General features: G+C 38.0%; 3 protein-coding genes and 1 pseudogene across 6 annotated transcripts in view; 1 reads left to right on the top strand and 3 right to left on the bottom strand.

Annotated features, from left to right (window-relative positions):
* Window positions 1-1,850: 1,850 nt before the first annotated feature.
* On the bottom strand, window positions 1,851-40,881 carry LOC143856938 (putative sugar phosphate/phosphate translocator At3g17430). 3 transcript variants are annotated; one of them, XM_077367241.1, is made up of 10 exons: window positions 40,732-40,881; window positions 24,999-25,356; window positions 21,898-22,005; window positions 14,311-14,342; window positions 14,160-14,210; window positions 12,652-12,713; window positions 12,287-12,548; window positions 6,871-7,136; window positions 6,693-6,790; window positions 1,851-2,264 (listed from the first exon to the last, which is right to left on the bottom strand). In XM_077367241.1, the coding sequence occupies exons 2-10, from the start codon at window positions 25,083-25,085 to the stop codon at window positions 2,082-2,084; spliced, it is 1,149 nt and encodes a 382-aa protein (XP_077223356.1). In that variant the 5' UTR covers window positions 25,086-25,356; window positions 40,732-40,881; the 3' UTR covers window positions 1,851-2,081. The 3 variants fall into 3 exon arrangements, with proteins under 3 accessions (XP_077223356.1, XP_077223391.1, XP_077223424.1); XM_077367276.1 differs by lacking the exon at window positions 1,851-2,264 and adding an exon at window positions 5,146-5,529; XM_077367309.1 differs by lacking the exon at window positions 1,851-2,264 and adding an exon at window positions 5,146-5,456.
* A 4,350-nt stretch (window positions 40,882-45,231) lies between these two features.
* On the bottom strand, window positions 45,232-45,816 carry LOC143890363 (uncharacterized). Its single transcript, XM_077395009.1, has 2 exons — window positions 45,676-45,816; window positions 45,232-45,594 (listed from the first exon to the last, which is right to left on the bottom strand). The coding sequence occupies exons 1-2, from the start codon at window positions 45,814-45,816 to the stop codon at window positions 45,232-45,234; spliced, it is 504 nt and encodes a 167-aa protein (XP_077251124.1).
* Window positions 45,817-51,103: 5,287 nt separating this feature from the next.
* On the top strand, window positions 51,104-55,460 carry LOC143856845 (cytochrome P450 709B2-like; annotated as a pseudogene). Its single transcript, XR_013238418.1, has 5 exons — window positions 51,104-51,506; window positions 52,513-52,740; window positions 53,346-53,595; window positions 53,972-54,346; window positions 54,863-55,460. The product of XR_013238418.1 is annotated as a cytochrome P450 709B2-like (transcript).
* Window positions 55,461-57,398: 1,938 nt separating this feature from the next.
* LOC143890354 (uncharacterized) overlaps window positions 57,399-60,948 on the bottom strand; it is an 11,013-nt gene continuing 7,463 nt past the window's right edge. Inside the window, exon 2 of the mRNA XM_077395000.1 lies at window positions 57,399-57,413. Within this exon, the coding sequence (XP_077251115.1) occupies window positions 57,399-57,413 (15 nt within the window). The remainder of the gene's footprint in view (window positions 57,414-60,948) is intronic.

The following is a 60,948-nucleotide window of genomic DNA, read 5'->3' as shown; positions in this document are numbered from 1 at the left end:
AAGCTGTTGTATGCTGCCCTAACAGTGTTTCGTGGATTTTAAGTGAGAAATCAGGGTTTTAGAAATCTCTCCCCCGTCCTACGATTTCTAAAACCTGGAAACATGGGACAATCTCCTGCTCATTTGCTGTAAGAAAGAAGGGCGAGAAATCAGCAAACAACTGCTTCGTTTCCTTCTTCTCTCGTCTCCTATCTACAATTTTGAGGAAATCCAAGATTCTAAAATCCGCGTATCCAAACGACCCCTAAGCTGGAAAATTGCTTCGGAGAATTCCTTGAGCAAGGTTTCATTAGTTACATGCATTAGCTGACAAGGTTGTTTGTAAATGGTGTTTTTCTCTCCCTGAGGTATCAACTGCCATCAAAGCATGTGTGCGAATTCTTCGAATGCCCTTTGATAAAAGACCAAAAAAATATGAAGATGATATATGCCGACTGGTTTATTGAGTAAACATGACTTCGTCTAGGGAAAACAATTTGCAGATTCAAAGATATCTTTATTTCCACCAAATCAATAACATAAATAACAGAGTGACGTTATATGCCAAAACAAACTCCTAAAATCACTCTAGTATATTCTTATCTAAAGACTTGCTGATAACAAATAAAAGCTAAAAGCACTAAATTTTGGGATATCTAATTCCCAATGAATCTGCGCCCTTATCAGGTCGGGTTCAGGTTGGAAAAAGGGGTTCCTCGGGTCGGGTCAAACCTCGTCGGACTGGAAATCAGGTTGGGTCAGGTCAGGTCAGGTTGGGGTTGGAAAAATGGGTTCCTCAGGTCGGGTTGGCCTCAACCCAGCCCGAGTTGCAACCCCCTAGATCAAACGAACCTAGCCATTTTATTTTTGGCAGGTAGCAAGCAATTAAGTGATCACTGATCAACGTCTTACATTTGATCTGGCAAAACTTTATTACTGAATGGCTAGGATCTTCGTAACTACAAATCATCCTTGGTGGAACCCACCTCATGACCAATTCCAGTGCAACAAAGTATTAGAGACTACTTACCTTTCTTCCTTGCCTGTCAACGTAGCATACCAATAGACTACTAACAAAATCCATGCAAACTGTGGTTTTTTGTTAGTAGAATCTTAGGATTGATGCTTTTTCTTTCTGTTCTCTCTATTAGTAATGAGTAATGACACCCCTACCACTACTGTACGAGGTAACTACAAAGTGACTACTTGGCTTGTCTTCTACCTGCTGACTACTTTATCCACCACTACTCCACGAGGTAACTACCTGCAACCTAACTGACCCTGAGTTATTGGGCAACTGACCCTGAGTTATTGGGGTAATGGATAATAACATGAAGGGTTCAGGGCATTTGGTTGTAATCTATGGGTTTGACTGAGGTTACCCTTACTCATGAACCCCATCAATCGATCACCTAATTTGTGCCTTTCATTCTAGTCAAAACTATCATGTCTTGACTCACTTGGGATCCCCTTATGATGAAAACATATTATTCTGAAAATAAAGATGAAATCGTAGGGGCCAAAATCATCAAAACACCTCTATGCCGGGAGTGTGTTAAAGAAGGTGAAGCCTGTGGTTTGAAAGAAGTAGGAGATAGATAATCTTGCCATGCCAAAGGAGAAACAACACCACCTTAGTTCTGATGCCTGTAAAAGGGGTGGCTGGCATGGAAGAGTAGTACAATGAACCTGAACTCTGTAATTACTCTTTGGAGTCATGCAAGTTTAAAATCAAAGAGATGACGACGACAACAGAGTACCAAAACAAGAGGGTGGCAATACTATTAATGTGTTAGAAACTGATACCCACGTATTAGACTACCTACATATCAAATAACAGCTAAAACTAAAAGATGACTACAAAGTGGAAAGAAAAGGAAAAAACCATACCTCTTCATTGCTTTTAGAATGCTACCAGGTAGTTTTAAGACTTAGAGATGTGTGCATACATATGCACACCACCCTTGGCAAAAAATGACTTGATATTCTTCAGAAAGAATGGCTACATCTGAATTCAGGCTTTGGTTACGTCTATTTTCTCCTGACAAAGTAAAAGGCTCCCATGTAAAAAAAACATTCATGTTGGAAAAGTGGAAAAAGACTCATGCATTGCGGCTGCTTAATTGACTTCGGCCAATGTGAGAGAGTCTCGAGGAGGCTGTAATGAAAGGCGCTTCTTCATCCACGTCAGGATCAGATGCATTTCCACCAATGATACCCCCAATGTTGCTATTATTGTCATTGTTGGGGAATAAATCAGATGATTTCTTGTCTAATTTCCAATCCTGTGTTTTGAACCATAAAAGCAAACCTCAGGACCTATGAATTAGAGCTCACAAATACAAACCTGTCAATTGAATAGATAAATAAGAAGGTATGTCCATTTGGGAAGAAAGGAAGAAGCGCCTTGGTTGGTAAATGACAAAATGTGACTCCCTAAAAATTATGAAAATACTCATATGATTCTTCTTAGAAGTTATTGTCATCCTGCATCAATGCCTTAGTAGTTTATGAAATCATGTATAGGGTTGAGGGTTTACAACTTCTCACATATTTTGACCAGCCAATAGGCCCCTAAATCTTTATGCCCATAAAAGTGAGGATATTTTTTGGCATTATTACGAAAAAACTATAAACTACAACAATGAGGACTGAGAAATCAAATAGTTGTGTTGTTTTAACCACCAAATTAACATGCAAACCGGTGTGTACAATATATGAAAAAAAAAATCCAATGGTATCACTAGAAGACTGCATAATCAGAAGTATTACGGAGAACTAGATGATGTTTGAAAGGTTTGCCATACATGGCTATGATGGAATACTCGTAAAGGTTCAGAACTGCTTGAAGGCAAAACTGAGTTGACAAGAGTGAGTCGATGATTAACTTTGGAAAGTAAAATATTTTTTGACTGATTGGATAGAGCTGGAACCAAGTTGACTCAGGAGCTTCAAGGATATACATTTTGACAAAATAGGCAGCTTATGATTTGCAAAGTTATCGTCACTGTTGGATAAATCTTTTAAGGATTATCAGAAACTCTGTCAAGTGATTGGTTAAAACTACGTTCGCAACTGACCTGTGCATAAAAAATGTTTGTAAAATGCACCAGATAAGATCTAGTATTTTTTATTTTTTTTGAAAAATGACAAATATATTCATACTAGCAAAATTACATGGGAACCAGCAGTCCCACTAGATTTACATAGTATGAGATGCCCAGGAGCAATCTCCTTGGCTCAAAGAAAAACCCATTACCCCTTATATTACCCAATAACCTTAATTGAGACAAATCCAGCAAAAATTGCCAAATTTACGGTGTCGAGACCCTTCCTTTCTGCTCCACACTATGGGCAGATTTTACACCGCACTCGGACCTAAAACTCTAATCTTTCTCAAAAACCTTTAGGAGATTATCTACCCCTAACATCCACCCCTTCTAAAAACCTTTGGAAACCTCCCCAAAGTCCTTTATTTCTTGAGGTCCCGCTCCCAACTCTGCAAATCGGGAGGAAGGCAAGGCAATCATCAAAACAGACTTGTCATCACCATCTAGATAGTCATTCAGTTTGTACTTTTAGACAAGTCGCCTAAGCCGAACACTTATCCAATTCGTCCATGATATACCGGACTTGGAAATCTGGCATATCAAGAAGGTCCAAATCCGGCATATAAAGAAGGAGGTCCTCCGGAATCCGATCCAAGAATCCATGATTTTTTCTGCTCGCATTCTTTTCTTCCACCAGCCGGATACCCCCCGCCTTGGTAGCTTCCAAGCTTTGTCTCCTCACAACCCTTTCTTCAATCGCGAGTAGCTTAAAGAAAGGGTGTTTGTGCAACGGAGAATGGGTATCTTTGAACGGAGTAAACCCACAGAGGCTATACCAAGTGAACTGCCTGTTTTGAGATTCTAGCTTGAGTAATTTCCAGTACACGCGAAGATCTCCCAACAATTCTTTGTAGGTTGGGGCATTGATGGAAGCCCGCTCTTCAATATAGACCATTGATCTCATCCTCTTAAGGAGATTTTCAAAACCCATGATCTCCATGAATAGCCATCTGCATCGTCCTCCAGAACAAGAAGAGGATTTTCCTGAATCACCGATATTTTCCATCTCTCCTTTGTTAATGGTGTAGACAAATAGAACCGGGAAAAATCGATGAAGTCTTTCTTGTGGCTATTGTGCCTCCTCAAGATACTGGACTAGAAGTACCTATTAATACCAATTTCAAAGCCATGGAACATCTGCTCCTAGAAAAGAGCGCTAACACAGAGAAGTAATGAAAAGATGCATAATGAATAATGTCACCCACTTCCCAACAACCGAGAAGAGATAAGATAATAGAGACACCCGCAAACGCTTTAGTCACTATGGCCTCTCGTATAAGGTAGATATTAGACACCCAACCCATAAAGCCAATATCTACAACCATCCAGGGGCCAAAACTACTGGATTAGCCATAAATGGAGCCAATCCTAGCAGATTTGGAATAAAATTCTAGGAGGTTTACCAACCTACTGTTTTTCTTCCTTGATCCTAAATTTGTGAACAGAAGATTCTCCAAAATATTCATAAGAAAATTTTCTTTTGATCCAGTATCATTCCTAGAATTCCAAATATGTCGTTGAGAGTCGAGCATCTATGGTCATGACATTGTCAGTTATAGATCAGAAATTATGTTGTTTCTCTATTTGTTTATTCTAGTCTGTTTAATGGTTGACAAAAGAACAATAGAGCAATGAAGAAGTGGGCCTGCTATGTGACTTTGTACAAAGTTTATTGATATCAAGAGGGAATCTGATATTACAAGGGGCTGTGCCATTTAGGTCATACGATCGATGAGACTGTCAATCTAATGAGGGGAAGAAATTTCATTTTCAAGCACGTAAATAGAGAAGCTAACAACGTTGCTGACTCATTATCTAAGAGCGGCTTTAATACAGATCAGCCTATTTAGGGCAATCTCTGCCTCCTGTGTAATCTTTTTCTTGTTTTTTTTTTTTGGCAATAAAGTGTAAAGTTTCTCATCAGAGCTAAAAAAAGGAGAGGGAATCTTATATATTCAATTCAAGGGCAAAGGAAATGAGTTCAGTGGATAATATCAACCAAGGGATGACGTTGCCACAGCACTTTGCTCGTGTCAGTTCTATTGCAAACAGATAGTTTTTTTTTTTTTGAAAATTGACAATTTTATTGATACCATGGAAATTACATTGGGGACCAGCGGTCCCAACTTGAAATACATAGAATCAATTAAGGATGGCCAAGAGCATACTCCTAGACCAGTTAAAGCAAAGGAGACAATCTACTAATTCATCCACTACAGTGAGGACCACCCATCCATGCATTGTCCTCCTACCAAGTCTTCATCACTCCCCCAAAACTCCATAGCACTGCCCCAAGGCGTCCATCCGACCGAATCCAACAAAAAGTGCCAAACTTGGGGGCTTCTCATTGCAAACAGATAGTTATACCTAAGAGTATGATACAAATACAAATATTGTGACAGTTGAGAAACAACCCTTAAGCGCACTAAATTCTATTAATCTGCAAAAAAGTAATATTGTGATTTTCTGTCAAGTGAAAGACACATACAAGTCCACAAGTACAAAAATCAAAATGCTAATAGAATTCAATAAGGCCGTGTTTGGATACCCACAAGCTCTGTCGTTAAAATCTTACGATTTGAATCTTACTACTCAAATTGATTCATGGGTTGAACGATTCAAATCGGACGAAGAATCCTTTTTCGTAAAAATCTTACGATTCAAGTATGATTCGACTTTGAATCGTGCGATTTTCACGATTCCTTTTACGATTTTTACGATTCTGTTTGTTTTGGATTTTGAGAACTGATTGTGATTTCGAAATGAAAATCATTTCAAAGTGCTTTGTTTATTGCTGACATTTCTTTGTATGATGAGATTATTATAGATTAGAGTATGTACTTCGTTTACTGTTGTGATAAATTATATAATAATTTATTATATGATGAATATAGTCTGTGCATTGTTTAGTAATTTATTGTGCACTGAATATGGTTTGTGCTTCGGATTACTAATGATCGAATTTTATATTTAATTTAATAGTTTCAAATGGAAAATAGATAATTACTCATTTTATTCTTATTTTTTACCTTTTTATATTTTTAAATATTTTTTTCTCATTTTTATATATAAATCTGAAAAAATCGTACGATTTACGATTCGATATGATTCGAACCCTGTTATGATTTACGATTCGATTCCGATTTTCAAAACCTTGCCCACAAGCTTTAGATTTGGATTTCTCACATTTACAGTTGAGATTTGGAACTGGACCAGATCCTTAGATTTCCAAATCAGCAACAACAGTGAAAAAAAAATCCAATTTTCAAATCTGTAGTGCAAGACATTATTTGGAAATCAAAATTTGTGGCAATTACGTTCACCCTCGCTGCTCCTCGACCTTGCTGCAGCAGCCACCAGACGTCCCTCCTCTCTCTCTCATACAACATGAGCATGAGAATGATTGATGTATTTTGTATCCAAAACTCAAATCCAAATCCAAATACAAAAGCATGAGGTATCCGAACGTGGCCTAAACAAAATAGATTCTAAGTTTATAATAATAATAATAAGCACTGAGTTCAACAATTATAACTAATTCACAAGAAAAAAGAAAGAACATAATTAACATATAAGACATAAAAATAAATTTAGAGAATCAACCTTTGTTGCTCTTTCTGGTATAGCTTCTATGGGAAGTTGATTTGATGCACGGACATCTTTGACCTTCAAGTAGTTGTACATAATTACACCACATAGTGCTGCAGAAAAGAACACTTATTAAAGTAAAAACATGTTGTCGTGTTGAGAGTTTGTGCATTTAAAATGAAACGAACAATACCGATTGCATATCCAATAATGTTGAGCCCAGTTATTGCAGATTCTGGAAATATAATTGTTGAAAGGGCAATTAATATCCAATCCTTGAGAACACCTGCAACTCTGATGGTGACTGCTCCAGTCCTACCGATTACTAAGAATATAGAAAAGTTCAAGGCTAAAGCACAGACGGCACTCGAAAAAAATATCCAGAAATTGAATTGAATTTGCGAAACCTCCATTCCTGGCTTCTCCAGTAAAAACCAAGGTACAAACAAGAACAAGAAACTGCACATGACAAAATAAAGTGAGTGTCACATATGAATAACAAAAATCAAATGAGCTAGAAGGAAAACGAATAGATTTATAGAAGAAGAAACAAACCATACATTCTACTGTTTTCTGCTAAGGGCAATCAGAAGTATTTCATTAACAAGGACATACCATAAGTTGTATTAATTGTACCACAAGAAATAAAAACATTTACAGGTGTCAAACTTTAATAGGTTAATATTGGGCATCTGGTAAGGAGGTACTGGGGTTCTCAAGATTCCAGATATTCAACTGACAATTAATTACTACTGACTTGTATCAATCAACAACCTTTGGCGGAGAAATTCGTGTCTCAGTTGCATCCTTGAGAAACATGCTAAAAACTGTTATTGTAAGAAAGAAACCCAAAACAAGAAATTTCACTTCCCTTGATTATTCATGCCCTATCCAAGTCAATGATTTGAAATTTTCTAAAACGTGTTTCGAAAACGTTTTCAATACATGAAAAAAATTTGCAGGATCGTTTCCAAAACGCATGGGAAACATAAGAGAAACTTATGTGTAATATGTGTGTAATGCGTGAGAAATGGGAGACGATTGGAAAATATACTCATAGGAAACGTACGTGAAACATGTGAAGTGTAAGGGAAATGTTTTACAGAAATCACACCAAAAAGATTATGGAATACATATTAAAATGGAAAAAAATAGTATGCACATAGAAATAAGAAATATAAATAAGTCAATTGTGCTAAAAATAAAATATGTGAAGAATAAATCATTTATGTATGCCTCTAATCTAAATAAAAAATAAATAAATACATGTTTTTATGCATAAAAACTAGTAGAAATTTAAAATTAACAAATTTCAAATCTATAAAACACACAAAAGATGCACAAAAAATTGCTAAAATACAAATAAAAAAAATTAGGGTAATAAGACAAAAATAACTACAGTAAAATATTAAAAAAAATATTTCTCTCGCATTTCCCTTGTGTTTCATATGGGTTTCAATAGACATTCTCTATAGTTTTTGAAACCATTCTAAATTTTTTCTAACATGTTGCTCAATGTGTTTCTCATATAATTTTCTATCGCTACCTCATTTCTCATTTCCCCTCCTTTCCCTCTTTCATTTCACGCATCGCTTCCCGAATTCGTTTCCAAACCTGGACACCATATTATTAACGAATACAAAGAACGTAAACAATAAAGTAAACTGAACACCATATAAAGATGATGATGGCTTGAGAATTATTTAATTTTCCGTTGAGGGTTATAATCTGAGCAATGTAACAAAAGTATTCTATAAACCGAATGTATTATAAGGCACTTGGAGTGAGAGGGTGAAGGCATGAGTAGAATCACAAGTTCTTTTTTATAACTAAAAGTGGATCAATAGTCCATTCCTATGTGTACAACAATATATGGCTTTAAAACGTATGATTTTGGTATGGACTCCAAGCTACTTCACCACAATGATATTATAGAATTTTGTTCATAATTATGTTATTTATGTAAATATCATGGCACCGAATTTGATGCGAACCTAGCTATGATACCAAATTGATGCAAACCTAAGGTTCACACATTGACTTCCACTAATTTAGGAGCATAGATGCATAGACGAGAAAGGGGAATCCCCAATGGCATGGACCTGATATGGAATCAAGCAACACAAAGAAAGTCAGCAACAGAATCATGAGAGCAGAAACCAGAAAAAAGAGATAAGACTTAGCAGTGTTCAGTTAGATGGGCACCATAGCAGATAAAAAGACCCAAAGAAGTGGAATGGAGTGTGATAGGAGTGGGATTGTAAAGAGACCATGGTAGAGAAGATATCAGGCAAAAAGAAGAGAATCTTAAGCGAAAGAAGAGAATCTTAAGCGACAATCAATAAAATAACTAGGAAACGAAAGCAACTAGAGGAACTAGAGGAACTAATACAGAGAGGCCCTAGTGCAAGATGATAAAATTAAAAGATCAATTTGAAAGTTCTCCAAGGGAAAGAATAGATTCCCTGCATGATAAAATGAAGTCATGAGAAATGACTTCCATGTAGGATAAAAAAAAGAGTAAGACAATAACTTGAGCCTTTGGAAAAACAAAATGCTGGACAGATCTTATATCTACAGAAAATACTAGAAGGATTACCATTAACTGTGAACTGTCTTGAAGCCACAACCAAGAACCTAGTAAAGTGTCATTTTCAGAAAATTGCTTCAAACACCGTAGAAGCGCTGTATCTCAAGTCAAAACTCAAGAATGCATTTTTTTTTAATGATCTCAAGAATGCATTATGATTATGTTTTTTCTTATAGATTGATTTTTTGGGAAAATTATTAAACAAAATGCAAAGTTTTGCTGAAATTATGAATCAAGGGCAGACTTTTGAAAATCATGAGAGAGGGGTTGTCAGGTGCGTCAGATATGTTTTAGGACAAGAATACCCTTCTTGCTTTTCCCTCCACCTTTTAGGCACGGATCCCAATGCCATTTCACCTACCCTTTTCACTTTTCATCTTCTTCTTCCCCAAGCCTTCCAAACAGTAAAACTCCATACCCATTGCCATTGCCATTAGAAAAGAACTCCATTGCCACTAGGAAAAAGACCCCATTGGTTCTCTTTATAAAGCTTTGGATAATAAACCTAGGGAAATGTTATCAGCACTACTGTATTTTGATGAGGGCACTCCTCACTTTATTAAAAGTACAGTATGGCCCGCACCATAGGATGATCCAAACCGTCCATTAGATGGGCCACAACCTAAATAGGTTGTGCCCCAAAAATCATTTCCATAGGTTGATCCTAACCGTCCGATCTATTGAGGGTTAGGATCAACCCTCTAACATTCAGATCGGAGGGTTATGACTTATGATCAACCTATTGAAATGATTTTTGGGGCACAACCTATTTAGGCTGTGGCCCATCTGATGGACAGTGTGGATCACCCTATGGTGCGGGCCATACCGTACTTTTAATAAAGTGAGGAGTGCCCTCATCAAAATACAGTAGTGCTGATAACATTTCCCTAAACCTATGCTCTAGAGACTAGTATGTCCATTGTCCTCCATTTTGCTTTGGATAATAATGGAACCACTCTTTCCATATTTGGCCGGTGGTGTACATGTGTTGGACAATGATAATATATTTGTGTGGTGGTATCAGTATTTTAGACCATGGAACCACTATAATTCTTCTTTTGGAACCACAATTTTGATTTTGGCAACACCTTTTTAAAACTTGGAACCACTATTTATGACTTAGGAGGAACCACTCTTTTCATACTGGAACCACTCTTTTGATATTGGAACCACTCTTTTCATAATGCAAAGCCACTTTTTTCATACTGGAATACTCTTTTGATATTGGAACCACTCTTTTCATAATGGAACCTATTTTCATACTAGAACCACTCTTTTGATATTGGAACCACTCTTTTCATCATGGAACCACTCTTTTCATACTGGAATCATTCTTTTCATAATGGAACCACTTCGTTCGGGAGTCCAAATGACCCTTCGAACTTCCGATAGGAGTCCAATAGTTTGTAATGGAAGTGGTACCCAATCGGGAGTCCGACGGGTCAATCGGGAGTCCGAAGGGTTATTCGAACTCCCGAACGAAGTGGTTCCATGATGAAAGGAGCGGTTCTAATATCAAAAGAGTGGTTCCATTATGAAAAGAGTGGTTCCAGTATGAAAAGAGTGGCTTTTGCATTATGAAAAGAGTGGTTCCAATATCAAAAGAGTGGTTCCAGTATGAAAAGAGTGGTTCCTAAGTCAAAAACAGTGGTTCTGTTTCCAAGATAATGATTCCAAGATTTAAAAAGGTGCAGCCAAAATCAAAATTGTGGTTCCAAAAGAAGAATTATAGTGGTTCCATGGTCTAAAATACTGATATCACCACACAAATATATTATCACTGTCCAACACATGTACAGTACCAGCCAAATAAGGAAAGAGTGGTTCCATTATTATCCAAAGCAAAATGGAGGACAATGGACATTCCAGAGCATATGTTTATTATCCAAAGCAAAATAAAGAGAACCAATGGAGTTTTTTTCTAATGGCAATGGCAATGGCAATGGCAATGGGTATGGAGTTTTACCGTTTGGAAGGCTTGGGGAAGAAGATAAAAAGTGAAAAGAGTAGGTGAAATGGCATTGAGATCCGTGCATAAAAGGTGGAGGGAAAAGCAAGAAGGGTATTCTTGTCCTAAAACATATTTGACTGTACCTGGCAGCCCCTCATGATTTCAAAAGATTCATAATTTCAGCAAAACTTTGCATTTTTTTAATAATTTTTTTTTTTTGAATGGGTTTTTTAATAATTTTTCCTTATATTTATAGACAAAACGATTATGAAATTAAGGATTCCTTATATCTTGAGAAATGTTTTCTCTGCATTGGATTGCTGTGGAACTTTATAATCACATAACATCTCCTGGAGACACCCGGTAAACAAGAAAAAAGACTGGGACTCTATCATCATGTAACTTCTCCGGGAGAGGTAAACAAGGAAAAACCCTATGATTTGTGGACACCGACATGCGTGTCACGTCTCGACACAGACACGGAGTGTCGGACACGGCCCCAAAATTTAGAAAAGGGGACACGGCTAGAATAGAAACGAGGACACAAAAAAACCAATAGGATACAATGATGATAATATTGGAATAAAAGTTTATTTAGAAGAGTCGATATAATGTAAGAAGAGTTGCCATTCAAAAATAATAATAATAAGGTGAGAAGAGTTAATGATAAAAGAGGTAAACATAATATTCAATACTAAAACAGAATGTCACACTTGACACGGAACAAAAATGTGTCAACACGCCTACATTAAGTCTGACACTTCTAGCCGTACATTTACAGGTGTCAAAAGGAGTGTCGACACGTGTGGACACGGGTGTTGTGTTGGACATGACACAACACATGTGTCAGCAATAAATTCAAAGTGTCGACTAAATCATAGGGAAAAACTAACCTTTTCCCCACTTCCCGGCACAAATGTTTTGCAACTTGAAAGTAACTAGAATGAGCCTCAGGCACAAATGTTTTGCAACTTGAAAGTAACTAGTATAAGCGTGATACGTAAGGCATGATTTTCTTATAAGAGAAAAGGGGAAAAAACAATGTCTTAAAGCATCGGGATAGAGTACCTGCAGGGAGCAATATAATATAAGCTGGTGATGGGATTTAGAGTCAAGCCTTTCTTTTGGAGGAGGACTTGAGTTAAAACCAGTCTAAGAGCTTCTGCAAATATGCCAGTGACCTGGTAAACCGTCCCAACTACATTAAAATGAATTTCCCCATATGAGGAAATGACGACTCCGAAACTGACCACCAGCATGTTCAAGAACACGTCACACCTTAATTTATCAGTGCCGCATATAACGGCCATGAAAAACGTTGCGACTGGCACTGTAATAGTTGAGATTTTAAGATTAAAACTCCCCAAAGTAATTCTCCAAAGGCATAACCATGAAATTAGGCAAAAAAGAAGGCAGAAGATATGGTTACATACTTAAGGCTTTGAGCATCTGGATAAAAGCCACCGAAATGTGCAAATAAGCAGTGTTACCAAACCTGTGAACAAAAGAAAAGAGCCTTTTCATCACTGCTACTGTAATGCAATATCCCAACCATTGTTTTAAATTTCGGCCAGATTTCGGTTGGGTCCGAAATCGTATACATTTCGGATTCGGTTTCAATTTCGGGCTGGAATTAGGTCATTTTGACCGAAATTGTAATAATTTCAGCCGAAATGTCAAAATTGGCAAAAATAAAAAAATGGGTAGGGACCGGAACCGAAACTGAAATTTAAAACCATAATCCCAACATGACATGCTTGTCAACTAGACACAGGTACATACGTTGCAAGGTAATGATAAAATCAACAAAATTTGTTATTGGAACTCCCAAATATTAAATGACAATGCAAGCAAAGAGTTGAACATAGTTAATATGACAAACAATTCAAAAAGAAAATTTTCAAATTTAAGGGGAGAGAGATTATTTAAGACATCTTTGACTGGTGTTCCTGAAATCAGAGAAATGTTTAAGCATGTCTTTAGCATCAAACTTGCCCAAGTCAAAGCAGATGGATTCCAATGGACGGAAATAATCCCCTAAACCCACTTATAACTATCACATGAATTTGCGACTTCACAAAAAGTGGAAGATCTATCTCACTTTAGCATCAAACTTGCCCAAGTCAAAGCAAGTGGATTTCAATGGACGGAAATAATCCCCTAAACCCACTTATAACTATCACATAAAGCTTGAGAATTTGCGGCTTCACAAAAAGTGGAAGATCCATCTCACTTTAGCATCAAACTTGCCCAAATCAAAGCAAGTGGATTCCAATGGACGAAACTAATCCCCGAAATCCAATTATAACCAGTGTTTAAAAACGCGGATGTGACGCGAAACTCGGCTAAGAAAAATCCTTGTCGACTGGGCGCGGACGCGGTCACAACTCATGAGAGTCAAAAGAGCTTTTATTGACCCTGTAGGGCAAAATGTGGAATGTGGATGGGGTGCAACGCGGAACGCGGCCAAGGTAAAAGGGGAGTCGATTCGGGCAAGTTCTGAGTCGAGTCAACGAGTTTTTAAACACTTATATAAGTATCACATAAAGCTTGAGAATTTGCGACTTCACAAGAGTGGAAGATCTATCTCTTTCATTAAGTACAATTCACTCAATTTCATTAATCACAACCAATTTTAGGTAAGAAGTATTAAAAACTTATCCATCTCGTGGACATAATAAACATTGAGAATTACCACATACAAACTTACAAAGTACAAACTGTTCATTCCATATTCTAATTTGTTATTAGATAAAGAAAATTAGAGGAAAAATCAATAATGAAATTACACAGCATGTGTATTTTGTCAAAATTTTAGTCAAGGGACCGGAATATAGTACTGAAATATCTGAAAATACATCCACTCACTCTTGCCATGAGCATAAAAGAACTAGAATAAAAATTAATCTTTAAGTCATTTTGTGCCTCTTGAGTTGCTTACCAAAGGCTTGCTGCAAAGAAAGCACTTATAGGAATCACACATGTTGCATATCTGAAAAACCAAGGGAAGTATATCAGGTAGGAAACAAATTGAAGGAAAAGAAAAGAGATACATTCTAATAGCTTTAGATGACACAATCTAATAACCTTACATTTCGAATGTCATCTTGACAGGTGCTACAACCTGCACGACCAACCCATCACAATAAAAGGTCAAGGTATTTCCATAAAAGTAAATAGTGCACGAAAATTAAATATGGGGAATGATGATGAAACTCGAAAGTAGGATATATCCCTAAAGCAGAAAAAAAAAGCCCTTCAAGATTCAAGATTTCAAGCACATACAAACCACTTAATATCATTGTGACTGAAGATTATTCAGGCACATGGTGGATCAACCTCATCTTTGACAAAAAAATGTGCTCCACATGTTTTCTTAGATGTCCAAATATTAATCCAATCTTCCTTTTGATATTTTAAGGCATGTAATTTTCTAGGGTTCTCAGTTCAATTGTTTATTTACGATGGACTGTAATGGATCAATGGGGATGCTTAGTGGCTTAGTATAAGAAAGTCTGAATCGTTGTGAGCCATGATTTAAATATTAATGTTAAAACTTACATGGTTTAAATTGATTGCTATGATTCATTACTTTTAAAATCGAAACTTTCTATTTTCATGATTCCCATATGAATCTATAAATGAAAAAAGATTGTTGACCTAACTTCTCAAAGATCAGTGTTGGGAGGCAGCAAATTAAGTCCATTCAATTGATTTTTTTTTAATTAAAATAAGTTTGAAAGATTAAAATATTATAAAGTCAGCAACAGTTTTAGGTAGATGACGTATCTTATGTCGATAACATAAAATAATAAAAGGTAAAACATTTGGATTAGAATTCACATGTTCTTGCACCTTAGGTGACCAAGGGCCCTGGTGCCGCACACGATCCAAGGGCTAGTCTGCCTTGTTAGAGTTGATGATGGAACATCCACATATGCTTCTTATGAAGAAAAAAGAAGATAATAGGGGGAAGAAAGAGAAGAGGAAAAGGAAGGAAGAAAAGATAGAGAATGGGAAATCATGGAAAGTGAATACTCCAACTCTTTTTTTTAAAAGATGACAATTGTATTCATACTAACAGAATTACAAGGTGGACAAGTAGTCCCACTGAATATACATAGTATGAGCCATCCAGGAACATTCTCCTTGGAAGAAATAAAACCCTTACCCCTAGAATTGAACCGGTAGCTTTACAATTTCCTTTACAATTTTCAAAATACTAGGCAAGAAATTAGCATAGGAGTTTCCCAAGGAATACAGGACCCTTATGTGGCAGGGGTTGCACGTCATTTTGCCAAAAAAAGTCGTCCTCTAAACATTCCAAAACACAACCAGCAGAGAGGCCAAAATGTTCTACTGGTACCAGGCATAGGATCCTTGAGTTTCTTCTAATTTTTGAGAGCCTTAAGTTCTCTTCTACCTCTACCCGAGGTTTTTCCTTTTCTTAGTCCGGAGTCCCTTTTTTCTATATCTAGGAACATTTTCTTTGTTTCTTCGATATTTTCTCGAAAGCCTAATTCCAATTGATCTCCCAGATTAGACATTTTCTCAAACTCCTCCACTGACGATCTTTCCTCTGAATCAGTTGAATTTCCTCTTTCCTCTTCTGAAGATTCATCCCCTGAAGATTCCAACCTTCTTTCTTCTGAAGGTTGCTCCCCATTATAAAAAAAAATTATTTCTCCTTCCCAACTCCACATCCATAGAGTTTCTCACTGTCTTGGAACCCTCATCCGGGGATGGTAATTTTGTTTCTTTTCCCGTATCTCCTGCCTGATTTGATTCTAGGCCCTCCTTAGATTTGTTCCCCGGCAATGGAAGGATACAGTCTAAATCTGCCTGAATTTGACGTACCGAAGGATCCTCAACAAAGGCCACTGCTTTCGGCCTTAGTTTTGATAGCTGGTATTTCTTGAATTCTCTTGCAATCTCACTTCTCGATGGGGACCAGTCATGAGGTCTACGATACCTTTGATCCCGATTTCTTTTTTGGTGTTCCTTTTCTCTGTACCTTTTACTCCATCATCATCTGAGACCCATGCAATTCCTGACTGCTCATTCATCTATCATTTTGATAATGTTTGATACAAAATGTTTCTTTTTTTTTTTTTGGATTTTCCTATCCAGAGGACTACTCCTCCATTGATTTTTTTGGGATTGGTATCCAACTTCCCAACCTTCTCTGGGAGGGTACGGAATTTTGGATTTATCGTGTTTACGATATTTCCGTAATCTTCCACTTCTCCCGATGTAACTTCTCTCTCCAGGGATCCTGAGGCCTCGATTGCGCAGAGCCTTTTTAAAGCCAAACCTTACGTTTTTTAGGCTATCCCTAGCCACTGATCCTTACCACCCTTACGATTGGGGGCAGCGTTTGACCGTCGATTTGTCAGAGCTTGATTGAGGCCTCCACGAAGTCGAATCTCCTGATCAGGATCTGTAGGGGACTTGGCATTTAATGCTACCAGCTTGTTAGCCTCCATCCTCGGCCTGAGAGATCCAGCTAGTGAGGTCTCTGCCACCTAGTGGGTAGGTGGAAATTTAAACTTTGAATTTTGAACCAACGGTTCTTGCCTGCCGGATTTTTCCCCCTCCCGAACTGAGCATTCTTCCGGTGCCGGAGGAAGAAGGCTGGTAATCTTTATTCCCAACTGTTCTGATGATTGGGGGGATATTTCCTCCCTTTCTACCTCCGGCATACATTTCACTTGAACTAGGAAGAGTTTATTGTCTACTTTTAATCTCACATAAGGTGGTATCAATTTCCAGTGTTCTGTAAGGACTTTCACGGAGGCAAAAGCCACACAATAGTTGTGGTTGCCTGATAGTTGCACTTTAATCACATGCCCAAACAGCTTCCCCAAGGCTTCAACCGCTGATAATGACCAAGCATGGAGCGGGATGTCATAAAATATGATGCATACCATTTTGGCGCCAGCATGTGTCGTTGGATTCCAAGAGGACAAGGAGGATAAATTAGGACCCGGGGCTTCCCCCCCTTTTCGTAGTATCCTCAGAGCTTGTTGTTCTGAATCAAATCTAAATGGCACCTCCTGGTTATTAATGATGAGTGGTTTCGATAGTAGTCTTCATACAACCTATTTAATAGCCCACTGCCAAGTCTCTTTAAGATCCCACAAGCCAGTCTTCATACAACCTATCAAGCATTTTTTGAGTTCCTTTTTCCGATCTTCCACTACTTTGCCAGCCACATCTACTTCTGGATATTTCCCAAGGGAGTCCATTCCGGAGTGGGGAAAAAACTCTCCCTTATCCATTCTTGGTTTCTCTCTTTCTTCCCTTTCCATCTCATTTTCTCTGCTTCTAGTGCACTTACCGCATCTAGAACGCAATCCAAAGTTGTAATACTCACAGGATGAACAGCTCCAGTTGTCTGGGTGATTTTTCAGTCTGATTACCTACCTGTCGTCTACGAATTGGGTGGAAATCAGGTGATTTTTCTCCTCTGGTTTCTGTAGTTGAATCAAAATCGCGAGGACTCCTCGGCCTTGAATCATATTCGCGAGGACTCCTCGGCCTTGAATCATATTCACGAGGATTTATCGGCCTTGATCTGGGGGATGGGGACCTACAACCATTACCCAATAGGATCAGGTTTCTCCTGCAACACTCCCTACTAATCTCTAGCCATTGCAGAGCTTCTACTACCGTATAATCAGCCTCTCTTATGTCTTGGTATAGATCTTTGAGGCTTTCTATTCTATAGCCACAACTACAAGTACCATTGGCTATATTTCTCCCCAACTAGAAAATATTTGGAGGGCTTACCAGTCTCTTTCCAAAGTAATCCCTTACCCCCATACTTCGTTATTCCTCAGTTAGCTAGGACCGTTATCAGAAGAGGGGCAAGAAGGGCTTGGGCCCTCAACGGCAGCGGTGGGGTTGTCTCGCCTGAGAAAACTATCTCGCCGGAGAAGAAGTGACTACCGTCCAATTGGAAGGGTACATGATCATATTCAAACTAGTGTTCTAGTTCCTTTTTATAGGGAAACCCTCATTTTACAACTTGTATTTTATTCCAACTCCAACTCCACATCTCATCAAGCTCTTTTATATAAATTAAGAGCAAGAAATTACATAATATGCTATTAGGCCATCCGGTGATGGGCTCTAACAAAATAGAGAAAATAAACTAAATGCCTAAAGAATCACACTAAAACAACAATACGATGAAGCCTACACTATTTTAACTCTCTTAACACTCCCCTTCAAACTGGAGCAAAGATAACAGCATGCTTAGTTTGAAAAAAAAAATGCTTTCAAACTGATTTTGGAGACTTTATTCTGACTAGATATTAACCATAATGGTCTCCCCATGTTTAAAAACGCGGATGTGATGCGGAACACGGCCAAGAAAAATCGTTATCGATTAGGCCCAGACATGGCCAAGAACGCGGTTGACCCGGTCATAACTTGGGAGAGTCGAAGGAGTTTTTGTTGACTCTGCAGGGCAAAACGTGGAATGTGGATGCGGTGAAACGCGGAACGCAGCCAAGGTTAAAGAAAGTCGACTCGGGCAATTTCCGAGTCGAGTCAATGAGTTTTTAAACACTGATAAAACAACTCTGTCAAAAATCCACTAAAGGGCAAAGGAATCCAGACACACATCACTAGTTTAATCCAAGAGAATCCCCCACAGCAGCAATTGACACCAAGAAGGCATGAGAATGCACAACAAGGCCACACAAATTGCATACCAGCCACATGAATACATAAAAGTTTTCACAAGGCATAATAGCATACAGTAATAGCTTAGCAGCCACACATCAGGACTGTACCAGTCCACAAAAAAGGCTTCAGAAGAGCCCCACACAAAGGCCCTGAAACATATTTTCCCCCCCCTGCGGCGTCATCATGGACTCCCCCGAGTTGACTTCCCTTTACCTTGGCCATGTTCTTGTCCAAGTCTATGTTTTGCCCTATACAGTCGATCAAAACTCCTTTCACTCTCCTGAGTTATGACCATGTCAACCAAGTCCTCAACCGTGTCGTACTGAGTCAACTAGGATTTGCTTTGGCTACATTATGACCCGCATCTGCATTTTGAAACACTGCTCTGCAATAGCCCAAAGGAAGGCTCTGAAACAGCCCACAGAACGGTTACGTAACAACTCAGATACATGGTTTTAAATTTCCACCAAAATAAAAACGAAACGACCGAAATGTTTATGTTTTCATTCCCAACAAAACGCATACCCCGAAACCAAAATCGTAAGTATTAGTGATATATTATACCAATATGTGATACAAAATTATATTTATATAAATTGCATGTGAAATATAGTTTATGTATTTATATTTATATGAATTACATGTGAAATGTGATATGTACTGAACTATATGACATGCGTTGCACTATGTGTTCAATGTTGTTAAACTATTATGGGTGTTTTTTTACATAAGCGATGGTTTTTTAATTTGTACTTGTGCTTATTCTAGCACTTCTTAATGTTGCATCTTAAATGTCCATCATGTGCATACACGTCTCCATGATTTTACAGGATTTCCATCAGAAACTAGCATGTTTCCATTTCCGTCGTGACCCAAAAACATACTAAAACCGAAACCTTGCCCACAGAAAGGCTCCATATCATCCCAAAGAAATGCTCTGTAACTGCCCATAATAGGCCCATAGGCTAACATTAGTCAGAAGTAGCACCAGATGATCACAACAACAACAAAAAGTGGCACCACACGATGTAGCAAGTCCATAAACAAGTATGGCAACAGTCCATAGTCCTGTCTCAAAACCAGTCACAAATATCTGCCTCAGGAATTTCTCAGGAAGTGTATCTCAGAAGATTTGAATTTTTTGTTACTTTCGGGTTTATATCTGGAAAAAAACTGAAAAATGGAGAATTGTTAAAAAATATATATAATTTAAGAAAAAATGAAACAAAATATAGAAATAAAGATATAATTGAATTATCGTGATATTTTCATGGTAAATGATAAAAATGATAATATCATGGTATATTTAAAAATCTCGGAATTATTTTGGGGTTTATTCGTTTTATCAAAATGTCATGATAAAATTGCGATATTTTGAAAAATTCGGAGATATTGGTGAGAATTCAAAATCTTCAGAGATTTTGAATTGAATTTTTTTGTTAATTTTGGGTTTATATCTGGAAGAAACTGAAAAAATGGAGAATATTTGAAAATATATAATTTAAGAAAAAAAATGAAATATCGCAGCATCATGAGTACTTATAGTCCCCTGTCAAATGAATGAATTATCAGGAGCTCCTGTGCGAGTTGGTTTGACTTTCGACTTGCAAACTATTGAGATTATGTAGGATTATACACAAAAAATCCTTTTTTCCGCTCTGTCTCCAGCCCTATGTCTCCTATCCCTTGGAGGACTTCCTCCACTTGTAGTTTTTTTAGAGAAGTCCATCTATATTCCTAGGATCAAAACTACCCCCTCTCCTCTTGCAAAATTTCCAAGTTCACCCTGATGTTACACTCTTCATTACGGTCTAACCCTTGGCCTTAATCTGCATACCTGCCCAAACGCGTGTTGCTAACCATCTCTTTAAGCTCAACATCTAGCCACACGCCACTGACTGTGTATGATACGATTAAATTAAATTCATGTCAGAATTAATGAAATATGAGTTACAAATGCAATTTTTAAGGCCTCACAGCAATGTACACTAGCAAATGTTAATCTTTTAAGAAATAAAATTCACGGAAAATTATTTAATGCTGCTATTTAATAAAAATCATTTGTTACTTGTTCAAAAATAATAAGAAATAAACCCATACCATGACTAATAACAGATATAGTTGTTTCTAACACAAGTCTATGTGCCACTTCTGCATCATAGAAGTGTGAGAAAAAAATATCTCTTGAAAGAAAGTAAGCGAACTCAATTTTAGGTATAAATCCACACTCGAAAAGGTGGGTTTAGTAACAGAACCAGGGAAGGATATTTGAGGGAAGTGCACACTAATTGCATACTCTTTGGGCGATGGTTAGATTGAAGAAACAGATATACTCGTTCTCGCACCCACTTCCCGCTCTAGCAACTATGCTCCAAACAGAAATATTTTCAGAGTTCCCCGACCACTTTATTAGCTCATTTGACAGTCACTTATTGCCAAATCCTCCATACATTAAACATGGCAATTGGCCAAGATTACGATGCCAAATAGCTTCAAAATTTCCTTTATGTTGGGATACCCAATGATCTGGTGCAAGGCTCCAGCTGTCCGGAGTAAACTTTGAACCAGCTAACCATAAAACTTAATATTTAGCAAGTCATTTACATTAAGAAATTGCAACTAGAAGCCCAATATCGTACTCTAAAAACTCAAGCCATATTACAAAAGTTTAAGAAATTAAAAATTACATGTACATGGCATCGAGGCAACTTGTAATCAAGAAGAAATTTAAGACATGGATATGGTAAAGAGAGACATGTACCTATAAGGAAGACAACGGCATGCATATGATTAACTAGATACCATATTATATTTAAAAAATTGCAAAAGAACAACAAACAAAAAAAGAGTAATCATGCAAACAACAAATGAAGTAATAAAGTTTCAGGGCCATGTAAAAAAATAGCAACGCATTAAAGGGAATTATAGAACAAACTGATTCATATGGGACAAACTATACCCAAAAGGTCAAACTCCAAGCATACCTTGAAAATTCGAACAAGAATGAATGCCACCACACCAGAAAATCCCATGTGGATCATCGTAAGTGTTATAGGAAATGGGAAATTAAAATATTTTGGAGACAGAACCCACTGCAAATGGATGAGGACAGAAAAATATTTCAAAGATTTATTCATTGAAAATGTACACATTCTGTAAGTAAAGATAAAGCTCCAACCACATGCATACATCAAAAGCCTATAAAATATATTTACCAAAATATAAAAAAGTGTCATACATACGATTAACAGGTCAATGGAAAGTAAGCAATTATTACAAAAAAGAAAGGCATTACTCACAATCTAGATGCAAACAAAGTGCATGCCTAAGAATTCAACTAGATTCATTCAACGAAGCTTAAGTGCTCAATAGAATGACTCGTGAATGAATAATATATCTATAAAAACAGCAAGTATACTTTTTCAAATTCAAAAATGAAAAATCACATTCGACAAGTAAGCACAAGAACGACAATCAAAACTCATTGTATCGACCCAAAAAAGAGTTCAAATAGTAGATCACAAAAGTTGATGTAGTAATTTTCTGTGTGTCACCTATGTTTAAAGGATCTTTAATAACCCCTATTGGTTTAACATGAAAAAGACTTCACTTTTTTTTCTTAAGCATTCACTCACCAAATAACTACAGCTGAAAATTTTCTTTTTAATTAGTTATTAACTGTTGAGTTTCAGTTGTCCAGAGTTCATCAAAATGAGCATTTTTAGAATCAGTAGTTGGCAAATGTTTTCAAAAAGACATTTTGAGCACTTCCCTCAAGCTTTTCAAGCTAATCCCTTTTTACGCCGTTGACATGCATTGAAAAAAATATATTCTTTTAAGAACCTTTTTATGTCGGCGTGGTACGGGGTTTTCATTTCCTCTATGGACAGACAGTGAGCTGGTTGTGCCCTGTTCTACACTACAATCTTAATGCTTGGTATCCTTGTCAGGATCCTTATCATAGAGGCCGAGGTTGTGAGAGCATCTCCGTACTAGTTGTTCATATAAGGGAAAGTGATATTCTGAAAAGATTTCTGCAGAGTATCTTGTTAGTGAATTCCCAGACAGATCTAATTCTGAAATCTACCCATTGCAAGATCAGACCAAAACAAGCTAACAAATCTGGCTTTTAAAGGGGGGGAAGCACTAGATTTGATAAGAAAGCTTCAGAAACAAGAGATCCTTTCAATGGATCCCATGGGGAAGGATCAGCCTCAGATCTTCTGAGGAAGAAAAGAAAAAACCACGAAGGCTAGAAAATTCGTGCAGCTGAGGATGTCAGCCATATGGCCGTATGACCACCAAAGGGGGGTTTTTCTTTCTTCTCTCCTAGCAGAAACAAAAAGGAAAAAGAAAAGAAGCACTTGGAGATTGTCGGATTGATATTAACTTCCAAAAACGATCACAACCGTGCTTTGAAACCATGTTGCATGTTCAGAAGAACAAGGGATGAAGGGAGAAGAGACTATATGAGAGAAAACGATGAAGGGAAAAGTCAATCCACCTATATGATATAAGAATTTATGTCGTTTTTCTCCATTCTTTCTTATAATCTTCTTAAGGATTGTTAACTTACCAACTTCTCCTAAAGCTTAAGCTGTTGGAGAAAGGCGTTATTTATCTTTTATACTTTAACACTCCCCCGCACGTGTGGCCCACTTGGCAAGCACGTGGCACATGTGGTCCCACTTTGGGCCGACCGTCGCATGTGAATCTTTGCTATCCTGGAGGTTTTAACTCGAGACCATTTGCTCTGATACCATGTTAACTTACCAACTTCTCCTAAAGCTAAAGCTGTTGGAGAAAGACGTTATTTATCTTTTATACTTTAACAAGGATTTCTTACTTTCAAGATAATAATGGAGTCCTAGTACTCCTCAAAAAGTACTCATTGCTTAAAACATGGGTGCCAAAAAATGGCATTTAACAACATTAAGACAAACCTTTTCTTTATTGTCCTTCCAATTTTGATTTAGTGCTGGTTGTTTTGGTTGCCACCTATAGCATAATCATTCATTCTAACTTTTTTGCTTCCTTTTCCATTCCTCAGTCATCATAAACTTTATACTGGAAACATAACTTTGACGAAATCGTAAAGCCATATATCGCCTCACCTTTTGGTTGACTTGCATCCTTTTATTTCCATATGTTTCATATTATATATGTCATCACCAACTCCAGGGCATCCCACTGCATCTTTCTGCGACCAAGGTGATCTTTCATGGTTCGACACCAAGGAGATGCTTTATTCAAAACAGACAACCCCGAAAAGAATTCCAACAATAGTTGCATCTGCAATGTCGTTTATTCTTTCACATACCATTGTGCAATGCTTTTGTGTAACATATACTTCACCATTTACCAACCAAAGGAGAAAAAAAAAACAAAGATAATTTGAGTCACATAATTTTAAAATATCACTCCTTTTTTTAAAGGGAAAATATCACTGCTGTGTACTGCTGCTTTTCTATTTTGGATATTTTCCTTTTTTTGGATATTTTACTTTACAACATTTTATTTTGCTTTTGTGAAAGTCCCCTGAGTTTTTCCCTCATTTGGATTGGTACTTCATGAAGTTCTAATATTACAAAACAGAAATGGAAAAATAAAACAAAAAGACAAAACAAAAAATGCAGATATCAACATCAAATTGTTACTATCTGATTATTTAAGCCTAAAGTAATTTAGACTGAATTAAAAAAGTACAATTTCAATGAAATTATCCAACTTTAGAGAGAAGAATCAATCAATATACATGTCATATAAGCAATGTAGCATAAAACCTTCCGATATATCCCAATAAAAAAACTCATAAGTTACAAGCCTTTGGATTATCAAGCCACTAAATCAAGTGAAATTGCTAAAGCCATGATGCCATGATATTACATTCAATATATTATAAACCTACTCCATATGTTTATCAAAATGAGAAGCCATAACAGAATAACAAGATACAAAATAAACCAATTCTCTCCTTTGCCGCGATGGCTTGGAACCTTTCTTAAGCCTTATAGGTTCAGGTTTCGAGGATTGGTACAGGCAAATAAAAAATAACGATATAAAATAAGACAGGAAGACACATCACCTTGTTGTACAAAATAACACCTGAAGAGAGCAATATGTAGATTAATAGGTATAGATAGGTCAGCAAAAGTGGCTTGTTGATCATCATGTCTGCTTACAAATTCATAAATCAACCTGTACTGGCTTTCAATTCCCAGCTAGCCAACCATCTAAAAAGATGAGTTTCCCCATTTGACATGAAAGATGCTAGGACATGTCTCATCAAACACGACACTTGCAATGCAAGGATAGATATTCTTTTTCCTTCTTTTTTTTTTTTGAATTGTAAGCAAGGATAGATATTCTCCAACCCAGATCAGCATATGAGGATCAAATCATCAAAGTGTAAGTTGTCCTTTGAAAACCATAAAGCTGCAAACCTGGAAAATCATGCAAATGAATAAATTATCTAACAAGGCTAGCATAATACAATTATCTATTCCCATAGTAACTTATCTTCAATATAAGTATTATAAGTAATGAAAAGCCTACATGCAAAGATACTGCAAGATAACCTCAGGGCCATGCAACATAAAAGGACTGTACACAGCTCAAGAGCGAGAAGTTGCACTATGATGAATAAACGTTGAAAAAAAACAAAGTATCATCCCAACGCCCAAATGCAATGTTTTAGTTCCGTGCCATACTAATTACATGCATATAAAGCAATATTCATGGGAACCTTAAAAGCATTTTCAAGGACTGCTTCCAATTTCAAGGTCCACTGAATAAAATAGTCTGGAATTGTCAATTTAAGGATATGTGTACCATTAAAAAAAATACTAGTATATGTTTATTCCATACAAATTCTATCTTGTTCTCCTAATCACTAACGCAATGCAAAAACTGAAAAGTCATTAACGAAGACAGAGGAGGGGAGGCTAAAATTTACAGTCATTACTAATTAGATGAGTAAGCGGAAAATCAACACTTTTGATTACAACAATTTAGGTAGGCAAGTGGTGCATAATGATGCACAAACATTTCTTACCACTAAGGATGGATCTAAGTTCTTGCCATGATACACAAACACGTGAATGCAACACGTTTCCTCTTAGATGGGGTTTTTACTAATGATAGGGATCCAACTCCCACTTGGGGCACAATTAAAATTTACCTGCATGGGCACCAAAGAAAGACAGTTCTATTACCTACACGGGCTAGTGAAGCCACTAGAAGTCTAGAATGAATCTATTCCCTCAACTCAAACCTCAGATGAAACAAGATTAGTACCAGAAATTTCTCCCCACACCCTATCCCCCCTTCCTTCCCCACCCAAATGATAATGTATTTCATCATTCCAATCCATGTCTTAAAATCCCTCATCACTAATGAATTAGGCGTGCAACTTGGGTCGGGTCAACCCGAACCCGACGGGTTCAACCCGATTTTTGGGCGGGTTGGGTTGAACTTTTCCGGGTTGGGTTCGGGTTCGGGTTGGGAATTGTCAACCTGACCGAAAATGGGGTTGGGTTGGGTTGGGTTGGGGTATCGGGCAACCCGACCCGACCCGTAACCCGACTAATATAGTAATATGTATTGATATTTCACGTTTTTTATGAGTTTTGCCGTTTTGGGGGTTTCTCGAATGTTGCTGAGTTGGAAACCACAATCTATAATTGATTCATTAATTCATTCTATATTGCATATTCAGATTTGATAATTGTATTATGTAGAAAAAAAGAGACAAAACAAATATAGACTTAGAAAATGAATGATGTATGGTGCCAGTAGAGTGGAACAATGATAGGTTGCTTTGATTTTCTAGGTAACAAGCATCTGCTCATCAGGTCAACCCGACCCAACCCTACCCCACCCAACTCGACTTAGGAAATTGGGTTGGCCAGGTCGGGTTCGGGTTGGGGGAAAACAAATCCGGGTTGGGTCGGGTTAACCAAACCGGGTTAAGAGTCGGGTTGGGTTGGGTTAGGGTTGGAGGTTGAGGTTTCCGGGTTGGCCCCAACCCGACCCGAGTTGCACCCCTATAATGAATGAAATCCCCTATTGGCCCTCGTCAGAACTTGGACTCTAAATCCTAGAGAGCAATTTCATCTTTCCCTACCCACATTGTGGTTTACCTGAAATCCTCTTAATTTCTTTATTTATAGATTGTAGCTGGAAGAATGACTAAGAGAAACATTCACCGGTGAAAGCCATTGCTCCGATACAACCAAGCAAGCTGAGTCTATTGAGCCACCGAAAGCCCATATATCAATGTACGGAACCTTTATAGCCTTCGCTGACTGTCTAAGGTATACTCTATCGTAAGCGCTAAGCTCCCTCTCAAATGCAAAGTCTCGCATGTTAACGTCCATCCAATGATGGCATTATTGACGGACAATTATCAAAACTATCCAGCACCTGTCATGTAGATGATGTCATTTTTCCATGTGTCAAGGCTCTCCAAAGTTTAGAAGCTAGGAGCAGATGTGGAAGCAGGGTGCAAATTATGAGTAGGTGGATTTGGGCTTCACGCTACGCACCACATGTCTAGGTACATTTAGACTAACATAGATGGTAATAGCTTGAGGAACAACATGGCTAGGGAGTCAATCAACTGATTATGTGGACTGAGGAGCATGAAAATGTCCATATGTACCATGTTCCTCGCGGTCAGTTAAATAACAAGAAAATTCCATGTCAAAATACTTTTGGACTGTCACAGGTGATATTCCCTTGGACAGTAAGGCATTGTTTGGTTGCACAAAAGCCAGGGACCTGTAGGGGTTTTGCTGGGTTTTTGAGTGCCACATCAACAAAAATCACTGTTTGGTTGCCTATAGAGTTTTGAAATCCATGAAGACTCACTGGGATGTCTTTTGATTATCTCAGGCTTGTCAAGTGGCGTGGTGAGCTTGTCTCCTTCTAGCAAAATCAAAGCAAAAAACAATAAAAAGGTGGTTTTTTGCTTGGCTTTCTTCGGAATGATGTTTTTTCTGTCTTTATCTCACTTTTCTCTCTTTATATATTGGTAATGACACCCCCTGCCACTACTCTACGAGGTTGACAAACAAACACAATTGTCTTCCTGGGATGTCTTTTGATTGTCTCAGGCTTGTCTAGTGGCATGGTGTGCTAGTCTCCTTCTAGCAAAATCAAAGCAAAAAACAATAAAAAGGTGGTTTTTTGCTTGGATTTCTTGGGAATGATCTCTCTCTCTCTCTCTCTCTCTCTCTCTCTCTCTCTCTCTCTCTCTCTCTCTCTCTCTATATATATATATATATATATATATATATATATTGGTAGTGACACCCCCTACCACTACTCTACGAGGTTGAAAACCAAACACTACTTACGACTATTCTACGAGGTAAGTTCCAGTTAACTACAAGGCTTGCCTCCTCCATGTTGACTACTTACACGACTACTCTACGATGTAACTACCTGCAACCAAAAAGAGCTTAAAGGAAGCACCTAGCTTAGGTAGTTAACCACTTGATTATGCTGGTTGAATGGAAAGGTCCATGTTTCGCATGTTCCTACCAGTTAAATTGAGCAAAATTCAACCTTGTAATCAGTGATTCAAAACGCGGCTAAAGCAAATCCTTTTCGACTCAGCATGACATGGTCGAACACATGGTTGACGTGGCTAAGTGCTCAGTTGACATGGTCATAATTCGGAAAAGTCAAAGTAGTTTTTATTGCCTTTGTATGGAAAAATGAGGACTCGGACAAGAACGGGGGCAAGGTAAAGGGGAGTCAGCTGGGGGATTCCACGATGATGAGGAGAAGTGACTATGAGGTGGTATTCTTATCTCTTACCATATTGTACCCTCATGCTTCAAGTGTTTGAAATGATTTCCATACTTATGGTGTCCAAAAAGCAAACCTGTGTACGGATTTTAAAGGTGCAACATCCTTTTAGTGTTATTTAGCACCTAGGTAGGTGGTGTAGATCTGGATGGAATCCGATTCATTTCGACTGGATATGGTTTTAGTAGTTGAGTACCCATTTGATGTTCACATGTGATGTAAACCATGGTATACAGACATAAAGAACTACATCTCAGGCCAGGGGCATCCCAATGAGGCGTCGAATAAAGAAATAAGGACTTTGCAGAGATTGGCAGCTAATTTTGTCATTTGTGGAGGAGAGTTGTATCGACTGTCTTTCGACGGAATTCAACTCTTATGTGTCACTGAAGATCAGGCAGAAGAAATTCTCGCAGATATTCAAGCAGGGGTGTGCGGGCCTCATATCAATGGGAAGATGTTGGCAAGGAAGATCCTACGTCTGGGGTACTATTGGCCAACATTGGAAGCAGATTGTCACACATTTGTGAAGAAATGCTATAAGTGTTAGATACATGCGAATCTCATCCATGTACCACCTACCGAATTGCATTCTCTTACCTCTCCTTGGCCGTTTTCGGTATAGGGAATTGACATCATTGGCAAGATTTCACCCAAGTCGTCTAATGGTCACGAGTACTGTAGACACCCCATTTTGACCGGACCCAGATTCGCTGTGTTTGTGCGAAACCCCATCCAATCACCGAGCTAGGATCCCAAATTGCACCCTAAGCTAGGTTAGGGTCCCCCATAGGTCCCTGTAAAATTTTGTCAAAATCCGAGCATGTTTGATCAGTGAACGGATCGAAGTAGTGAGCGTAGTGCAAATCTGTAAGGGGGGTGGATTATCTGCAGAGGGGGTGCGCCTTTGAGGTACGAAATTCCAATTGTCTTTCGCTAATAGGACAAAGCGGGCGGGGGGCAGCTAGCAGTTCGCGCGCCTTATCCAAAGGTGGAGTGCCGATATCAAAAAAAAATTTTAATATAAGAAAAAAAATGAAAAAATGGAAAGGGGACGATTGATTTTCTCGCTCGAAAGAGAGAGGCAGAGAGAGCGAAAACTGGGTTTTCCCATTTCCATTTTCCTCCCCCGCGGATCATCTTCTCCGATCCACCTCCGGTGGGCTTCCGGCCAAGCTCCATTTTCTTCCTTCTTTTTTCTTCTCCTTCTTCTTCCAACCTCCTTCAAACCTACCGCCATCCCTCCCATCTCCGAGCCGTCCCTTCGTTGTTGGATTCTCAGATCTGAGATCTGAAATCTCAGATCTGAGATTGCAGATAGAGAAATCCGAGGCAAAGAGGAAGAAAGAGGATTCATTCTCGTGAGAATCTGAGAGAGAGAGAGAGAGAAACCTGAGTTTGTTTCCTTTCTTTCTCCGGTCAATTCATACTTTCCGACGAGATTTCATCTAGATCTGACCGGAATCCGGTCAAACCTCCATCGATTCCATCACAGACTATCTTTTTCTTCTAAGCTTTTATATTTCACCTTTGAAATTTTATTTTTGAAACCCTAACCCGAGATCTGAAACCTTCCCTCTTTTCCAGTCATCTTCTCCGACGGAAATCCCGTCGGAATCTGGTAATTTTGCCCAAGACTCATTAGATCCGCGGATTTAAAAGGATTTGAGGAAATCTTTGTTGTTTTGTGGTAATTCTTCGGCAAGATCTCATCATTTTGTGCAGCTGAGGCTTCATTTGAATTCCGATCTGAATTTTAAGCATATGTATGTAATTGGACTTTAATTTGGAGTGTACTCTTGATAATTCCTCACATCTGCCATAAGTAGAAGAAGAGAAGCAATTTCGAGGTACAATTTCTATGTTTGTTCTTGCTTATTTTCTCTATGAGTATTTCTTTCCTCTATTCTATATGTGATAGCTATTTGAGATATTTCAATGATTTACTATAGATATAAGATAATCAGATCTTATGTGATTTTCTTAATAATTCTTTTATTACAGATTTTTTTTAGAATAGATCTCGCGATGTTCTAGATTTAGGTGTATACCTTGTTAATGTTATCCAAATTTCTTTGTTTTGTATCTATCCATGTAAATAATATTAAAATATGGCAGTGAAAACTATCAATAATGATGGTTTGTATTTAGCTGGTTGTATACATTACATTACTCATCTTTCATATATCTCTTGGTTTGGAACATCTGAGCGCTAGAAGAAAAATAGTAAATGTTGTAAAGGAGCATGGATTGAAATGTTACAGGAGCTAAGATATATTCAGAGATTTTATACATTCAAGGTGTTTCTAGAATTGCAATTCTTGTTACTGCTCTATCTCTTGCCACAGCGCGTGCACTCAGAATTTAATTTTCAAATCAGTTTAAAATGAGAGGATTATCCATTTAAGTGCAAATATGACATTTGTCATCGGTGCATATAAGCCCTACTGTTGGAATTTGTTGTAGAACTTATGTTTCTATTTTTCATCAAGAAAGGTCATTTGGTTTGCCCTTTGTGAACTCATTTAAACTTGTTTAGCTGAGATATATGGTTGTTGCCATAGTGAATACAAATTGGATGAAAATGAGGGCTAAAGCCTATGTCTTTTCACTTTAATAAAGTCAACATGTTATGATTGTTGTCCATTTTTTTTTAGGGTGTATAGGTGCTCTGTCCCATTTAAAATATCTCATTTTGTGGTGACTTATACACTACAAGCACTGCTAAGGTAGAAAAGAAATACTCTGCTATGAAAGTATATATGTGTAGCTATGCATTTACATGTGATTGTATGTGAGTGTATAGGTGAGTGTCTCTAAGACTGTGTACAAGTTTATATGTATTTTTATGTAATGGTTTGTCATTTATAAGGATTACTTGAGCAGGGTAGTATGTCAATGAGGTGGATACCAATGTTATGATGGCTGTTTGGATATGAAAATTAAAATAGGATTGACTATCAGTATTAAAATAAAGCATTTTAGCTCGTCATATCTGCTGTCCTTTAGAATATAACTGCTGTCCTATGGAGTTTATCTGCTGTCCTATGGATTTCAGTGCCTTATAAATGTGATTTGTTGAGTTAAAAATCATACCTGCTGTCCTTTAGAGTGTAACTGCTGTCCTATGGATTTCAGTGCCTTATAAATGTGATGTGTTGAGTCAAAAATCATATCTGCTGTCCTTTAGAATATAATTGCTGTCCTATGGAGTTTATCTGCTGTCCTATGGATTTCATCGCCTTATAAATATGATTAGGTTGAGTTAAAAATCATATCTGCTGCCCTTTAGAGTGTAACTGCTGTCCTATGGATTTCATTGCCTTATGACTGTGATTTGTTGAGTCAAAAATCATATTTGCTGTCCTTTAGAATATAACTGCCGTCCTATGGAGTTTATCTGCTGTCCTATGGATTTCATTGCCTTATAAATGTGATTTGATTGAGTTAAAAATCAAATCTGCTGTCTTATAATTTTCTGCACTTTATGGTCGTGATTTTGGATGATGTTCTGAGATCATGCATTTTCCTTTTGTTTGTCTCAACCCAAACCCATCTTTAGGGGACTCGCTCAATCTAAGTAGCGCTCCCCTCTCTTGTTTAGTAGGCCTACTCAACATTTCAGATATGCCCCCTGTTATGCATCAAAATTTATGAAAATCAGAAATATCATTGCATGCATTTGTGTAATCTGTTAAAATTTTTTAATATTTTTTCTCTTGTACTAAGCTTTGAGTTAGGGTTTGAAGACAGTAATAAATGGTGTTCAAGTGAGACTCTCTTGAGGTTCATAAACTTGTCTTTTACTTAAATAAATTGTTTTAGGAAAGAAGGAGATCAGATGACTACTCTATTCGATATTATCGATATGAGTACTGTCTGATCTCAAAGCGGGCTTAGAAATATTATCCTGTGTATTTGTGATATCAGATGATTACTTTAGCATCATCTGATTTCACCCCCATATTGGGGCAGTGGTACTTGTGGTTGGGCATAGAAGTGTTTAATGTTGTTTCTTGCTTTATTAGGCTATCCAGCGGCTGGTCTTGACTAATTAATGTTGTTTATCGTTTTATGATTGCTACATGTTGTGCACTTTTTAGTTGTAGATCTTACTTTGCGGATATTTGATTTGTTTTTATAATAATTGAATGGAAATTTGAGTTTACTTGGTAACCTTTTTCTTCTCTCTTTGGATAGACTAGCACAGTCTTCTAGACTTCTTTAGATAATAGAACTTGTACTAGGAGACATACTCTGTCTCGTTAGGAAATCCTCCTTTGGAGGCAAGCCTCATTTGTAGAATCCTCTCTGAGATTGCCTCGATTTTCTCTATGTTAATTAGAGACCAATTTGGTCAATTAGTTGTCTTAGCCTTGCTTCCCCCTTTGCAAGGGCAATGATAAGGTTGCTTAGAGCCCATCTTTGTGTGTTTGGGAGACCCGTCCGGTCTCATTCTCTCGTTAATCCTCTTTGTGTGCTTTTTTGATTTTGGGAGAACACCCTACTCTGCTTGGCTTCATACCCCTACCCTTATGGGTATTGGGTTGCACATTTGTTGCACCCTGAGGGCTAGGTAGCTGTCCGGCCCGGCTGGATGTTTTTACCTTTGCCAAATATGCACAAAGTCTCTTATTTCCTTTTAGACCCGCCCGGTCTCATTCCCTTGCTAAACCTCCTCTTTGTGCGCCGTTTGGTTTTGGAAGAACACCTTACTCGGCTTGGCTTCATACCCCTACCCTTATGGGTATTGGGTTGCACATTTGTTGCACCCTGAGGGCTAGGTAGCTGTCCGGCTCGGTTGGGTGTTTTACCTTTGCCAAATGTGCACAAGGTCTCTTATTCCTTTTGCTTGTAAGCTTCTCCTTAGTCGATAGTCCATTCGCATAGGAGTCAGCCTTGATTAGAGAGTCTTTGACTCATTCATCCTTTAGATAGTGTTATTAGAGAGTCTTTGACTCATTCGCCTTTTAGGTGGCGTTATTAGAGAGTCTTTGATTCATTTGTCTTTTCAGTAGTGTTGTAGGAGAGTCTTGGATTCATTTGTCTTTCAGGTGTTGTTATTAAAGAGTTCTGACTCAATCTTTCTCTTTTAGAGAGTCTTTGACTCATTTATCCTTTAGTCGGTGTTTTTGGAGTCTTTGACTCGTGTTTCTATCTCTTAGAGAGTCTTTACCTCGTATATCCTTTAGTCGGTGTTTTTGGAGTCTTTGGCTCGAGTTTCCATCTTTTAGAGAGTCTTTGACTCGTATATCCTTTAGTTGTTGTCAGTGAAGTCTTTCACTTGTGTTTTCTCTCTTAGAGCGTCTTTGAATCGTGTTTCCGTTTCTTTTAGAGAGTCTTTGACTCATTAGTCCTTTTAGGAGTGTTATTAGAGAATCTTTGATTCGTTTACCTTTGCTTTTGATAGTGTTATTTGTTTAGGGGTTTCCCCTATTTGCCCTAAGGTTTAGCCCTAGGGTTTCGCTTTGTGCATTTCCCTTAAGTCTTTGACTAAAAGGGTGAAAACAATTAAAATCCAAAAACATATTAAAGCATTTAAAAATCCCAAAACATTAAATATTTTAAAACTCAAAAACATTCGAAAAATCTTAAAAAAGCCTAAAGTGTTGAGTGTTTTAGAAGTATTAGTTAGGAGAGTTCGTTTCGAACTACGTTGGCTTGATCCTCTTCCGAGGTACGTAGTGCAGCTTGGGATTTACATCCCAAGTCCAGCCAAACTTTTTTGTAAATAAACGTTTTAAACCTTCTTCAAAAACCTTTAAAATCTTGTTTTCAAAAGATCTTCCTCTAGAGTTAGGAGTTTCTCTTAGATAAAGAGTTTTAGAGTTAGGGTTTTTCTTTTGATAGGTTGTTTGATTGTTTGTTTGCTGTGTGCTTGTTTTTAGAGTTAGGGGTCTGTCCTAGAGTTATAGGAGCGCCTCCGTCCGGTCAGTCGGCGATCCATATCGCCGAGTGATGACTAGAGTAGGATACGCTAGTTCATCTTTGGTTTTCCTTAGGAAATACAGCCTAGTTACACATAGGTTGTAGGAACCACATGCATTAGCTTAGGGCTAATCTGCATTTAGTTAGGGCATATAGGGTGTCCTAAAATTCACAATTCACTGGAATTTAAATAATCGTACAATAAACTTTAATAATTGGTCCGGTCTTTTAGATCGAGTTTAGGATAGAGGGCTAGGTGTCTTAGGCATCATAGCTTAGAATAGGCGCGAAGAACTACGTTGCCTTGATTCTCGTGGAGGCGGGGATACGTAGGCTTCTTTGGATGAATACCAGACCATCTGAAGACTCGGGCTAATAATTTAGAATCTTAGGATTTATTATGTTGTTATTATATGTTTTGATGTGTTTTCTTACTTTCTCGTACTGATCCTATACCTTTTGCTGTAGCTTGCATGTGTTTGCACATCAGAACTTAGACACCCATTAGGTTTGTCACTCATAACCTAGCTATGCTTAGGTGGCACATCTTTCATTTTATTTTATATGTGTTTATTATCTTTATCCTCAGGAAATGCATGCTTAGGTAGACGATTCTTGAGGATTGTTCCCATTTCAGATGATTTTTACCCAAACTTCTTTGGAGTTAATAATAAATGGCATAAGAGACCAAGTGCTTGCACTCGGACGAATCGGGGGTGCTCTCAGACCTTCCCCATTCGTAACCAGGCACGAACCCATATATATTTCTGGTTATCCATTGCACAGAGGATTTGATTTTAGGGTTCCATGGCATATCCATGGATGGCGACTCTGAGTTTATTTCAGGTATGTCTTGGTTTCGAGCCTTGGCTCCGGATCGAGACATATCTCCTTCTTTTTATATCGCCACTTGTGCTATGCTATGAGGGTGGCATCCGTTTTGAGAGTTCCTTGGTAGAGCTCTCCTTCACATTGTGGATGATCCAGAGGGTGTGGGGGACCCGTTCCCTCGCTGCCTATCCCGGATCGGGGTCCACAAGTACATACTCGTTGCAATTGACTACTTCACCAAGTGGGTCGAGGCCGCTTCTTATGCAAAGCTTACATCCGCATCAGTTGCTAAATTCATACGCACCAACATCATTTGCAGATATGGAATTCCCCATGAACTTATCTCATATAATGGATCTCATTTCAAGAAAGAAGTAATCACTCTTTGCGAAGAGTTCAAGATTAAGCATCATAAATCCTCACCTTATCGGCCGCAGACAAATGGAGCGGTAGAAGCTGCAAACAAAAATGTCAAGACTATCATTAGCAAAATGTCAGAAACTTATAAGGATTGGTCGAATAAGTTACCGTACACCTTGTGGGCTTACAGAACATCAATTAGAGCTTCGACTGGAGCAACCCCTTACTCTCTTGTTTACGGGATAGAAGCAGTGCTACCAGTTGAGATCCGTGTACCTTCGCTTCGAGTATTGACTGAAGTCAAGTTGCCAGAAAATAAATGGGCAGATGCCAGATATAAAGAGCTGAACATGCTAGATGAGAAGAGGTTAAAGGCGCTTTACCATGTAGAGGGTTACCAGCGAAGAATAGCCCGGGCTTTTAATAAAAAGGTTAAAATCAGAGATCTAGAAGAAGGCAATCTTGTTCTGAAAGAGAACCGAGCACCAGTGTTTGACCCAAGAGGCAAGTTCAAACCAAATTGGTCAGAACCATACATTGTGGACCAAATCTTACCCGGAAAAGCCGTCAAGCTTCGCAATTTAAATGGAGAAATATTACCGGAACCAACAAATCTTGATCAACTCAAGAGGTTCTATGCTTGAACACCAGAAGGCCGTCCCTTCGCCGAATAAATCCCAAATTCATAACCCAAAATAAAAAATATATAACCTTTTGCGAACTCTTTTGAGCCTAAATAAAATTTTCCTTCAAAAACCCAATATACTAGGGGCATCCGCCCTGAACTACGCATGACCTGATCCCTACACTGGGGTACGTAGGCAGCTCGGTCAAACCGAGTTCGGTTGTATCAAAAGAAGAAAATCAATAATTCCAAAAAAGAAGTTGAAAAAAAAAAGAAAGAGAAAAAAATAATCCAAGTAAAAAGAAAAATTAAAATATCTTCAAACTAGGGGCATTCGCCCTGAACTACGCATGACCTGACTCCTACACTGGGATACGTAGACAACATGTTCACAGGTTCGGTCAAAATTCTTGCAAAACCTTAAGCCATTCTTTGAAAAGCGCTACCTCACCTATAAAGTCCTTTTGGTGTTCAAGTAAAAAAAAAAAGAGAAGAAAAAATGAAAAAAGAGAAAAGAAAAAAAAGAAATGGAGCTTGAAGATCCGCTAGATTGAAAACTTGAAAAGACGATCTAAGCAAAATTTAGGATCATTCCCTTGCTAAGTTGAAAACTTGAAAGGGCGGCTTAGGCAAAAGTTAAGGGGGTGGCCTGCTGAGTCAAAAACCTGAAAAGGCGATTCAGGCAAAAGTTAAGGCCGAGCGGTCCGCCAAGTTGAAAATCCAAAAAGGAAGACTTGGTCGTGGTAAGATTGGGTTCACACCAGAAGAATTACAATCGATCTCTGAAATCACAGTAGGTCAAGCAAAAATAACAACGATTCCCGAAACTAAGGGCATTAATTTCAAAGCAATCCGAAAGTTGATAGAAAGATACATGAAGTATCACTGTCTTAAAAATAAGTGAAGATGTTTATCAATGGAGAAATATTCTTTTAAAGAGGCCAGCTTAACCCAAAAAAAAAATACTGATAAGTCAAAAGCATCACGAGATTACTTGAGTAATCTTTCTTATGTTTCTTTTTATTACAAATGTCTGTGGTTCTATTTTTTAGAAACATTTACGAATTCCACTTTTAAGAATTGTTGTAGGGTGCAATGTCCACAGAACGATAAAACTTACAAATGCAATAAACCAGTGCATCATGGTGATAGGAGTCTTGAGTAATGAAATGCGTACAATAAAACGAAGCTTAACTCGTCAAGTGAAATGTTGACTCCCCCAAGTTAACCAAGTTTTATTCCATTAAAATCAATCGAAATGCATTAATCTTATTAAATGTTGATGATTGTCGTTAGAGACAGATTTTCATATGATAATGAGCACAAATGCAAATTTGTTTCATTTGATTAATCATCAAGGGTATGCTTCATGGAAATTCAAGAAAAACCTTATGATGCAAGACGATCGAAAGAGGGACTAGTACTTCACTCTGATACCAAATATGATGCAGGATCATCTAGCTCTGATACCAATTTGACGCAGGATGGATCAATGGAATGGACATTAAGGGTGAAAAGGATGGGTAAAAATTACGGTTTTGGTTCCTAAAATATGTTGTGAGATTGGAAAAATATTTCAGTTTGTTTCATACAATTGATCATCAAGAGTATGCTTCATGGAAATTCAAGATAAACCTAATGATACAGGACAATAGAAAGAAGGAGTAATACTTCACTCTGATACCAAATCTGATGCAGGACCATCTAGCTCTATACCAATTTGACGCAGGACGGATCAATGGAATGGACATTAAGGGTGAAAATTATGGTTTTAGTTCTTAAAATATATTATAAGATTCAAACAATATTTCTAATAGATTTAGGGTAGGTTTTGAAGGGCGCTGACACGTTCTGAGAATGTGCATACATGTGCCTTGAATGTGCAGAATATGCTGGGAAGGTGTGTCAAACTGGGTTCTAATACCACATGATCCAATATTATATTTTTTTATATTGAAATAAATTGTTTTGTGAAATTTATATGACAGATAATCTGACCTAGCCGATGAGGCTTTCAATCACACCTTCCAATGCATGCATGTAATGTTCGAGTGACGAGAAGATCAACGCACACAATGTGATGGAGAGGGCAAACTGACCCTTCTCCAAAGACACTTTCAATAACGAGAAAGACCAATTAATAATCACCTATTTTCCTAGCTACTTGGTGGGTTATTTGGAAAGAGAGGAATTCTAGGGTGTTTGAAGGGGAGTCTAAAACCTCCTATTGGTTGTATGTAAAGATCATTGTTGCTTGTATTCTGTGGGCTAGAAGTCTTCCTTTCTTTAGGTTCGTTTCGGCTTTTGATCTTTGGGAAGGGTGGCAAATTATTTGTAATGAAGGAGGGAGTAAAGTTCAAATTTCACAACAGTGGGAAGCACCTATGGCTGACATGGTAAAAATGAATTTTGATGGTTCGAGCTTAGGTAATCCCGGTCCAGCAGGTATTGGCGGCTTGTGCAGAGATTCAGAGAGAGCGGTTCTATGGGCCTTTTCGGGGCCCATAGGTTTCTCGGATTCAAATGGAGGCGGAAGTAAGAGCCGCATACTGTGGGATAAAGCATCTGGAAAATGGGTCCTACGATAAGGTCATCGTGGAGGGTGACTCTTCAAATGTGATATCTTGGCTTTCGGGACTTGCAGCTCCTCCCTGGAGATTCCTATCTTTAATTGAGGAAATCTCTGATCTAGTGTTAGGATCCTCTATAATTTTTAAGCATGTAAGGAGGTCTGCTAATAGTGAAGCAGACGCTCAAGCGAGAGAGGGCGTGAATAGGTTAGAATTGGAGTGGTTTGACTTCCTTCCTCCTTGATTTTGTTTTTTGATCGCCTAATGTAATCTTTTTGGACCATCTCGGTTCTGTATATTAATATATTTAATGTTGCCATTTCAAAAAAATAAAAATAACGAGAAAGACCAATTAATAATCACCTATTTTCCTAACCTAGAAAGATAAACAAACTGACAGACTACTTCCTTTACTTATCGTAGGGAAGGAAGATTAATTCAACAATGAAGAAATATAAACAACGGGAAAAAAGGAATGTGAGATATACTCTCGCCAATCTACATCTCACTGCATGATGCCTCCTTTCAAACGAATGAGATCTCAAACCATCAAGATATGTGTGTCGTTTGAGTGCCCTCTTCTATCGCATGCCCCCTACTTACAATAGTAGGGAGTCCCTTCAACCCCTATCTGCGTACTTAGTAAAAATAGTAAGTTTCCGCACTTACCAAAAATAAGTTTCCGTACTTACTAAAAATAGTAGGTTCCTAGGAATTCTCTCTCCCCTCGTACGAAATAAGAGATGGAGATATTTTCTCCTGCCTATGAAATAGGTAAGGAGAAACTCTTTCCAACGACATAGGAGAGGGAACTCCTCCACATAAATGTATCATGACACCTCATTCCTTTGATGCACATCTCATTTTTCACACATGCACACATGTGAAATATTTCTTTTATGTGGGACCCCTTGATATGGGCCCACATACCTTTAAATATCCACCTGGATAATGTAACCAGGACAAAATCCCAACCTGAGAGCACCGGAACAGCAAATACACTAGTTTTGACCTACTGGTTCAAACATGGGTCTGTGCAGATCCAGATCGACTTGGTCAAGTTGAATGATTCTTATGTTGACCAAGACAAGAATTACATTGATTCACAATCTTTCAAGCTTTGATTCAACCAGTAGATCAAAACTGGTCCAGTCAGCTAACCCAATGATCGACCAGGCAAATTTGTGAACTGTGAAAACAAACAAATATAAATCAAATGTAGTGGGAAAACTTCCTGCAACATTTCCATTAATCTAAACCCCAAGGAAATAGCACCATTAGATTCCCAGGATCACAACCCTAAACTTATGTAAAATTTCAAAAAAAAAAAAAAAAAAAAAAACTATTTCACCACACAAATACCAACAACTCAGTCCTCTTTATAGGTCATGTAATACAGTAAAAAAACAGTAAAGAAAAATCTCAGCTGAATGCAGCATATCAAACCCTAGACGAAGAAAAGCCAGATGAAGAAGCATTAGAACAGCACCAAAAAACCCTAAATTCAAAGATCATTTCACAACCAAAGACAAATTGAGAAAGTTTAGAGTAAAAATAAGAAAAGCAGATCGCATTACCAAGAATTCACAATCAAACAATGTTGAAATTGATCGCTGAGCAATTCAAATTAACGAAAAATGAGAAACCCTAGAAAACCCTAGCTCTGTGATTGAGAAGAAGAAGGATACCTGAGCAATTCAAAGCGAAGATCGATTAAAAAAAAAAGCTCAGATGCCCTTTTCCTATGTAGTAGACCTGGAGGGAAATAGAACCGACACTGAACTGTCCAGATACGTATTAAGGTAGGGCAAGACTTTATTCTAATATAATGAGAACCTGTTTGGACTTTGGATTGTAGGAATTCCTGGAAAAGTTTTGAAAGTAAAAAAAAATTCTAATATTTTCTTCTTTTATACAAGGTTGCAACTTGAGTCGGGTAAAAATAACAAGGGTTGGGTTTAGAAATCATGGGTTTTGGGTCGGGTTGGGTTTGGTTGGGCTTCAGATTGAAAACCCTATCACTATCTTAGACAGGGTCAAGTTAAAGAATTCCGGATTTTCCCATAGACTCTGTTCACTTGCCTTCTTGAGAAAGAAAAGGAGAAGAAAGTAAGCCAAATTTTTCCATGATTTGACATTTTCCGTTGTTCACTTGTTTTCTCGGGAAAGCATAATTACACAGGTGGAAAATATAAATAATGACGTGGAAAACTAACTTTCTTGCACTTTTCCTCTAAATTTTCTCACCAAAAGGGGCAGAAAATCACTTTGCCTGCATACTTTCTTTGCCTTTCTCGGCTAAGTGAACAACGGAATTTTCTCACAAAAGGAATTTTCTCACAGTTTCTTTTCCTTTCTTTTCCAATTTTCCACGTCAGATTCTTTTCCTTTCTTTTCTTTTCCTGCAGCTAGAAAACAAGTGAACATAGCCATAAAGACTCAACCCATATAATTTCTTGGGTAGGGTAGAATATAGGAGACTCGTGAAGAAGCATTGCGCTATTTACCTATGAGTGGTATGAGCGGTATTATCGGACTGATCCTCTGGTGCGAAATGTTCTTCATTTTAGATAATGAAAGCATTCCATTACCAACCCAAAGAAATATGACCTACCCAAGATGTATGGTTCATGCCGGACCCAAGTTGCAACCCTAGCGCGATGATATTTCCACCCACAGTACGCATTCGCCCCCCTTTTAACGTGATTTGATGTCAAAAAAGTGTTAAAGTTGCCTACCCCCTTTTTAACGTGATTTGACGTCAAAAAAGTGTTAAAGTTGCCTACTATTCAACGTTATAAAATGAGGGAGAGTAATGCGTACTGCAGAGGGGGTGAAAATATCATGTCCCCTGCTTTAATATCCACAAAAATTAAGATAACTTGAACCCACTCTGTTCAATGTTTACATGGAAGGGCCTTTAGACTGTCTTAGATCTTGTTGGGGAGATGAAGATGCCGGTAAGACTAGTTGGAAAATGTGGTGCGAGAGGTGGGAAAGAAGGGAGATTTGCGGGTAGGAGGGTTAGAGTGTGGGTTTTTATTTTATATAAGGGGATTTATCACCGACGGCCAATGTATCATCTAACAAAAGACAAATCTTGAGCCATCCAATCACAGGACATTGTACTCATCGACATTATTTTTGTTATGACACACCCAACCACCAAATGTAGGACCCACAGAAACAACATAATCTGCTTGTCTTGTACATGGGTCCCCATTAGAGCAATGCCATGGTACACATATGGATCTACAGTTGGATAACCCCAGAAATCCATATAGTGGGCCATGGTACAATAATCTTATGAATTAAGAGATCTTATCAGTCTAATTAATTTATGGCCTTTTGTTTGTGGAACGTAGGCCACTGCCAATGTCATGGTATCCTTATGGATGCCAAAGTCTGTAAATCACACAACCAATCTTGAGCTATCCGATTGGAGGATAATGGTGTTAAAGTATAAAAGACAAATAACGTCTTTCTCCAACAGCTTAAGCTTTTGGAGAAGTTCGTAGTTAACATGGTCTCAAAGCCAAAGGTCTCAAGTTCAAACCTCCCGATAGCAAAAATCCACATGCGGTGGTCGGCCCAAAGTGGAACCACATGTGCCACGTGTTTGCCAAGTGGGCCACACGTGCGGGGGGAGTGTTAAAGTATAAAAGACAAATGACGCCTCTCTCCAACAGCTTAAGCTTTAAGGAGAAGTTGATAGTAAGGGTGTCAATTTTGGCTCGGGCTCGGAAGCTCACTCGAGCTCTGCTCGAATCCTTAACGAGCTGAGCTTGATTTAGGCCAGGCTCGGCTCGTTAAGAATTTAATATATTTAAATATATATATATATATATATATATATATATTATATTATATTAATATATACATTAAAAGAGTTGTTCAGGGAGTGAAAGGGGAGGGGGCAAAATATGTCACTTCATTTTTGGAACCCCATTTGTTACTAGGACCACCCCCCATAGTGTAAAAAAAGTAGTCAAATTACACTAGTAGGGCTGTCCAGGGAAGATGAGGGGTGTGAACTTAATATAACCCGAGCTCGGTAAGGCTCGCGAGCCTGACCGAGCCGAGCCGATCCGAACCTAGTTCGAACCCGAGCCGAGCTTTTGAGCTTAACGAGCCAAGCCGAGCCTCGCCAAGCTCGGCTCGGCTCGGCTCGTTTACACCCCTAGTTGGTAGTTAATAAATGGCATCATCTACATTGCTTTTGTTAACCACTACTTTGTAAGCCACATACTCATTTTTATGTTCTTCCATGGCTTTTCCCCAAACTCACATACAAAAGAAAGAATCGTTTGATTTCTGAGCAGAGAATTTCTCATCAAAATCTCTCATTTTCATTTCGGCTTTCATGTTCTACAATTCTCGATCTATATTTAGCGGAGAAATTAGCAAGCAAGTTTGGAATGTAGGGTGTCTCTGGCATCGGTCAAGGATCTCTTAGATAGCTGGTTTTTTTATGCCATAGCCTAGCAAGGGAAGAATGTTATGGAAGATGGTTTTACTGGCTTTTTTTGGGGTCCTTTAGAAAGAGAGAAATGCTCTTTCATTTAAGAATGTGGCCCTTAGCTCTCTATCCCCTCTGTCAAGGATACTATCCTTAGTCATATCCTAGGTCAAAGTCCTTTCAAGAGTCAGCTTGTACTCGCCTTCAGATATTAGGCGTTGTTGGAAGGAGATTTGCTTGAGTAGGGAACCTAAGGAGCAAGTTACTCCTAGATGGACTTCTCCTGATCCTGGATGGCTAGGGAAGCAAGGCCTGGCACGAATTGGAGGGTTTCTTAGGGAAGACAAAGGCTGCATAATTGGGTTTTTCTCCAGTCCAATCGTGAACAAGGATTCTAATGAGACAGAAGTAAGAACTGTAAACCTCCTTTGCCTAATCTTGAAGAAGAAAATCTATTAGAATCAGCAAGAGAGAGAAATTGATATGCAACGAAGTATGAAAATTTGGAACGTCAATGCACTGTCAAGATAAACACATGAAAGCAACACTCTAAGAATAAACCGTGGAAGATAAAAACTTTATTCACATCCAATCGTTTTTATACATGAAGTTGCTTGTTCGGTTCTAATAGCCATGGCCTACTCCACATAAAACAAAACTCCTCATCAATACTAATCACCTAGAGTCCTATGATATAAAAAACTCTAACTAATAGTTATCTAAAAAATAAACCAAAAACAAGAAAAGGATTCTTGAAGAGTCAGTGGTGTACACACGTTCACAATTCTCCCCCTCAACACCGACTCACCAAACTAGCTGTGATTCAAACCCGTTATGAATCAACCCCCGTCGGCCCAACCCCTTCGATGACATACACGAATCGACGATGACTCTAGCACTCCCCTTCAGCGTTAACTCTCTACTAGTCACGCCAAGTTCCTTTCGAAACTTCACAAACTTCTTGTAGCTCAACCCTTCAAAAGTATCATGAAACTTCAATCTATCATCGTACCACACTCTCGGAGCCTCCTTCCACAACTTGCACACGTATTGCAGATTCTTGCTACTTTCGAAGCTCCTAGGTTGCTCAATGAAAATTTCTCGATCCAATTCACCATGTATGAATACTTTCTTCCTCAAGGCAGTAATCTCTTCGCCCATAGCGATTTGCTACTCCCTGATGTCTTTTACTTCTTCAAAAGAAGTTGGCTCCTCTACCTTGCGATTTTCTGAGACATTATAATCTATCGTAAGCGGCTCCTCCACCTCACGATCTTCTGAGACATTACACTCTTCCGTAAGTGTCTCTTGATTACAAAACAAATTTGTTTCATCCTCATGACTCTTCACAATAGGATGTTCTGCAACATTCAGTGCAAAACAAACCTCCCCCTCAAAGTCATATTTCGTAGCACTCTCTCCCACTGTCACGTCACATGCAAAAAAAGCTTGCATGTCCCATTCACCATCATCATCATCATCCTTCTCTTTGGATTCGATGGCAACATTCCCATCATCTGTCTCAGTCCTAGCCCGACAATTTCTTCTAATATGACCAGGCTTACCACATCCATAACAATAAAAATCACGTTTTTTCATGTGATTTTTCATTGTTATTAGATCAATCACCTCTTCTATAGCCATCTTTCGGCTTCTTATTTTTCTGCCACTTCCGCTTGCTATTCACCGCAAGCGCTTCCTCACTCTCTTTCACAAATAATCCGGCCATCTACCTTGCCAACATCTCTTGATTAATCAAGAGATTCTCCAACTCCAGGAGAGACGGTTGCGTTGGCCAACCACGAATAGCAGTGATATAACCGGTAAACTCAGGCCTCAAACCACGGATAATCATTCTCCGCATCCGGCTTTCACTAATCTTAGACTCATCGTCTAATTGAGATATCTCATTACACAAGTTTTTAACTTTCATAAAATAATCAGAAACGGATAAATTACCTTGTGTTAATGAGCCGATCTCGTTCTCCAAGAATTGCAACCGTGCATCGTTCGCCCGTGAAAAGAGAGATGAGAGAACCTCCCACGCTTCTTTTGGAGTTTTCGCATCTCTAATATGCTCAATCAACTCCTTCTATATTGACGCCTTCAATATGTACAACGCTTTTCTGGCACGGATCTTCCACTTCCGTAGCGTATCCACTCCTCCCTCTACTGGTGTTTCGGCGTCATTGCCATTCACTATCTCCCATAGATCTTGGCCTTGGAGATGCGACTCCAAACACGACTTCCAATGGATGTAGTTGGTATTGTTGAGCGTTTCAATCCCCGCCAACATACCAACAGTTTCCGCCATCTCTTCTTCCAACCTTGATATCACCTCGAAGCTACCAAAGAACAAACCGGTATCCCAACTTCGATATTCCCTCGAAGCAAACCCAAGAACAAACCGGTATTCTGATCGAACACCTTACTTTGATACCACTTGTAAACCTCCTTTGGTTAATCTTGAAGAAGAAAATCTATTAGAATCAACAAGAGAGAGAAATTGATATGCAACAAAGTATGAAAATTTGGAATGTCAATGCACTGTCAAGATAATAAAACGTGAAAGCAACACTCTAAGAATAAACCGTGGAAGATATGAACTTCAATCGTTTTTATACATAAAGTTGCTTGTTCGGTTCTAATAGCCATGGCGCACTCCACATAAAACAAAACTCCTCATCAATACTAATCACCTAGTGTCCTGTGATATAAAAAAGTCTAACTAATAGTTATCTAAAGAATAAACTAAAAACAAGAAAAGGATTCTTAAAGTGTCGGTGCTGTACACACGTTCACAAGAACAACACCCTAGAGGGAATTGGAACTCTGTTTGGCCTTGACTATCTCGGTCGTGTTCCTTCTCTTTTAATAATTTTCATCAGTTTAAAAAAAAAGAAGGGCGCTGATATTCTCCCCCTTACGGCTGGCTAACGTTTTCCCACCATTTGACCGGTCGGTCTCTCTCTCTCTCCACACACACACACAACAGGAACAGTTGGTGGGCTCAACAGAAACCGTTGGTGGAATGGTGGGCACATCTTTGAACAACGTAGGCCCCGCCCATACCACACCATAGGATAATCCAAACCGTCCATTTGATGGGCCATAAATGTAAATAGGTTGCTTCCCAAAATATTATTTTCATAGGCTGATCGTAGACCTCCGATCTAAATAGAAACTACATCTTATGCAACCTCTATAGATTGTAGGGTTGTGATCATCCTACGGAAATGATTTTTGGGGCACAACCTATTTACATTGTGGTCCATCAAATGGACAGCTCGGATCATCCTATGGTTTGGATGGTACACTTCATTTTCAAAAATATGAGTGGGGCCTAAATTGGTACGAACCACACCATAGGATGATCCAAACCATGGACAGTTTGGATCATCCTATGTTGTGGACGGTACGCTTCAATTTGAAAAATATCGGTGGGGCCTACGATTGGGCCTTAATGTTAGTGTACGACCAACTCCATAGGATTATCCAAACCATGGACGGCTTGGATCATCCTATGTTGGCGACGGGCCTTATGTTATTGTACGACCACAGGATGATCCAAACCATTCATTTGATGGGCCAACCCTTCTGGGGGCACAACCCCTTTATGTTATGGCCCATCAAATGGACAGCTCGGATCGTCCTATGGTCTGGACGGCACACTTCATTTTCAAAAATATGGGTGGGGCCTAAATTGGGCCTTAATGTTACTATATGAACCACACCATAGGATGATCCAAACCAAGGACGGCTTGGATCATCCTATGTTGTGGACGGTACGCTTCAATTTGAAAAAATATGGGTGGGGCCTATGATTGGGCCTTAATGTTACTGTACGACCAACTCCATAGGATTATCCAAACCATGGACGGCTTGGATCGTCCTATGTTGTGGACGGGCCTTAATGTTACTTTACGACCAACTCCATAGAATGATCCAAACCATTCATTTGATGGGCCATAATGTAAATAGGTTGTGCCCCAAAAATCATTTCCATAGGATGACCACAACCGTACACTCTATAGAGGTTGCATAAGATGTAGTTTCTATTTAGATCGGATGGCTACGATCAGCCTATGGAAATGACATTTTGGGACGCAACCTATTTACGTTTATGGCCCATCAAATGGACGGTTTGGATTGTCCTATGGTGTGGTATGGGCGGGGCCTACGTTGTTCAAAGATGGGCCCACCATTCCATCAACGGTTTCTGTTGGGTCCACCAACTGTTCCTGTTGTGTGTGTGTGGAGAGAGAGAGAGACCGGTCAAATGGTGGGAAAGTGACATATACGTTAAATCCTAACGTTTAACGTTAGCCAGCCGTGGGGGGGGGGGGTATCAACCATAAGTTCATATACAAACCACTTGAAGATTCATAGAGCCCTCTCTCTCTCTCTCTCTCTCTCTCTCTCTCTCTCTCTCTCTCTCTCTTTTGATTGACGTACGCTTCATTCACGTGTAAGACCCTGAAGTCCATAAGTGAAATTGTGGTCCATCTAACAGGCCTTGTTTTAGATTTCTTATATGCCCTGAAATACGCCAATCAGCAATCCTAACATCCAAATACGGGCAGTCCATTTAAGAGACCTTGTTTTGGAAAAATACACCAACCACACTATCCTAATGTTCAAGTATATGCATTTTATTTCATTAAATGTGAGTGGTTCCCTTTAGGCAGTACTTTAGTAGTCTAGTTTGAAGCACAAAAATGGCAAATGATATATTCTCCTCTTTTTTTTACTTGGGACAAACCCTTCAAGTGTAAACTAAATAGCTTTTTTGGTTTTTTTTTTAGCTTGGGACAACCCCTTCTAGTGTAAAAGACTAGTCAAGGTCTATCATGTTGATATTTCAGATTGGGAGAGAAAGAACCCACCCTTAGGACCACTGATCCTTTTCTCGGAAACTGGCTATCTAGTGACTTAAGAGACCAGTCATTTTGTCCCAGATCAATTAAGGTAGGACTATATTGCAATAGAGTCACACTCACGCCCCACGTAAATAGGGGTGCAACTTGGGTTGTGTTTGGTTGAGCTTTTGCTAAAAAATGAATTGGAATCAATTACCGGAACCCGACCCAATTTTATCCTAAATGGTCAACCCAAATTTCCAAAAATCGACACGAGTTGAACCACTACTCATAAAGTGAGTTGTTCTTTGTCGGGGAAGAGAAAATGCAGGTTGGAAGTACTCTAGATAGAAAGAGATTTTATACGGTAAGTGGGCGTACAAACAGTTTGAGAAGCTGCTGTTGGATCAAATATCTAGGGTGGTTCTTCCATCGTACCACTATTACGTGTTTGTACGCCCACTTACATATAATTTCTCACCATATAATTATACTCATCATCTAATTTCTCACATGAACTTCTCTATCACAAAGACTAAGATTGTTTTTCAGTTTTCACTCACAAGGGTATAGAGTTTCACCCCTCTCATTTATAGGTCATAAACCCTTGTCTCTATTTTTAGCTATTAATTTAGGGATTTGCTAGGGACCATAGCAGAAAGGCATTTCGCGGTTGGCTGCAGATTTTCTCTTATTTATTTAATTCATGTGAGGTGCCGCGAAATGCCTTGCTGTGATGATCCCTAGCAAATCCCTAATGTTCAATTATGAGCTTTTATATGATGTGCGTGCGTGAAGACCAGTATTTTTCAAAAGGTCCAATGGGGCCCAGTTCATAGGATGATCCAAACCGTTTTTTGTTGTCCCACAACATAAATAAGTTTCTATACTCTAGATGATTTTCATAGGATGATCTGAACACTCCGATCTGCAGGGGTTCTATAATGTGTGTTCCCTCTGTAGATCGGAGGATTAGGATCATCCTATAGAAATTATCTACAGGATATAGGCTATTAACATTGTGGGCCAAAAAATGAACAGTTTGGATCATCCCGTGAAGTGGGCTCCAGTATACTTATTTGAATAATAATAATAATGGGCTCCAGTGTACTTTTGAAAAAAATCATTTAAATATTGAAAAAATCAACCACACACAATATCTTTAAACGTGTATACAATCACACAAATGAGTTAACAACTACTGCATAGAAATGGTAAACATGGTTTTTTTAACACACCTTAGACTTATTAGGACCATGGTTTAAAATTTCGACCGAAATCCGAAATTTCGGTTACCGGTGGGGACCGAAAATTTTCCGAAATTCCTTTTTTCGCCCTTTTTCGGTAATTTCAGTCCGAAATTTCGGTTTAATGACATTATTTATTAAAATAAAAAAGTGTTACTGAAATTTGGGTCTGGAATTTGGAACCAAATTACCAAATTTCGGCGAAATCCGAAATTTCGGTTTTTGGTGGGGTCCGAAACGGTTACCAAAACCGAAATTTTAAACCTTGATTAGGACCAGGCCCATTTGTTGCCCTGAATGAATTAAAAGGTTTGAGGTAGCTTTCAAACAGTAAATTCAAAGGGATTTGAGTTACTTTCATCACATGCATTTCCCACCAAAGTCTACCTCAAGTAACCCATAAACAATACCAAAGCCCACCAAGAGACCCCGCGAGTACCACCAAGAGACCCAAATAAGCAATTGCACCAACCTCACACCTCCCTCCTTTCCCCTTTCACTATTTGAACCCAATCCATCTTTTCCCAATTACACTAATTTTGACATGAACAGCCACTGAAAACATCATGAAACTCACCATCAAACCTCCAAATAAACACATGTGATAACATCACCATGATCATGACTCACAACAACCATCCTCATTTACGATCCACCCAAATATTCTCATAACTTTTCTTTACACACTTGGGTTGTCCCAACCCTCCTAATTTAATTCCATTCTTACTAAAAAACACCCTATTTCAATCCTTCTCTTCAAATTGCCAGTATACATGAGCATTTAGAGGTGGTATGAAGAAGGTCCACTGGTAAAAGTCCTTAGGTGAAAATCTAATTTCTTGTAGTGGGAAAGGCATTTCGTGCCTTACTTTTGCATGAGGGGACAACCACCTCACATGAATTAATTGAATAAGTCAAAATCTACTGAAGAGTGAGTATGTGTGGATGTTCCCTCGTGCAAAAGTCAGCCGCGAAATGCCTTAATGCAAAATTCCCTAGCAAATCTTAAAATATATTGAGGCCTAATGGTTCATTTCTTTGGCCCGGACTTAGATAGGCCATGTGCTCCTAAAATAGTTACTAATTCTCTATAGGATTATCCTAAACCTAAAATTTGTAAAGGTTTAAAATGGGTTACTCATTGAAATCTTCACAGATTGGAGAATTAGGAACATCTAATAGAGAAGTTCTTGGAGGCACACACTATCTTCCCAATAAATGACCGGTTTAGATCACGCAATAATGTGGGTCCCATTATTTTTTTGGGCTGCAAGCACGACCAATCTTCTAGAAACATATTATTTTCCCAACAAATGAATGGTTTAGATCACCCAATAATGTGGGTCCCACTGTGTTTTTTTTGCCTGCATGCACAACCGATTTTCTTGAAACTTATTACTTTTTTTTGCCACAGAAATAAATTTGTCTGGGAACTTAGTAATGGTGCTCTCCATCTCTCTTTATGTGTGGGCCAAAAATTTGTACCATTCAATGCATATATTTACATCACCACTATCCTTATGTAGAGAGACAAACATGAAATACTGCCTATAAATACTAGCAATATTTCATACCACCCATCAAACAATTGTAGACCTCTCTATCTATGGAGGGATGGGTTATCTTGGCATAGTTAAGGTGGTTTTGGTAGTGCTACTCATCTCATGGCTTTGGAAACTCTTCAGAGTTCTTTTATGGAGGCCTTATGTCATAACAAAATCATTTGCAAAGCAAGGATGAAGAGGACCCAAAAACTCATTCATATCAGGTTCTCTAGAGGAAATCAAGAGGTTGAAGAAGAATGCAAGGGAGATGCTGATGGATAATCACTGTCATTACATCATACCCAGGATCTTACCTCACTACAAGAAATGGTCCTCACAATATGGTCACTCTCTGTTCTCTCCTCATTTGTTCTTTTATTTTGTTTCAGTAGAAATGGTGTGGGTTTCACACCAAAGAAAGGAATGGTGGTTTTCAACAGTCTTTTTTAAATGATAGAACCAATCTAGTGAGTTCCTCCTCTAAATGAAAATCAAGAAACATCTCAAGTGTATGTTGTCTTTGAATCTTTGTTAGCCTTATGTATGTATGTGTGTATGTATATATGTATGTATGTGTTGCATCAGTATGTGTAGGAGTGCCAAAATTTGATACGGGCATCAAGTGTCATATTAAGGAAAACTTAAAAAAAGAAAGATTCGTTGATTCACCAAAATATTTTAATCAAATATCAAATATTACTTTTTTACATAATAATATAGTTATAACTCATAATATAATAAAATTTAAATAGGTTAAACAAATATGATGTTTTATTTCCTTATAAAGATATCACCTTATTGTTCTATAATGGGACACCTGTTAAGGCGTAGTCGGTCGTACTTTTGATTGATCCAAACTGTTCATTTGATAGACCTTGTTTTGATCTTCTAGGGCTAAAAAATCATGCTAAACATCCAATTGTAACATCCAATGTTGTGATTTTTTTTGGGTGTTGAATGTGAACAGCTGTTGAATGATTGGTGTGATTTTGGGGCCATAACAGATCCAAAGCAAATCCTATTTATGGAAATTTGTTTTGAAAGGATATTTGAAGTGCAAAGTGGGTTAAAAAGTGCCACTAGCGCCCTACAGGCCACAACCCCAATCAAATGGAAAGTTTAGAGCAATTAAATGTAGCACTCAATATAGCACATTCAAATATTGTTTCTGCATGGATTTTGTGAGTAATGTATGTGAAATGATTTGCACCACTTGGGTGCTATAGAGTCATGGTGCCCATATGTTTGTGCTAATTTTCAGAGGATTTGTGTCTCATTACATAACTGAATATGATCATTCTTTCAGTTTTCTCATGCTTTTCTAGTGATTGATTGTAGTTTAGTTTGCCCCACAGAAGAGAACTTTTTATATTTTTTTTGGCACAAAACCAAGGATCTGCATAACTGAACCTGAGCTAGCCAAAGAAGTACTGTCTAACAAGTTTGGTGTTTTCACCAAACCCAAGGCAGGGCCTTCCGTATTAGCCATGTTGGGGAAGGGATTGATCATTTGGTCCTGGTTGAGGGATCTGAATGGGTTAAGCATAGGAGGGCTGTCAACCCTGCTTTCAACATAGACAAAATCAAGGTCAGATGCTTTTTTTTTCTTTTTTGAATGCTCCCCTCTAAAATCTTTTCTCATGACTATTAAAACACTCGTATATTTCATTAAGATGTTAACCTCAATATCTGTTAAAGTATAAAAGATTAAATAACGCCATCTCCAACGGCTTAAACTTTTGGAGTAATTGGTAGTTTAACATGGTATCAGAGCAAAAGGTCCCGAGTTCAAACCTCCTTGATATTAAAAATCCACATGTAATGGCGAACCCAAAAAAAGGGGTCACCTGTGCCACATGTAGGCCCAACCCTAAAGAGAGGGGCCACGCGTGAGGGGGAGTGTTAAAGTGTAAAAGATTAAATAACGCCATCTCCAACGGCTTAACCTTTTGGGGTAATTGGTAGTTTAACAATATCAGATAGGCACCAGTTTTTGATGGCCTTACTAGAATGCTTGTACAGTTTATTAAGATCTTAAGCTGAAGAGCAGATAGTTACCAATTTTGTTTGTTCTTTTTACCTGTCTTTCTACACCATTTTAATCATTTTTATCTGTCTTTCTTATGACTATTAAATACTTGTACAACAATAATGAACTTCTAAGCTTCTCCTCCATGGCTTTGGATTTGAAAGGTGATGACCAAGAGAATTGCAGCATGCACATCATCGACGCTAGATCGGTGGCAAGAACTGGTGATTCAAGACAAGGGTCAATATAAAGAAATAGAGATGAAAAAAGAATTTCATGAGCTAACTGTAGACATAATCTCCCATATTGCCTTGGTGGTAGTTTCAGTGAAGGGAGGGAAATCTTAGAGGTGCAAAAGGAGCTTCAACAATTGACCTCAGCTTCTCTTAATGACATCAACATCCCTGGTAGCCAGTAATTACCTCACTCCCTCACTCTTTTTAAGGATTTCAATTTCATACTTCAGAAGTGTTAAAAGTATATAAGATTAAATAACGCCTTCTCCAATAGCTTAAGCTTTTTGAGTAACTGGTTGTTTCACATGGTATAAGAGAAAAGGTACCGAGTTCAAAACCTTGATATTAAAAATCCACATGTAATGGCAAATCCAAAGGAGGGGCTGCATGTGCCACATGTAGGCCAACCCTAAAAAGAGGAGCCACACATGAGGAGGAGTGTTGAAGTATAAAAGATTAAATAACATCTTCTCCAAGCTTAAGCTTTTGGAGTAACTGGCTGTTTCACAAGAAGAATTTTACATGATAATATCAGAGACATTTTTTAATTGCAGGTATCTGCCAACTAGATGGAACCTTCATATATGGAAACTTGATAAAAGAATAAGGAATACAGTTATGTGCGTAATAGAAAGTAGGTTGAATTCCAAGGATCAAAACTATGGGAATGATCTACTTGGGTTGATGATGGGAACATCAGCAACTGAATCTGATAGGCAGCAAGTGGGAGCAAAGCTGAACATGAAGGAAATCACTGAGGAGTGCAAGACATTCTTCTTTGCAGGGCATGATACCGTAGCTACTTTACTAACTTGGACTATCTTTTGTTAAACTTATACCAGGAATGGCAAGAGAGACTCAGAGAAGAAGTGTTGATGGAATATGGGATAGAAATCCCAGATGCAAATAAGCTCAGCAAGTTAAAATTGGTCAGATCACTTCAGATTTCTTCTATTTTCTAAAATACACAAAGCAAAAACTAATGATACCCTGTTGAAGTATAAATGACTAAATAACACAAACTCTAACAGCTTAATCTTTTGGGGTAATTGGTTGTTTCATGTGATATAAGAGCTACTCTGCCTCACGGCAGGTCTTGGGTTCAAAACCCAACAACTCCTTGATATTATATAAAAAAAATTCATGTGTAAGGCCAACCCAAAAGAGGGGCCACATGTACCACATGTATGGTCAACCCAAAAAAAGAGGGGCCACATGTGAGGGGGAGTGTTGAAGTATAAATGGCCAAATAACACCAACTCTAGCAGATAAAGCTTTTGGAGTAATTGGTTGTTTGCATACCCATACAAAAGAATTACAAAACCTCTCTTGATTCTTCATTAATAACAAAGGGATGGAAACCAATATGAATATACTTAAAAAATTATAGAATTACAGTTGTTCTGTTTAGTTTACATTAAGAACAGCATTGACAAATTTTGTAGGTGAACATGGTTATTATGGAAGCCCTGAGGCTCTATGGTCTGTCGATTTGGATGATCAGAAAGGCTTCCAAAGATGTAACATGGGGAAGCTTGATGATTCCGAAGGACACTTGCATATCAATTTCACCACAAATGAGTCATAGCAATAAGAAATATTGGGGCGAAGATGCAAATGAATTCAAGCCATTGAGATTCAAAGATGAGATCTCAAGAGCAACAAAACACCCAAATGCTCTAATGCCATTCTCCATGAGTCCAAGAATCTGCATTGGACAGAATTTTGCAATGTTAGAAGCAAAGTTGGTGCTAGCCATGATCCTTCAGAGGTTCTCCTTCAACCTCTCCCCACAGTATAAGCACGCACCAACAGATAATATCGCTCTTCAGCCAGAGGTTGGCGTTCCTATTAATCTAAGTCTATTGTGTGTATAAAACAGGAACAAACTCTTCACCTTCTTCATTTTCTTCATGTTATTAGTTATCTGAAGGGTTTTACCAGTTGTTTGGGATATGTCAGCCTTTGAGTTTATGTTCTTGGCTCATGGGATAACCTGAATGGAGCTGAAATGTGGGCTGCTCTATAATGAACCATTTCGCAGTATCATTCCAATAACTTTTCCTTGGATGAAAAACTCTAATGGAACTGAAATGTGGTCTGCTCTACAATGAACCATTTCGCAGTATCATTCCAATAACTTTTCCTTGGATGAAAACTCTAAGGACAGATAACCCTTTAGCTCCATGTGAAGAAATATGTTGTGGATTTTAGGACATGGTATTTATAGTTCCTAAAGCAATCTGTGGTTTTTAAAAAAGTATAAAACTTCCCCAATGGAAGGAATTACATTTTTGCAACCTTATTTATGAAAATTTATAACAATGGATAGACAAAAATATGTAATAATGGCTTTCAAGATTGGCATTTTTCCCTAGATAGCTCAATCCAGCCAAGCCAAGGCTACTCAGGTTATTTGTCATATTATAGGCATGTTTCATCCCTTCTAATGTTTACAATGAACCCATGTTTATGTATTGGATTGACATCTCACACTTGTTTAGTTCTGAAAGGGTCCTACAGAAAGTTGGACATTGCTCAATCTCTTCTTAATGCTGTGCACTATCATCTTGAAGTGTAACTATAGATCATTTAAGAGATGCCAATGTTGGATATATTTGAGTTCTCATACATATTTATTATTTCTTTGCTACTGTTCTGTTCTATTCTATAAAATATTGGTTTACTCATGCTTATTATTATATTCGGTCAATTAAAGACATACAGCTAAATACCAATCCATTGCCATGTGTTTGTATTTCTACCTGTAATGGCCTTGGTTCATCCTTCAGACAAGTCAACTAGCAGGAAAATGGTTCTCATACATACAACATCAAGAAAATTTAGATTGTATTTTGAATGTGTTGAGACCGGTATTAACATATAGACAATGGACAACAAAAAGATAGAAAATTTTTAGTGCATCGATGTTTTTGGGATTCAAATTTAGTAACTTACTGTTTGAGTTTAAAGTGCCCATGATACTTTATTTTTTAAAAGACTTAGATTACCAAAGTTAGATACATCGGGTGCCAATATATAATGGTTTTTCTCATTAGGAATCACCATCCAAATGAGAGATATCAGCCTCAATTCAAACAAGGGGCACATCAAGTTCATTTTAAGCAATCTAAAATTGTTTAGAGAGGATAAGATAATGGAAGGAATATAAGTGTGGTTTTCTTATCAAACATGTATACACATAAAAAAAATCCCTATGGTCTTCTTCTTATCAAGGGAGCAAGTAGTTTTTCTCAATAAAATAATCTACTTCTATTGATGTTTTCTGTTAGTTTATTGATTAGACCACATTATCTTTTATGTTAAATTTATTAGCAAGTTCTAATAGAGTGACACCCACTTAGCCACAATCATTTGTGTAGAGGACCACATTTCTTTATAAGGAATCTCTTAGATGTCAAAAGTAAATGCTGTTTTAGGGCTTAATTTCCCTTAAAATGAAGCAAATGATGTAATGTGTGATGAAAGGTGACCATCATACCCCACTACGAACCAATGGGGACATGTAATTATGGAAGGAGGTGGAGACAAAATCAGCATTTCAACCAGACAAGTTTAGTTAATTGATGGATTAAAATGCTTAAAACCTTCTATTATTGTGTTTCTTCTTGTAAAGGTTGCTGATATATAGCCGATATATCCCGATATATACTGTTACAACTCTAATACGATAAAATATTAATAAAAAATATAAATATATTTACTAACTTTTAATATTAACCATTAATATATTATCTATAAATTAATGATATATAGTTGATAAATCAATTTATAATGATACAATGTGTTACCAATTAACCCCAACTTATCCAACAAAATAGTATGGACTATGGATAAATGACTAACATTTGCCTTGAAGATGGCACTGTTAATACAATCAGAATTCAATTGTGTTACCCGAATGGGAAAAGAAAAGGAAATGACGTGGCAAATGGAAAGGAAAACCTGTGATATGGGCGTCTAATTGTCAAGAAACTGTAGAGAAAATAAGCAGAATATACTATAGAGAAAACAAAATTATGCAAAATAATACTTCCAACAGAGAAAATATTCCATTGAGAATAAATTTAGAGGGTTCAGTAGCTTTGTAACTTTCCTTGTAAAACAAGCATAATTTATTATTTTGGAGAAATAAATTCCATAGAAAATGAGTTTACCAAACATTGGAAAATTCACTTTCCATTAAAAGATTATAAAAAACAAATTCCTGCAACCAAACAGCCTCTAATTAAGGTGTTACACATTTTTGGGTATCGATCAGTCATCCACATAAGTTCTTAATAAGCTAAAATGTGTCAAATCTGTTGAAGGTGAATTTCCAAAACATTTGAAATCCTCTTGGGGGTGAAAGTCACTAGAATCCATTTGAAAGATACTAACGACCTTGAACATGACTTCTTACCATAAATTGTAATGCCATTAAAGACAAATTTGTTGGTCTTTCTTGTCAATTATTTTGTCTTTAGGGATGAGACTTTGGTGTGGAGGTCAGGAAAAGATGGCAGTGAAAAATAATGCAGCTTTTATTCAAAGACAGTTTTATTAGGGTGCCCCATATTTCAAAGAAACATTTCATTACAATCTTCAAAATCCTTATCTTCTTGTATTTCACTAATACAAATCCCATCACCCTCCCTAATGCGTCTAATCTTGATGATTTTTGCCTTCACAAGATAGGGTTCCTCATTGAAATGAGTACACAGTTGCTAATGGAAAGACTAAGTGACTACAAACCCTTTTGTTAATAGCCACACAAATTCTCTTTTCTTTCATGCTCCCTTTCTTTCAGACATACAATGGACATAAAACATATCTCGCGCCATTTGTTCCCCTTGGAAATTAGAGTAATTTGTTTTACGGCTCATTTTACATAGAAAGAAATGAAGCCTCAAGTAATATTGGCTTCACAAAAGGGTCAGGATGTTGTGTTAGGCCACTTCTATCAGGTGGGTATTTGGATGCAGGGAAAATTTATCTTGGACATTTCAAGTGGGTATTTGCAACTCCACCATGTTTAAAAAAACCCATGCAGAAGTCTGATTCTTCCACACTACTTTGATGGGATCTGGGGAATTGAGCTTTGCTAGTCATGTTTGCCAAACACATTTTTTTTCTTTTTTCTCGTTTTCCATGCATAAAAAGGAAGAAGGAAAACACTTTGGAAACAAGATCCCATGTGGAAAATAAAAACCACTCCGATGATTTGGTCATTTTCAAGATTTATTTATTGCTTTATGGGGATTTGAGCTTCCTTCCTTTGTCTTCTAGTGGACGCGGCTCAAATAGTACATGACCTTTGATGTAGTTTTGGTCTCCTACAAGTGGCACTCATATAGGTCTGCGGGTGTAAATGAGTTAAGCCGTGGCCAGGCTCGGCTCGGCTCGTTAAGCTCAAAAGCTCAGCTCGGGCTTGAACCAGGCTCAGGCTCGCGAGCGGCTTGCGAGCCTTACCGAGCTCGAGTTATATTGAGTTCACACCCCTCATCTTCCCTGGACAGCCCTACTAGTGTAATTTGACTACTTTTTTTACACTATGGGGGGTGGTCCTAGTAACAAATGGGGTTCCAAAAATGAAGTGACATATTTTGCCCCCCCCCCCTTCACTCTCTGGACAACCCTTTTAATGTATATATTAATATATTATATATATATTTAAATATATTAAATTCTTAACTAGCCTTAACGAGCCGAGCCTGGCCTAAATCGGGCTCGGCTCGGCTCGGCTCGGCTTGTTAAGGATTCGAGCTCGAGCGAGCTTCCGAGCCCGAGCCCGAGCCAAAATTGACACCCTTATATAGGTCCCACTATGAATAGACAGTAATTCGAATATCGGCCCAACAAATGAATAGTTTAGATGTTGAACGTGTCAAAAGCAAGCAAATGCATTTGCTGAATGCATAGGAATCATATTGTATATAATCTTATTTGAAATTTTTTCAATGGAGAATAAATTTTGAAGCTTTTGGTTAACTCATTTTATTTACCTAAATTTAAAACTTGTTTTCAAGGCAAATCACAAATCTACTTAGAGCTTAGAATTTTATTTTCCATGGAATATTTATTTTCCAACATTACTTTTAGTTTCACCTTACAAAAAGGGCAAGTGGTAAATCGATCCCCTAATATCTTAAATCGACCCGAGTATCTCTATCTCTCTCTCTCTCTCTCTCTCTAAGCACTGCCCTCTATCGGGTCTATTTATCAATGCCCTGTGAAAGTTCTTTTCTTTTCGGTCGAAATTTCGAGAATTTTGGCCGAAATTTGGAAAACATGCCCTTTTTATCTCTTTACAGAATTTAGGTCGAAATTTCGGGACTTTATATATGATTTCGGCCGAAATTTCGGTTCTGGCCAAGACCAATATTTTACTAAAACTGAAATCGAAATTTAAAACCATGATTGCCGAAATTTAAAAAATGCCCTTTTTAATTCTTCAAAGAATTTCAGCCCAAAAAATCAAAATTTAGGGACTTTATACAGGATTTCGGCCGGAATTTCGGTTTCGGCCAAGACCAAAATTTTACCGAAACTTAAATCGAAATTTAAAACCATGATTAGCTATTAAGTCACTTTATACCTAGAAGAAAAATAAGTTATCGTTTCTCGAGATTATAATTTCTCGATACGATAAAATGCCGAGAAAAGAAGAGACTCGCCCTACTGATAACAGCCGCATGTGCATGTGCCGACTTATAGATAACGATTTTCATCCGTACGATTTCTGTACGTACATTTCAACGGTCTAGATTTGAGCACGTGTAAGCTGCCGAAACATGTGGAGGAGGAACGTTATAAGGTGGGCCCCATATTGGGATTAAACATTAGGAAAGTGACGTGGCAGTGCCGATGGTACGGAATGACGGATTTGACGTCCTAAATTGAATGCGTACAGTTGGCTCTGGCAATCGAAATTTTGGTGGGTCCACACGTGTCAATTCCTTGCATGGGCCCACTGCACACAGACTCATTTAATACCAGCGGCCTTATGGTTTTAGGCTACTGATATTGACACTACCATTTAATATGATAATTACACTTAATCTCTTGTCTTTTAATATTTAAAAAGGGGCAGTGATAAACCGACCCCCTTATATCTTAAAGGGAGATGATTTTTTCACCCCCCTTGTACTTGAATTGTGGGTAGACTTTAACGGGGTCGATTTATCACTCCCCTTAAAAAGCTGTCAGAGTTTATTAAAGGTCTCAAAGAGATCTTTTAAGACTGTTAGAAAATAAAAGACAAGCTGAGTTTGTGCAATTATTAAAACCTGGTAGTGCCAATATCAGTTGCCTATTATTACTGTTTTCTTTTTGGGTAGTGATATTTGAGTTTTGCAGAATAGATTTGAAAATCAAATTTTTTTTTTTTCACTATTGTAGTTGATTTGGAAATCCAAGGATCTGATCCAGTTCCAATTCTCAACTGCAAATGTGAGAAATCCAAATCTAAACCTTGTGGCTATCCAAATGTGGCCTAAATGAATTTAGGAAATTGATATCAACATTCTAT

This window comes from Tasmannia lanceolata, unplaced genomic scaffold, assembly GCF_043159265.1.
Source record: "Tasmannia lanceolata isolate RefF3 unplaced genomic scaffold, GAP_Taslan_0.1 ptg000002l, whole genome shotgun sequence".
Taxonomy (NCBI): domain Eukaryota; kingdom Viridiplantae; phylum Streptophyta; class Magnoliopsida; order Canellales; family Winteraceae; genus Tasmannia; species Tasmannia lanceolata.
This window is presented reverse-complemented; position numbering and strand designations above follow the sequence as displayed.

What these genes read in the sequence shown, in the direction of transcription:
- LOC143856938 (XM_077367241.1), bottom strand. Translation starts at nt 25,085, where the DNA reads ATGATGATCAACAAGCCACTTTTGCTGACCTATCTATACCTATTAATC. An exon ending in GTGTTATTTTGTACAACAAG is followed by an intron (nt 22,006 to 24,998) that starts GTGATGTGTCTT and finishes ATCCATTTGCAG; the next exon opens with TGGGTTCTGTCTCCAAAATA. An exon ending in CCAGATGCTCAAAGCCTTAA is followed by an intron (nt 12,549 to 12,651) that starts GTATGTAACCAT and finishes CAACTATTACAG; the next exon opens with TGCCAGTCGCAACGTTTTTC.
- LOC143890363 (XM_077395009.1), bottom strand. Translation starts at nt 45,816, where the DNA reads ATGGCGGAAACTGTTGGTATGTTGGCGGGGATTGAAACGCTCAACAAT. An exon ending in GCAATGACGCCGAAACACCA is followed by an intron (nt 45,595 to 45,675) that starts GTAGAGGGAGGA and finishes GCGTCAATATAG; the next exon opens with AAGGAGTTGATTGAGCATAT.